Genomic DNA, 72,089 nt, shown 5'->3' with positions numbered 1-72,089 from the left:
CTGCATTCCCAGGTCAAAGCACAGACTGTATGAAAAATGCTACCCAGCCAGCAACGGTCCTTCCAAAATCGGAGAATGCTGATATGACTGGCTTTGCAAGGTACATGATCTAACTAAGACGGGTCTTACAAAGTTTAACGATTAACCTGAGAACTACAGGGGTTGGAAGTGTACCTTTAAAACCATAATCAGTGACCTCGGCATCACCGCCGCTGAAGAACTAGACCTGCTATTCAGGTGGCTTGGGCCACAATCCACGTATTGGGTCAAGAGACTTAAATCTGTCCACATTAGTAATCCCATCGCGAGTCTCACCGCTGCATGGAAGAGGCTAGAAAGAAGCTATGGCAGTCCTGACACCACAGAAAAGACCCTGTTCAAGCGACTAGAGGATTTTCCAAAGGTATCTAGTAAGGACAGTACAAGGTTCAAATAGGTCAGCGACCTCCTGTTAGAGCTTCAGCTGGCCAAAGCAGACCTGTACCTGTCTGGCCTCAGCTACCTGGACACTGCTCATGGGGTAACCCCAATAGTTTCCAAGCTGCCGTCCACTATCCAAAATAAGTGGGCCATGCTTGGATCAAAATACAAAAGGGAAAGCCAAGTCTCCTTCCCTCCATTTTCCTACTTCTGCGAGTTCATCGAAAATATTGCAGAGTGTAAGACTGATCCAAGTTTTTCCTATGGAGAACACAGTGACCATGTTTTATCTCCTAAACACGAGAGTCCAGGACTTAACTACAGGAACCGCCGAGCTCCAATGTCCATCAACAAGATGGATGTTCTTCCCACACCTACAATATCACAAGGTAAGAGTAACAAAGGTGAGAAGATTGAGATTTCTAATCGTATGTGTCCCATTCACAAGAAACCTCATCCCTTAAAAAAGTGCATCGGCTTCAGAAATAAACCACTCCAGGAACGCAAAGAGCATCTGAAGAACTTTGGGATATGTTACAGGTGCTGCGCTTCTACTGAGCACTTTGCTAAGGACTGTAAAATATCTATTAAGTGTTTGGACTGTGACAGTGAGGAGCATGTGCAAGCGCTCCATCCATCCCAATCTAACACTGCACAGCTTACGCCTTCCTCCACCACAAGGCAAGGCGGGGAGGATGCTGTTCAAACAGTGAGTTCTATGACAATATCTTCTTCATGCACAGAAGTCTGCGGAGAAGGCCTCTGAGACAAGTCGTGTGCGAAGATATGCCTGGTGAATGTGTATCCCAAGGGTCGGCCAGAGAAAACTGCAAGGGTGTATGTTATCCTGGATGATCAGAGCAACCGGTCACTTGCAAGGTCAGAACTCTTTTATATGTTTGACTTAAACTTTCACCCCTACACTCTGGGCACCTGCAGCGGTGTTACGGAGGTCTCTGGGAGAAGAGCCAATGGACACATGGTGTCTTCTCTTGAGAACAATGTGGAGATACCCTTACCCACTCTAGTCGAATGCAACCAGATACCATCCAACAGAGAGGAAATCCCAACTCTAGAGGCTGCACTCCATCACCCTCATCTAAGGATTTTGGCAGGCAAGATACCAGCTCTCGACAATAGCGCAAACATCCTGATCCTGCTTGGCAGAGACATTTTGCGACTTCACAAGGTACGTCAGCAAATCAACAGGCCACACGACGCTCTATTTGCTCAACGCCTTAACCTTGGCTGAGTTATCATAGGCAATGTCTGTATAGGAAAGATGAAGAGACCCACGAGGATTTCCTCATTTAAGACTCACGTCCTACCAAATGGTCGCAGCACTTACTTTCAACCATGCCCACATCATTACTGGGTGAAAGAGAAGATAAGCGACAACAAGTGGAAGAAAGAAACCTCTGATGACACAAACATATTCCTGTCCCATAATGATGACCTCGGATCAACAGTGTTCAACTCTACAAGAGATGACAACCAGCTAGCACCTGCAAGGGAGTACAAAGAATTCATAAAGATTATGGAAAAGGAATTCCCCAAGACGATTCAAATAGCTGGGTGGCACCTTTACCTTTTCGATCTCCAAGAACAAGGCTACCTGGTAATCTGCAACAAGCAACAGCAAGGTTTTCATCCCTAAAACGCACCTTAAAGAGAAGAGCAGAGATGAAGAAACATTTTGTCGACTTCATGCAGAATATCTTCAAAAGAGGTCACGCAGAACCCACACTCCCACTAAAAGAAGGTGAAGAATGCTGGTATCTCCCATCCTTTGGTGTCTACCATGCTCACAAACCCGACCAAATTAGAGAGGTGTTTGACTCCAGTGCTCAGTATGAAGGCATCTCCCTAAATAGCCTGCTCCTCACTGGGCCTAATCTAAACAACATCCTTATAGGAGTACTGATTTGCTTCAGACAAGAACCCGTCGCAGTAATGAGGAAGGAGTTCTGTGAAACTTCGAAACGCGTTGAATAAAGCCCACTGTAATAATAATTGTTCATAGTGATTCGCAGCGCGGATTGTCTGACCACTTTTTTTCCTATCCTGCTTCTTCTGTTGTGATGTCACTTCTTTCTTCTTCTCCCTGTGTCTCAGTCTCTATCTTGGCTTTTAGCCTGTCTGAAGAAATCCTTTTTACCTGCTGCTGTTTGTATGCATTCAACAAAAATTCTTAAAGAAATCAAAGTCTCTTCTGGATTCTTCATAACATGTGTGCCTGCATCTGAGTTAAGCTATCTGCGGCCGTCGCCAATTGTAAGTAAGGTGAAGAGATCCAGCATCTCACAGAGCCATATTTTCAGCCACAGGCCCTGGGAACAGAATACCAAGTCTTTTTCACATGTGCTGTTGCTTAGCCCTATTCCTCCCATTCTGTATATGTTTTTTTCATTTTTATTGCCCAGATGTAGTACTTTGCATTTTTTCCTGTTCAAAACCATTCTGTTAGTTTCTGCCCACTGCTCCAGTTTATTTATATCTTTCTGAATCCTCTTTCTTCTCTAGTATTAGCTATCCCTCCCAGCTTTGTGTAATCAGCAAATTTAATCAGTTAACCCTCAATTCCTTCATCTAAATCATTGATAAAGATGTTGAACAATACAGGGCCCAGGACAGAGCCCTGTGGTACCCCACTTGAGACATTCTTCCAACTGGATGTGCAGCCATTTACGACCACTCTTTGGGTCCGATCACTAAGCCAGTTATGAATCCACCTAACAGTTGCCTTGTCCATTCCATACTTAGTCATAAGGATGGTGTGAGATACTTTGTCAAATGCTTTGCTGAAGTCAAGATATACTATATCTACAGCATTTCGCTGGTCCACCCAGTCAGTGATTCTATCATGGAAGGAAATTAAGCTAGTCTGACATGACTTATTAGTTACAAACCCATGCTGACTCTGTTTAATCACTTCATTCTTATATAGGTACTTACATACATGTTGTTTAATAATTTATTCAAAGATCCTTCCTGATATAGAAGTCAGACTCACCGGCCTATAGTTGCCTGGGTCCACCTTCTTTCCCTTTTTGAAGATAGGAACAACATTTACTCTTCTCCAATCTTTTGGGACTTCTCCTGTTCTCCAAGAATTTTCAAATATTATGGAGAGGGGTTCAAAAATTTCTTCTGCTATCTCCTTCAGTACTCTGGGGTGTAATTCAGTTGGACCTGTGTTATGATTGAGTCACCGTAGGAGGCAAAAACCGAAATGCTAGCTAAGTCCTGAAAACCAGAGAAGTTGGCAACTATCAGATTGCAGACCCCTGAACCTATCAACACAACTAGCAGTAGCCGTGGGGGGTTCCTACGATGACCTAGACCCCTCGATCACAGCCGGAGAGATACATAGGCCTAAAGAAGGAAAGGGGAAATCTAACTGCCCCAGAGCAGACCCCAAAGCAATAGGCAGCCCCCCACATATAATGACGGTGAAGCAAGATGAAAACACTTACACAGACAGAAAGACAGGCTGAGCAAAGACGGGGCACAAAAACTACCTAGATAGGAACGGATAGGAAGGCTGCTGTCTGCAATCTGCCAAAACCCTATCAGAGACAAAAGCCAACAAGCTGATATAAAAATGGCCCTGAAGCAACTAAGCTTCAAAAACTAAATCAGCACTCAGGTACTTTCAGAAGACAGAGCTCACGGAACACTGCACACTCCAGCAGGGAGTGGCAGAATCCAAAAAGCAAGAAAAACAAAAACAAATCTTAGATGCAAAAAGGCAAAACAGAAAACTTAGCTTTAGGAGAGCAGGAATCAGACTGGTGTCCAAGAGTCCACAGAGAAATCACCCGCAGGGCAGAAAGGGCGTAGGCTGCCTTAAATCCAGTCAGTGACTCCACTCAGCCAATCGTCTTCATTAGTCCCAGGTGCCTGATAATCAGGCTCACTACCTTCCTTCACTAGAATAGGGAGTTCACCAGGCCTCAGTGACGGAGGGGAAAATGAACTCACAACAGACCTGGAGACTTGAATTCATTTAGGTTAGCTAAGTGTTTCCTCACTATCTTTCTGTTTATAGAGATCCTGGATTCTTCTATTCCCTTAATAGGACAGTGAAGATCAGTTGATGTTACATATTCCTTTCTGAGAGAGAACAGACACAAAATAGGAATTTAGTTCGGCCTTCTCAATATCCTGTCTTACCAGTTCATCATTTTCATCCTGTAAAAATCCTATAGCATCTTTGACTTTTCTTTTACTTTGGATATATCCCCAAAATCCGTTTTATTGCTTTTGACGTCTCTTGCAAGCCTCAATTCATTGTCAGCTTCAGTAATCTGATTCATGCCCTGCAGGTTCTGCAGACAGCATTATATTCTTCTTTAGATATGCCTCCCTCTTTTTATTTCATAAACATTTCTTTCTTCCTTTTTAGCATGTGCTTAAGTTCTGTGTTCATCCATCCTGGTTTCCTTAAATGCTTCGTATTCTTCCCTCTTTATGGAATTGTTAACTATTGTGCTTTGAGAATTTCATTTTTCAAGATTTCCCATCCATGTATTATAGTAGTTATATTTTTGTACATTGGAGTAATATTATAGTAGTTGTATTCTTGTACATAGGTGCATTATTATCGTAGTTATATTCTTTTACATAGGTGCAGTATTATCTACTATATAATTATCTAATTCTGTCTGTCTGTCTGTAATGGAAATCCCGCCTTGCTGATTGGTCGCGGCAGTTAGGCTGCGACCAATCAGTGACAGTTGCTTAGTCGTCGTGGCAACATGGCTGCATGGCTTATTGTACAGGCACATTACAGCCGTTAAAGGCATCACTGCTGCATTGCTCATTACACAGGCACAGTCCTGTACATATTCTGGAGTACAATACATTAGGTAACAGCAGAACAGTGACTGCAGCTCTGGGTGTAACTTGCATACAATACATTAGGTGACAGCAGAAAAGTGAATGCAGGTCTGGGTGTAACTGGAGTACAATACATTAGGTAAGATCTGAACAGTGACTGCAGCTCTAGCTGTAACAGGAGTATAATACATTAGGTAAGAGCAGAACGGTGACTGCAGCTCTGGGTGTAACTGGACTACAATACATTAGGTAAAAGCAGAACATTGGCTGCAGCTCTGGGATTAACTGGAGTACAATATATTAGATAACAGCAGAACAGTGACAGCAGCTCTGGGTGTAACTGGAGTTCAATACATAAGGTAACAGCAGAACAGTGACTGCAGCTCTGGCTGTAACTGGAGTACAATACATTAGGTAACAGCAGAACAGTGACAGCAGCTCCGGGTGTAACAGGATTATAATACACTAGATGGTGGCCTGATTTATCTCATCAAGTATTCTAGAGTCTCAGTTAAAATAAAAAATAATTATATACTCACCTTCCGATGACCCCTGGACTCTGTCCCTCCTCTCACCACGCTCCCGGCATCTTCCGGTTCCAGTAATGCTTAGCGAGAAGGGCCAGAGATGACGTCACTCTCGCGAGAGCGCGATGTCATCAGCGGTGTTTCGCGCTAAGCATTACTGGGACCGGAAGATGCCGGGAGCATGGTGAGAGGAAAGAAAGAGTCCGGGGGCCGTCGGGAGGTGAGTATATCACTATTTTTTATTTTAACAGAGACTCTAGAATACCCGATGCGATAGAATCGGGCCACCATCTACTAGTAGTTATATTCTTGTACATAGGAGTAATATTATAGTAGTTATATTCTTGTACATAGAGGTAGTATTAAAGTAGTTATATTCTTGTACATTTTTAGGCAGTATTTTAGTCGTTATATTCTTGTACTTAGGAGCAGTATTAAAGTAGTTATATTCTTGTACATAGGGGCAGTATTATAGTAGTTATATTCTTGTACATAGGGGCAGTATTATAGTAGTTATATTCTTGTACATAGGAGCAGTATTATAGTAGCTATATTCTTGTACATAGGGGCAGTAGTATAGTAGTTATATTCTTGTACATAGGGGCAGTATTATAGTAGCTATATTCTTGTACATAGGGGCAGTATTATAGTAGTTATATTCTTGTACATAGGAGCAGTATTATAGTAGTTATATTCTTGTACATAGGAGCAGTATTATAGTAGTTATATTCTTGTACATAGAGGAAGTATTATAGTAGTTATATTCTTGTACATAGGGGCAGTATTATAGTAGTATTATAGTAGTTATATTCTTGCAAATAGGAGCAGTATTATAGTAAAAGAAGCCAGAAAATCCAGCGCATAAGCTTCAAGGAAATACCTTTATTTGGATCACGGTGAGTAGGGCAGGATAAAAAACATCAAGATTGTCGCAGCTATCTGAGAAAAATCATTAAAAGCATCTTGACATGCTTAGTGGCTCAAGACGGCTACTGTGACCCCCTTACATCATCATGCCATCTGACCTCCCCTGTGTGGAGCAAGCCTCCAACAGGCCACAGCCCAGAAGTACCCTGCTGTCTGCTGGAGTAAGTGGCAGAGTAGGGAACCGATGGCTCCATGTTGTGTCATAGCTATTACAAGAGGCACCTAGGATTGCCTTGTGAGGAGAGATGCCCATCTTTTCTTATGGCAGAAGCGGCCCTGCAGGGATCCATTAAGTTACATTTCTGGGTAATCCACTCAATGTTTTTAAGAGTATTGTCAATATATTACCTAAAATACTGATAAAATTCACAATAAAGATGCCAAACCTGTAGACAGGTTGTAAATTAGATAGTCTGAAAATCAAAAAAGAAACTCTGAAGTTTTATTGAGAACTTGTCTGTATAAAATAAAAAAAAAAGTTTTAGATTTGAAGATTGGGAAAATCTCCAAACACAATCATAAGCATGCATGTGATTAAGCCTCCAGTCCTCGGAGAGCCAGCTATTAAGACATATCATCATGCCCCGAGGCTCCTAAACTCCTTTAATCATTGTCTTCAGAGGCTGATTATTAGGGAGTAGCAGGGTTTGGCAGGGCTATCACTGCGCAATAGGCGCTTGCTTCATTTGATACAAATTCAGATGATGGATATATCCCCGGCTTTCTGTCGGGTCCTGTCAGGGCCAGGAATTTACTGGGTTCTGTATAAGAGGTGGATGATTATTAGATGCACAGATAAGCAAGTTACACGCCTGCCTTCTGGATGTGTAAACCTTCATTAAGATTATTAATGAATTGGCGGTTGGTCATAGGAAACTGAATAAAATGATACCTTGATATCTGCGATCCGATGTTTTATTCCAGAGAAATCAACATTTCTCTAAAATGTAAATTAGCTGTTAAGGTCTATGGGTTGGCTATAGATCTCCTGGAGAATCTGCCTCTAGAGTACATTTCATAGAATCATAGAATGTTAGAGTTGGAAGCGACCTCAAGGGTCATCATGTCCAACCCCTTGCTCAATGCAGGATTCACTAAACCATCTCAGACAGATGTCTGTCGAGCCTCTGTTTGAAGACTTCCATTGAAGGAGAACTCACCACCTCTCGTGGCAGCCTGTTCCACTCATTGATCATACCCCCTGTCAAAAAGTTTTTTCCAATATCTAATCTGTATCTTCTTGCCTTCAGTTTTTCATTGTTTCCCATGTTTCCATGTGCAAATAAGAATAATAATGATCTCTCTACGCTGTTGTGAGCAGGTTAGCGAACGCAGTGACAGTCAGGAGACAGATCAAGGGTTAACAACTCTTTACTAACCAGGGGTAACTCCATGCAGGGAGACAGGAATAACATGGGGTAAAATAGGGCAAATCAGATAATACAGGGGCTAAATTGGGGAAATTAATGGTAAACATGCGATAATTAATAGACAGTCCAGGAAATACAGGGCTTGGTAGGGGGAAATAACTAGTGAGGGAATTCTCAAATTAGTCACTTATCAATCAGATGTTCTCTTGTCAGAAAAGGTTCCGAAGTTGATGATAACGCTGTAGGATAGGCGAGGGGGGGAGTGCTGATCCAACAGGAATGGGGGGTGACCCACTTCTTGCCGCCGACAGACACAAGACAGAGACAGGAGTTATATTCAACAGGTCCGTTTTTATTGGCCGCCTCTCTGACGACCACCGCACTTCATCACAGGAATTTCACTGTTCTCTTGCTCACAGACCCGGGTACCTTCACTTCTTGGTTTCACCGTCGTGGCATCCTTTGTGGCTCTTCCCACCGTGGCTGCCCTAGGCACTTCAACCACAGCGTTTCACCCTTCAAAGTACACCGTCCACTTGGTACCCCCAGACCGTCTCCGTCTGCGGCTACTGTCCTTTAGGGTCACCACCTGTGACTGTCTCCACTGTCAGTTACTCTCTGAAGGCTTTTACCGTCTTTCTCTCTACGGCAGATCTTCCTCTCTAGTGAGCTCCCCTGGCTGACTCAGCTTTCCAGAACTTTCCCTCAGCCTTTATACTCCCAGTCCTGGTAGCTCCACCCACTATCACCTGACAGTTACCTTTGACCAATGACAGTTACCTCGACCCATGGCAGTTACACAGTCACTCTCTCCTACACTCCCCACTGCCCTCTAATGGTCATCAGTTCAACCTCCCACAACGCCAACAGCCAATGGCACGACGTAGATCCAGTGGGGTCCTGAAGTAGGCAATGATCTATTCCCGGCTGATAACGATGAGTCTTCGAAGTGTCCTGTGGGGCCCTCAGTATGGAGATTCCTGTGGCCGACAAAGTATAAGCTACAGTCTTGACAAAATTCAGTGAGGCTCGACAATTATATATCAAGGGTTTCAGAAGCAGTCCCGGTCACCATTCCAGTCGCTATCCGGCGGCTCACACGTAGTCCTGACCGTTACAGACCCATTGGCAGATAAATGCTCAGGTGTCGTCCTGTACACGACAGGGCTTCTGGTTAGAGTCTCTGTCAGTCGTCTCAAAAACAACCCCGACTGTAGCGGAACGGCTGGCACCAGGTTGTGAGAGAGCCAACCTGCGCATGGCGGGCTTCTGGTCAGAGACCTTGAGGTGAGTTTCTGACACGGCCAGGCGCAATCCCTTTGCTTCCTAACCGTCACTGACGCAGGACCCTTTATTACCCTCAGTCGCGCGCTATGTCTTCCCGCCAACCTCCCCTGTCTCCGCACGCTGGGCTGTACCTCATCACACTTAGCCACACCCCTTTTCTGTACCCACACGCTGTACTGCTCATGATCACGCTTAGCTATGCCCCCTGTCAGCCCGTGCAAAGATCGGTTTGGTTGCTTAGACTTTTCCCTGGACATCTGAGGAGACAGCGATGACGGTTCCGAACCCATCACAGAAAATGTATCCCCCGCCCAGTTTCTCTTCTTACAGTGTGACAACCCTTTAGATATTTGTAGACAGCTATTATGTCTCCTCTTAGCCTTTTTTTCCAAGCTAAACATTCCCAGATCCTTTAACAGTTTCTTGTAAGACATAGCAGTCTGCTCACCATCCTGGTAGCTCTTCTCCGAACTTCCTTCAGTCTTTTTTAAAAGGTGGTGCCCAGAAGTGGACACAGTATTCCAGATGAGGCCTGACCAAGGAGGAGTAGAAGGGGACAATTACTTCACATGATCTAGAATCTATGCTTCCCTTAATACATCCCAGAACTGTGTTTGTCTTTTTTTTCTGCTGCATCACACTGTTGACTCACGTGCAGTCTGTGATCTGTTAGCATACCCAAGTCTTTTTCACACATGCTGTTGCTTAGTTCTATTCCTCCCATTATGTTTATGTCATTTGTGTTATTCTGTCTTGCATTTCTCCCTGTTAAATACTATTCTACAGGGTGGGTAATTTATTTGGATACACTTAAATAAAATGGGAATGGTTGGTGATATCAACTTCCTGTTTGTGGCATATTATTATATGGGTGGGGGAAAACTTTTCAAGATGGGTGGTGACCATAGAGGCCATTTTGAAGTCAGCCATTTTGGATCCAACTTTATTTTTTTTAATGGGAAGAGGGTCATGTGACGCATCAAACTTATTGAGAATTTCACAAGAAAAACAATGGTGTGCTTGGTTTTAACATAACTTTATTCTTTCATGAGTTATTTACAAGTTTATACCCACTTATCAAATGTGTTCAAAGTGCTGCCCATTGTGCTGGATTGTCAATGCAACCCTCTTCTCACACTCTTGACACACTGATAGCAACACCACAGAAGAAATGCTTGTCTAACTGGGTCAGATTCTTTGTAGGAATGCTTGGACCTGACACCCATATACTACATTTCCCTGATCCACCCAGTCAGTGGCATGACTTGTTTGCTACAAGCCTGTGACGAATGTCAGCTTACGCTGAGTCATTCTTCTTAGAAAGAGTGGACCCTCTGGGCTGTGGCACCCACCCACCTAGGGCGAGCTGACCTAGTGAGAACCACCCCCTATACAGGGAGTGTCAGGGGCAAGACCAAGGGGGTGAGCCACCACGGCAGCTGGACCAGACGGCCGGCTCAGGGAAACAAGGCAAGACAAGTCATTACTTCAAAGGAACTTCATTAAGGCCTCTTTCACACATCAGGTTTTCGCCGTCAGGCGCGATCCGGCGCTTTTGACAGAAACCGGATCCGGCGAAATGCAATGCCGGATCCGGTTTCACCCCCATTGACTTGCATTTGCGCCGGATCACGCCGGATGGCCATGCGTTTCATCCGGTTTTCGCCGGATCCGGCAATGTGTCGCAATGTGTCGCGATCCGGCGTCTGGAAAAAACGTCTACTGTAACGTTTTTTTGTCTCCGGCGAAAAAGCCGGACGCGCCGGATCCGGCGCGTCCGGCTTTTTCACACAATGAAAGCCTATGAGCGCCGCAATGCGCCGGATCCGGCGAAAGCAGGATCCGGCGGCCGGATCCGGTTTTTTGGTCTGAGCATGCTCAGTAGCTCTGCCCACAAGACATATATAAAAGCAAGACAGTGGGACCCACAGCCACACCCAACATGCCACCCAAGAAAGCAACCAAGCGAAGCAGGAGAAGGCAGGAGACCACTGCAGCACCATCAGCACCACCACCACCCCAAATGGAGCAGCAAATAGAACATGCTGAGGAGGGGAGGCCAGCAGCAGATGAGAGACGGTAATTATCAAATCCCCCATTCCTCCAAACTAGGGCCATGGAATATCAAGATAATCATTGGCCCTTTGTTTCTCTTTATTCAACAGCCGCCAAAGAGATGCAGCAGCAGCACCATCAGCACCACCCCAAATGGAGCAGCATGCTGAACGGGAGGGGAGTCCAGAAGCAGATGAGAGACGGTAATTATCAAATCCCCCATTCCTCCAAACTAGGGCCATGGAATATCAAGATATTCATTGGCCCTTTGTTTCTCTTTATTCAACAGCCGCCAAAGAGATGCAGCAGCAGCAGCAGCAGAAATGGCATCACTGGCAGCAGCAATACCCACAGCCATGGAGTCTGGCCATCAACAGGACAGCACATCTTCTTCTGGGAGCCCTCCCTCGCATCGTCAGCGTTTGACGGTAAGTTTTTATTTCCAAAATCCATCATCTCTGTAATATATGTCTATTCATTGCCTTTTATTTCAAAACAGGAATCACAAGATGAAGAGGAGCTCCCAGAAGAAGAAGGAAGGGGTGGACAGACGCTTGGAGTGGGCTCACAATTCGTAAGTTTTTTGCATCAAACGCAGAAACACAACATCACACTACACACAACACATAGAAAACAATGTTCTGCAGACCACACACAGCAAACAAATGCCTACATCCAAACTCATAACATTTTTTGTTTTCTTCTCTAGTCTTCCCAATCTGGTGCTCGGCCAAGAGGTCCTCGCAGTGCCTCCCAGGGTCGTCGGCGACAGCAACGCGGCGGTCACCAGCGTGTAAGTATAAATATTTTTGCTTTGTTTTTTTGCACTTTTTATTTCATTTCTTTTGTGGAGGCTAATTATGTTATTTTTGTCTTTTTCTTTAACAGCCTTCACAGCGTGCTCCCGACTCTGACGGTGAGGATGGAGGGATTGATGTGGACCGCCTCATCGATCTCGTCAGAGAAAGGGAGCCGCTCTGGAATATGGCTGACCGCCGCCACGCTGACCTGATCATTACCCGACGACTCTGGGAGGAAATCTGTTCTCTCCTTGTGGGCCGCTGGGAGGACCTCGAAGCTCGGGACCAGATTAAAGAGCGTAAGTATATACAGTACCGGTTGCTTGATGTAAACCAGTGTTTCCCGAACTCCAGTCCTCGTGGTCCCCACGGATCATGTGTTCAGGATTTCTATTTACTATTGAAATCCTGAAAACATGACCCCTGGGGACCATGAGGACTGGAGTTTGTGAAACACTGATGTTGTATACTAACCACTCCTTTCTCGTTTCAGGGAACAGAATTGTGAATCGGTGGCGGTCTGTGAGGGATCGTTTTAAGAAGGAGTTCAATAAAGAGATGCGGGCCCCGAGTGGATCTGGAGGACGCAGGAGCAAGTACAAGTACGCACAAGCCCTGTCGTTCCTCCGGGAAACAATGCTCACCAGAAGGTAAATATTACACACCACATGTGAAAAAAATGTTAGATGTAACTTTTTTTTTCAGCCAGGGCCATACCATGTCAGTATTTTAATTGTTTTTTTTTCTCTTTATTCCACAGCACGGTGAGCAGCACTCGGGAGCCTGCACGATTGGACCCTTCTGAGGCGATCCCTGAGGAGACCGGCACCGAGGGACACTTCGACCGCCCCGGTACATCTGCACCTTCCCTGCCTTCCCACACATTCGACCCATCTGTCCCATCCACCAGCACAGGAGCATCGTGGCCGCCTACATTACATGAAGCTGCTGGTGAGGAGATCGCTTTCCCTTTACCCCACCCTTCTGCCCCTGCTGCCTCTAGTACACCTGCGGGTACTGGGCGACAGCGGCAGAGGGGTCAGGAAAAGAGTTATGCGCAAGAGTTATTGCATCTGAATGCATCTTTCCAGAACTGTCTCAAAGTCTTGTCAGAGCAAATCTCTGCAGGCTTTCAGCAGATCAACTCCAGCATTCTGGAGGTGAAGACACTTCTGCAAACCATGCATTCAGAAGCAAGATCTTCGCCAAACCACACCTTTTTCAGGTCTGTTGTGGAGCGCATGGAAACGCTCTCTCCTGCCCAGCAGATGCATGTAATGCATTCGTGCCACGGTGCTCTACAGCAGGTTACCTCCCAACCTCCACCTCCCACCACTGTAGTTCCTCCACCTGCACCCCCTCCAGCCACTTTCCATCCTCCCTCTCCTATTACATCTGCACCCCCTCCAGCCACTTTTCATCCTCCCCCTCCTACTACATACCAGCAACCTGCCCAGTACCAGCAACCTCCCCAGTACCAGCAACCTCCCCAGTACCAGTCATCTCCCCACTTCCAGCAACCTGCCCCGTACCAAACTCCTTCCCCGTACCAAACTCCTTCCCCATACAACTTTCCATCAACATCATCTGCTCCTACAGTCCCTGCCCAACCCTCCACTCCACCGCCCACCACCTCTTCTGCTTCCCACATGTCCACCCATTCTGTAGTTTTTTCCACACCTTCACCTCTAACTGTTCCTTCCCCACCAAGATCCCAGTCCTCTCTCCACACACCCAGTGTCGAAGTGTCCCGCAGCCCCTCCAGCAGTATTTCCACCCCACAGTACACAGAATTGTAATGTGTGTTTTTTGTAATAAAAATGCCCATTGGGTTTAAAACCTTTCTAAAAAAGTTTTTTTGCACTTTAAAAACATTTTACAAAAAAAAAAAAAATTTAAATAAAAGTTAAATTATCGTTTCACAATGGTTGTCTGTCATTTCTTTCTGCGGCGAACTATGTTTTAAAAAAAGGTTAAATACAGGGTATTTCAAAGGTAAAAAGGTATTCAAAACCAGGTATAACTGTGGGTAAATTTTAGCTTTTTGCCACAGTTGTGTTCCTGGTTGTGTTTGAAGCAAAGTATTTCACTTAAAAAGTTGTGTTTATTGTTGGTGATTTCCTACCAATGTACACAACTTTTGTTAAAAGGTGAAATACTTTGCATAAAACACAACCAGGTACACACCTGTGGCCTAAAGGTAAAAATAGTAAGACCATGACAAGATAGCCAACTTTGGTTGGCAAAGGTATATACTGTTGGTCCAGAAGGTACACAAGTTTAGGGCAAAAATCTCTCACACTCTGTCATCCCAGTGTACTCTGCCTTGAGGTGACATAAAGTATAGTGGAAAATTGTCCCTGAAACCGTCACAGAACTTCTAGTGGTAATATTTCCAATGACAACATCCATCTTCGCCAGTAACTTGCTCTTCTCTCCAACCTGCACTTTCTTCTCTACAACCTGTCAAAGAAGGGCTGTAGGAACATGCTATATCTAGTTTTCCAGTAGCCAATCCCATTCGGAAGGCCACAAGGGTCAATTTTAAAAACCGGATCCGGCGTAATCCGTCGAAAAACGGATAGAAAAACGGATGAACCGGATGAGACGGATCCGGTTTTGTCTGTCAAGAAAAAGACGGATCCGGCAGAAAACCGGATCCGTCACATCCGGTTTTACTAAACATTTGCCGGATCCGGCGTTCCGGCACGACGCCGGATCGCGCCTGACGCCGAAAACCTGATGTGTGAAAGTAGCCTAAGGAAGACTTCAGGTACAACAGGTGCAAAACGTGAACACACAGAACATGGACGCCGAGGTCCAAGACTTGTGGAACTCTCCAGGGTACAACAACAGCAAACGTGAACACACGGAGTTCATGAAACAGGGTGCGTGCAATGGCACGCCGAGGTCCAGGCATGGAACGTGCAGATGGTACACGGACATCGGACTCCGGACAACAGTCCACGATCAACCAGGGCATCAGGGTCTGTAGCTCAGAGGGTGATCGGCAGGATCCGGACATCCAGAAGTTAGCCAGGGTTCCATGCAAGGAAACAAGAGAGTTAGTGACATGGTGCGTGTCAACGGACACGCCAGGATCAGGTTCACAGGACAGAGACCTGCGCATGCCGAGGGGCATGCCAGGGACGGGTCAGGTTCACAGGACGGTGGCCTGCGCATGCCAAGGGGCACGCCAGGGAGAGGCACAGTACGGTGGCATCGGAATCCAAATGCTGGCATCGACCGACAGGGTCAAGGTATCTGGCTACGGACATCAGCTCCGGACATCAGGCCACAGTCATCTAGGTCCGGACCTCTGGCAGCGGTCGGCAGGTTATGGAATCCGGCAGGCGAACTAAGGAACAGAGAAGAGCAAAAGAGAGACAAAGGCTTTGTGCAAGAGTAGCACGAAAAGGCACAGTGCGAGAACCAGCGTGAGTGCAAGGAAGCACAGAGACCACGGCTGGGGAGCACCGGCAGGTGGTACTGACGATGGCAGTTGCAAGCGGGCACGACTAGAGGTGGCACCACGCAGCCAGACCACTATAGCACTGGACGGGGCATGGCTGGGGCACACAGGCAAGCACGGCTAGAGGCGGCACGGCTGAGGCACACCAGGTAGGCACAGGCGACCAGGCATGGAGCCACAAGGCAGGGCTAGGCAAAGACACAGGACAGAGACTCGTACAGCCAGTACTGCAAAGCCTATTGCAAAATGTGCAAGAGCGCACGAAACATCAGCGACAATACAAAGAACAAGGCAGAGACCTGCGCATGCAAAGAGCATGCCAGGGACAGGGACAGTCTAGCAGCGGAGCGTAGGCCGAAGCCCAGAGCCGGGCCAAGGAAGGACCTTGGGACTAGACAGAGCACAGAGCGAGGCCTGCACGAGTAGAGACACGACAGGGAGAGGTTCAGAGCGAGACCTGCACGTGTAGAGACACGCCAGGGACAGGGACAGTCTAGCAGCGGAGCGTAGGCCGAAGCCCAGAGCCGGGCCAAGGAAGGACCTTGGGACTAGACGGTACAGAGCGAGGCCTGCACGTGTAGAGACACGCCAGGGAGATGTTAAGAGCGGAGGCCTGCACATGTAGAGACTCGCCAGGGAGAGGTTCAGAGCGGAGGCCTGCACGTGTAGAGACACGCCAGGGACATGGTACAGAGACGGAGACCTGCATGTTGTGAGTTCATTTTCCCCTTCACTACTGAGGCCCGAGGAACTCCCTCTTCTGGTGAAGAAAGGTAGTGAGCCTGATTGTCAAACACCTGGGGCTGATGATGATGACTGGCTGAGTGGAGTTAATGACTGGATATAATGCTGCCGACGCCCTTCTGGCTTGCGGGTGATTTCTCTGTGGACTTCTAGGAAACCAGTCTGATTCCTGCTCATCTAAAGCTAAGATTTCTGCTTTGCCTTTTTGCATTAGTGTTTTGTTTTCCTTGCTTTTCTGGATTCTGCCATTCCCTCCTAGCGTCTTCAGGGCCTTTTTTACTGTCAGTTGGTTGGCTCTTATTTTCATAGGGTTTTTCACGGATTGCAGACAGCAGCCTTCCTGTCCTTTCCTATCTAAGCTAGCGTGGGCCCCATCTTTGCTCAGTCTATCTTTCTGTCTGTGTTTTGTTTTTTCTTCTTGCTTCACCATCATTATATGTGGGGGGCTGCCTTTTGCTTTGGGGTCTGCTCTGGGGCAGTTTAGATTTCCCTTTCTGTCTTTAGGCTATGTAGTCCTCCGGCTGTGATCGAGGGGCCTAGGGCATCGTAGGAGCCCCCCACGGCTACTGCTAGTTGTGTTGATAGGTTCAGGGGTCTGCAATCCGATAGCTGCCAACTTCTCTGGTTTTCTGGACTTAGCTAGCATTTCTATTTTTGCCTCCTACGGTGACTCAATCATAACACCTGCACGTGTAAGGACATGCCAGGAACAGAGACAGAGGCAGGCTACCTGAAGCCACAAAGCAGAGCGAGACATGACACGAGAACAGAAACACGGAACAGAAGCAGAACAAACAAGGACTACAAGGCAAAGCAGAGCAGGGACAGAACATGGCACGAAGGACAGAACATGGCACGAAGGACAAACACTAGACATGACACGAGACGAGACCAGAGACGGAATACGAGCACGGAGCATGTGCAGAGACGCACGACAGAGCAGAGTGCAAGGGCACAGAATAGAGGGAGCGCTCCACAGACCAACCAGCCATGCAGGGACACCACACAATACTTAGGCCATGAGCATAGGAACGGGCGGCCTGATATAGGGCATAGTACCTCCTCTTCCAGGTCAGGACCAGGGGAGCACTTCCGGGTTCAGATCCACAGGATAACAGAGCGTAGTCACATGATCAGAGATCCAGACATGACGAGACGACTGCAGAATCAATGCTGAAACCTAGACAGGTCACATGATCAGAGTTCTAGACATGACGAGGTGATTGCAGAACCAGTGCTGAAACCTAGACAGGTCACATGATCAGAGTTCTAGACATGACGAGATGATTGCAGAACCAGACAGTGCAGGATCTTTAGGAAACGTCACATGATCAGCATTTCAGACATGACGAGATGATTGCAGAACCAGACAGTGCAGGATCCAGGCAAGGACACATGACCAGGGATTCTAGACATGACGAGAAGATCACAGAAGGCAGAGCAGAAACGCAGGCATCCTGCAGCTCAGACATGAGGTGAGTGTGCACACTGCTCTAGGGAACATGCAGGATAGCAGACAAGATATGCGCATGCACATCGCTCCAGGAGTTCTTGAGAAAAAACAGACAGGGCAGACATGACAGACATGACAAAGCCCATACTGGCTCTGGTTAATTATTGTATTTGTATCCAAGTAATTACATACATGCAGTTTATTAATTTGTTCAAAGATCTTCCTTGGAAAATAAAAGGGAACATAACCAGCGTGAGACATGTAGCTCAAGAGAACAGACTGTCAGACTTTACATGTCTCACAATGGTAATGCCCCCTTTCATTTATAATAAGCTCTAGAGGCAGATTCTCAGGGAGATCTCTGTCAGGCCCATAGATTTTAACAGTTCATTTACATACTAGGAAAAATATGTATTTCTTTGGAATCAGACATCGGATTGCAGGTATCAAAATATTTTATTCCACTTTCTATGACCTATATATCAATATTGATGGATTAGGACGGTTGATCCTACTGACAGATTCTCTTTAAGCCTCATAGACATTTAATTTTAGGTGCTGTCCGTGAGGAACATTGCAATGTGTAGGAGAAGCTTTGCCATTTATTTTATTTTTTTTCACATGTTTAAATTACTGATGAACACAGGGTAAAAATTGACACACTAACTAAACACTGATGACACTAGAACCATTTTTTGTGCCCATGACAAATCAAGGACATCTGCATGAGTTGTTGGATAAGTAAATATCTCCCGAAATTTGTTACAGGCAGAGTAGCTCAAATCAGTTTCCATATTTCATTTGGGCCCAAAAAAGTTTGTTTAAATCAAATCTTAACCCTGAATAGAAGTTTATTATGCTCTCTAGTAAATGGAGGGCTGGGAAGAGATGACAAAAAAATAAAAGATCATATTCACCACTTCTAGGCCAGACCCTCACTTATCTTCCTGTGGTACCGGCAGGTACGCGGGATGCAGTGACGAGACGCAAGACTTTATGCTTTTGGTGATAACTTTTTATAAGTATAGATCAGGACTAGTCTAAGCAACCAAACGGGTAACAGGGATTGTCCTCGCAGGGACTCAACACAAGTAAACACGGATATATATGAACACGACTACCCCGGCAACGGCCGGTCACTATAGGGCCACGGTATGGCTGACTACAGGTCCTTAGTTATATAATCACTTATCCGTCCTGACATCTTCGGCGTCTTGGGTGATGGTTCTTCGGCATAGCAGCCACTGGGCCCAGCTGCTGAAGAACTGGCGAAGTCTTCGAGCGTTCCGATGCTCAGGCGAAGAAGGGGCACAATAGGCCCCGGAAGAGTTCTTGGACAGATGGGCCGCAATCTCCGGACAGGGGTAAGTGGTCGCGAAGTGGGGTGGCAATTGACAAGCCACCAGCGCAGCCAGCGGCAGTAACAGGGAGTCCGCGGTGGGCAACAGCCCGACTCTTGCCACGGACTGGAGCGGGGAACTAGTGGCTGCCATCTGCAGTGAACTGGCAGCCGCCGCGGTCGGGAGCAGGGCGGCTGCGGGCGGCGAGGGGTAGGCCGCAGCCGCGGGCTGGAGTTAGGCGGCAACGGCCGCGGGTGACCGCGGGCAGGCCGCAGCTGCGGGCTGGAGTGTGGCAGCAACAGCCACAAGCGTCCGCGGGCAGGCCACGGGCTGAAGTGTGGCGGCTGTCCGCGGGCAGGCCGCGGGTTGAAGCGGAGCAGCGGTTCTCTGACGGCCAACTCGGCGCCATCCCGCTGATGTTCAGTGTAAGTGTCCCTCTTGCTTCTGTCCTCCTCTCGGGCCTCTGTACGTCGCTCTGGCTCTCACACACTCCCACGGTCTCCTGCTCCTTCTTCCCCATTCTGCTGACTCACTGTGACTGGCTTTCTCCTCCCCTTTTATATTGGCTCCTCCCCCAGCCCATCTGTCAGTCTCAACTGTGGGCATTATGGAGCCCCACTCATCATCGCATGTTCAACTGTATAGTATTCCCTTTCTACGTCTGACGTCAACACAGCTGGCACGATGACGTCACTACATGGTTTCTGCTGTGCTGAGATGTGCAGGTGCTCAGAGAGCTCGCTGCAGAGACCACAGCAGCGAGGAAACGAGGAAGAGAGGTGAGCTTTCAATTTTTTTATGGAGCGTGCATTATACTATATTATTATTCATTTTTATAGAGCCATTTATTCCATGGCGCTTTAAATGTGAAAAAGGGGCATACAAAGACAAGTACAATAGATGTAAGCAATACAATGCACACACAAGTACAAAAGGAGAGAGGACCCTGCCTGCAAGGGCTCACAGTCTGCAGGATAAGGAGGCCTATTGATAGTGGATTATACTGTATGGACAGTGCGGCAAACACGGGCTCTTGTCGGCAGTGAGATCATTGTCGCCGGTCAGAAAGCTGCGGTTCCCATGCTGTCAGATGACTGTGTGAGCCAGCAGCTGTGACCGGCAATAAAAAGGTTACCCCTGGTCACAGGCATCAGCTGATGTGGGAGTACTACTCCCATAAACCTACACCTGCTGCCGCTGATAACAGCGAGAGCAGACACCGCTGATGGGAGTATTCATCAGCCGGTGACTGCGTGCTATAAATAAATATATAAAGCTACCAAGACATTTATTCTACAGTGCCACAGAATAAATCCTATACGGATGGTGCAAGTCGTGCTGGAGTGGACAAACAGCTATCTAATGACAACCAAGCCCCTGCTCTAACACCCGGATGAGCGGATCTCTGATCTCAAATGTTTAAACCTTTGATGATTAGAGAGTGTTTGCATTATAACCAAAGTTTGCTGGTGACATGTCGCTTGGGAGTGGAGAAATCCTATGCGGTAAGCAGAGGTCTGGGCTTTCTGGATCAACAGAAAGTTTTCTTGGTTGTTTGGATCAGTAAGTGTTAAATATTAATATTTGGTTGTTAATTTCTTATAACACTCATTTCTGTACATTGCTTTAGCTGACACTACATAGGTTATTTTTGAAAGTTTAGCTCATGGCAAATGTCAGCTCCATTTATAGAGACCACGTGCTTTGAGAGACGTATATTTAAGGTGGGGGCTTACTCTGGAGGGGGCTATCTCTGTCCCCAACATGAAACACACATTCGAGGAGTCATCTGTGCTGGGCCACGACACTTCGGACAGCTGGTATGTAATCTAACTACCATCCAGTGAAGCTACGCACTACAAGACACGTCTTTTTCAGAGTTCCAGGAAAGAATGGTACAAGCTTAGCTATGAACAAATGGACAATCTCTCTTTCACATATTTTTATGTTTTTCTGTAATAATCTTTTCTTTGATGGAAGAATCCAAATAAACCACTACATTTTTTTTTAAAAGAACATTGTCATCTGGTAACTAGTCCTGAATATTATATACAAGAATATGTATTTTTAGCACTAAGAATATTTTTTGGAAATCTGGGTGTATTTCCTATAGTCTGTAGTGAATAGTCTGACGGCTCGCCCCGTATTGTGAAATCGTGCAGCGACTGATACAGAGCATGCCATGAATGCTGATTAGAATCACATTTTGGGTCATTTTCTTGCGGAGAAGCTCGTGATCAGACGGTCCTTGATATCAAAGAAAAGATGCGTTGGGTCAGATGGGAAATGGCTCTTACCTGTGACACGGAGCTGGCAGCGGAGCTGATGAACGAGCTGCGTACATGACAAATGTGCTCTTTGCTTCCCAGGACAGCTCATAAATGCTACCACTGGCCATAAATGATCTGAGAAGGAGAGATTTTTTTTTTATTTTAAAGCACCCCCGTCCCTCCGGTGATAGAAACACAATGGCAATTGAAATACTTCAGAAACATTGTTATGAGCTGCAAATATAGGAATGATCTCACGAGCCGGCAGGACAAGCCTGTTTTATCGGATTAGGGAAAACCTTTGACTCCTACATGAAAGCAGCATTTCTGTTGACCAGAGATCTCCCCTTGTTAACAATACCTGAGCCAAAACTGATCATGCAAGAGGACGCGCAGAGGAACCGTAACCACACCAGCGGCTCTGGAGCCATGTTTTCTTTCTGACTGTGTAAAGATCATTCAATCAAGTCCATCCTGCTCCCCTTGCTGAGATAATCAGGGTTTGTCCACAGCCTAATGCAACTTTTTGTGTTATATTAAAGCCAGGGCTATAATCAATAAATTACAGCAACCACAATGTGACACACAGATTCCAGGGAGGTGTCGCTCGCTGTAGTTTCAATACAGTCAGTGTTTTATCAGCAGGAGATTATCACTGCCTAGGCGTTGTGTGCACAGCTAATCGGTGTATCCCCGCCCCGACTACTGATTGCATAGCAAAAATCACTGACAGATTTCCTTTAGGCTGTGTGCCCACGATGCGATTTTTAAGCATTTTGGCCGCGATTTTCGGCGTGAAAACGCGGCAAAAATGTTTAAAAATCTTGTACAGAACTCACCCCATGCATTCCTATGGCATTCCACACATGCTGTGCTAATGCTGCGCTTTTTTCCGCGGCGGAATCGCATTGCGGAAAAAATCGCAGCATGCTCATTCTTTTGTGCGGAATCGCAAAGAATTGCTGCTATTCCGCACCCATAGGAATGCATGAGAATCGCTTACTTCCCGCATGTGGCTATGCCCACCATGCGGGAAGTTAAGCGTCTCATGTGCGGTTGGTACCCACGGTGTGGAGGAGAGGAGACTGTCCTCCAGGCCCTGGGTACCATACCCCTGTAAAAAAAAAGAATAAAAAATAAAAAATTGGGGTATATTTACCTTCCGGCGTCCCGCGCTGCATTCCCGGCCTAAGCGCTCCCAGTAATGCCTTGCGGCAAGGTCCTGTGATGACGTAGTCTCGCGTGACTCTAGCGGTCTCGCGAGATCGTTATAGCAACGCGAGACTACGTCATCTCAGGTCTCGCAAGGCATTACTGGGAACGCTGTGGCCCGGGAATGCAGCGCGGGACGTCGGAAGGTAAATATACCCCGATTTTTTATTTTTTTATCATTTTTAACATCCTATCTTTTATTATTGAGGCCGTATAGGCGGCCTCAATAGTAAAAATCTGGACACACTCGTCAAACACTATGTTTGACGAGTGTGACCAACCTGTCAATCACTTTGCAAGCGATGCTTCAAATCGCTTGGAAAGTGCTTGAATATCGCACGCGAAAATCGCGGCAAAATCGCACGGGAAAAAAACGCGCAATTTCTGGGAAGGAATACGGTTTTCAGTGTCCGAATTTAAACGCTACGTGGGCACATAGCCTTAATGTTTGCTTATGGAAAAAAACTTTACCAACAAGCATGTAACCACTGCCAAGAAAAAAACAAATCCATTTTTTTCTCACAAGGTTATTTGTAATTTTTATTCCATAGGGCAGGGGTGGGGAAACTTTTTTTTAATTGCCAATGGCCTTTTAAATATTATAGCTAGGGATGAGCGAGTATACTCGTTAGGATTCGGTACTCGGCGAGCAATGCGGTACTCGAATCCTGGCGAGTAAATTTCACTACTTGCCTCGCAATATTCGGCACAGCCCGCACAGTCCCCGCACAGCCAAGCACAGTCCCCGCACAGTCCCCGCACAGCCCAGCACAGGTCCCGCACAACCCGGCACAGTCCCGCACAGTCCCACACAGCTTAGAACAGCCCCGCACACACACAGCCCATTACTCGCATTTCCCATAGACTTACATTGGACTCACTACTTGTTACGAGTACCCGAGTATTAGGAGCTAATCATCACGAGTACAGCGAGTCCGAGTATTTCACTACTCGCTCATCCCCAATTGCAGCATCATTTGTGGGTCATACAAAATTATCAATTTGAAATTTATCCTACTATATTTGGTCAAACATTTAATTAACTCACCCCTAATGTGATGGCTAGAACTGCTTCTCTTTAGTGAGGTGTGATGTTAGGTGATATTGATGATGTTGCTATTCGCAAATGATTTTCCAGGTTCGCATCGATCTGGAGCACAGTCAACTCTTTGTGATGATAAGTTTGTAAAGAATTTGCAGCAGTAAGTTGTTCCAAACACAAATGTATATTACACTGCCAATCTCCTCAGTTAGGGAAACTCCTCGCTGCTCACATTACCTTTACAGAACTGAAGCAGTGGAAGGTCTCCAGTATACATCACATAGGAGACAGTGAGACTGCTGTATATACAGTTGTGTGAAAAAGTGTTTGCCCCCTTCCTGATTTCCTATTCTTTTGCATGTTTGTCACGCTTAAATATTTCAGATCACCAAGCAAATGTAAATATTAGATAAAGATAACACAAGTAATCCCAAAATGCATTTTTAAATGAAGATCTTTATTATTAAGGGAAAAAGAAATCCACACCTACAGGATCCGGTGTAAAAAAGTGATTGCCCCTTAAACCTAACTGGCTGGACCACCCGTAGCAGCAACAACTGCCATCATGTGTTTGACTGCTGTATGCACATCATGTAGGAGACACCAAGATTGCTGTATGTACATTACCTAGGAGACATCATGACTGCTGTATATAGGTCATGTAGCAGACACTGAGACTGGTATATACATCACATATGAGACACAGAAATTGTTATATATAGATTCCATAGGAGATATGAGGCTTCTATATACATCACCAAGCTTGTTGTACATTATATAGGAGATACCAAGATTGCTGTATATACATCACATAGGAGACATCGAGACTGCTGTATATACATCACATAGGAGACATCGAGACTGCTGTATATACATCACATAGGAGACATCAAGGCTGCTGTATATATATCACATAGGAGACACCAAGACTGCTATATATAGACTGAATATACACTGTATAGACATCACATAGAAGACATTGAAATTGCTGTACAATCAAAATGAGTCTAAGAACACACAGAGTGTTCAACACACATTCAGTTCTTCATTCTTTGGTACCCTTTCCTTTTCTACCATACTGGTCCACATTACCATTTTTGTCCCCAAAAAATGCTTATTTTAATGGATCTAATAAAGACTTTTTGATTTTACCTGCTGAAGTTGGATCTTTCTCCAAATATATGCACCTTGCCTCAGTGCCTGGTAGAGATGTGATCACATGCTTCTTCCCAGTGAGTTCCATGGGAATCAACTAAGGGTGAGCTAAATAAAACTTTACTTTTCTCATTGAGATTACGTGGTTAGTGCACACCCTCTGCCTGAACAGTCACTGCAGAGAGCCATCGAAGCTGAGGAGCAGCGGGCAGCGAGAGGAATGTAATTTTTTTAAATCACAGCAGCAGCATTATATGGGGTGTATATTAATATGGAGCATGTTATGGGCCACCATTAATCTTTGTGCAGCATTATATGGGGCATATATTAATATGGAGCATGTTATGGGCCACCATTAACCTTTGTACAGCATTATATAGGGCATATATTAATATGGAGAATCTTATGGGGCCACTATTTCACTTTTGTTAGTATCTATTTTTATTTTTGAAATTTACCAGTAGCTGCTGCATTTCCCACCCTTGACTTATACTACAGTCAATATGTTTTCCCAGTTTTTTGTGGCAAAATTAGGGGCCTCGGCTTATACTCGGTTCGGTTTATACTCGAGTATATAAAGTACTTTTTTTGAGTCACCACGACATTGCAATAAAATGTAATAACGGGTGATCAAAACATTGTATCTACACCAAAATGGTATCAATAAAAATGTCAGCTTGGAAAGCAAAAAATAAGCGATCACCCAACCCGAGATCACGAAAAATAGAGATGCTACGGGTTTCAGAAAATGGAGCCATTTGTTTTTTAAGTAATTGCATTCCTTTATGCACAATGGTACTTTAGTGCTTTATTAATTTTTTGCAAGATTTCTTACTCTTTTTCATTGGCTTTATTGATTTCTTTACTAGGCATCTTATATCTTGTGGTCAGAGTTTGGGGTTTATCTTAGTCACAACCTTTTGTTATAGTGTAGTGATGGGTATATTTTTAACTGTTTTTATTGCATTTCTCTTTCGTTTATCCTTTTTGTCTAATGTAATTGGAATTATATTTTCTTAGACTCCTCTCGCTATATACCTTGTCTTTATTTTCTGTTGGCATTTTCTATCATAACCAGCAGTAGCTTTTTCATCAATTTGTGCTTAAGTTGCTCTTCTGTCAGACCGCCCAGCCTTTAATCCGCACACAGCAATAAACCTGAAGTCTGGAAATCACAATTTGGACCTTTTTATGGTTGATAATATCTTTATGGATCTCCATTTTTCCTGCTTACAACATATCAACTTCAAAAAGAGCCACACTTTCAGCCTAATATATCAGCTGATAATCTAGAATATGCAACCATTTTAGGACCAGGCCATTTTTTCTCCCCCGTTCCGGACCAGACACATGCTCATGTTTTATCGTAATTTTAACAGCACTCAATTTTTTTCTTATTTGGATAGTCAAACATTTTTTGCCTTTTTTACCATGATACACAAGGATTCATGTTTTTTCTTTTTTGCTAATGTCGGGGGGGGGGGGGGGGGGGGGGGTTCAAAGAGAAATAGGAAATACATTTCTGTTTTTCACACTTTTTAAATTCTTTTTAGAACCACAAAGGACTGCTAAAAAAAACCACTTCTATATTCTATTCCCCATTTGCACAGAAATTATTTTGCTATATTAGACATCTTTTTCTTCGATGGGATCGTAGCTAGAAACAGTGATTCAAAAATAGTGATCCAGAATGTCTTTTTTCTGTTGCCGATTTCCCCTGTAATTGGTATATTAGCCCCAGTTACAGGAGAAATTCAGCCTCCTGGCTGTAGCCAAGTTAATTGAGTTTATCAGCAGCTTCTGTTTCCTGCCAACACCCATCAATCACATCATTACTGGGTCCGGAGAAGGAAGCACTCTCAGTGCTTCCTAATCTGTATAAACAATGTTTGTTCAGTGCTGAGTACACAGCAAACAGAAGGCAAACATGATAATAAATCATGTTTACCTTCTCTGTGAGGAGCCAGGCTGTGTCTGACAAATGGCTTCCTGACTCCACAGCTGCACAATCTTGTACAAGTTGCTTACTATGCATTGACATTTTAGAACATCACTGCAGAGTAAAGTGTGGGCCACCCAGACGTTTATAGTCTATTGTCGTTCCAGAAATAATCTGGCAACTGTAAAATCCTATATATGGCAAAACATCTGGAATTATAAAAAATCTATAAAAACATTTGTCAAGAGTCTGCAACTCATTCATCACGGGAGAGACACCACTTAAAACTTTATTCAATCAGTAGGAAGACGTTATTTAGTATAATTTTTGTGCCCGGCTGCATCTTCCTCCTTTACACATTTCAGCAATTTCAGCTCTTTGATACCTTTTGCATGTTCTTGAGTTAATGTCACTCTGGGATTCAATTCTTAGGAGTTATGATTAAGGGGTAGTCTGGTACATATGTTATTTGGGCATTGTGTAAGTATCTATGTAAATGGATCATGGCTGGAGAAAGCATAATGGTGGTCTGGGCCAGATGGAGAGCATAAAGAAAAAGAACATTTCCCAACAAGAGATGGCATGCGGAGGGTAGGAGGAATGGTGACACATATAGCTGAAGACCCTCCCAAATTATGATAGCATTTCCTCTCGAACAGTTGCCTATAATGTACAAAAAAGGTCAAGACCAGTTCTAGTGAACTGGGACCAGTAATCTGCCTCATTCTGCATACGACAGTGACGTCCAGCTGCTTCTTTCGATTTCTACTGTAAAGTATCCGACTGTTCAGTTTATGAAGAATCTGTCCTCACGTCTGGTTCACATTACACAGAACTAAGGGGAGCTCGGAGCCGCCCCACGTTCAGTCGAGAAGATGAAATTTATTTGCAGTTTCTGCGGTGAACAAAGGACAAGAAAAAAAATAGTTGTGATCGGTGCCAGTCACACGTCGAAGAAGGTATGCAGATCGTAATGAAGGTTTGCTTTGGCACAAACTTGCAAACATCAAGCCTATCATTGGGCTGGGGTGTGAGGACTATCGCATTAATACTTTATAACATGCAGTTATAGGAGGGAAAGTTAAAATATGAATTTTGGCCTGTAAAATATACTGAAAATATTTGTGTTCTGTGTAGCAGAGCAAATTGCAGCCTAATATTTGGATTTAGAAGGGGTGTAAACGCAGACATTAACACCAAAATTAAACCACCCCTACACAATAACTTTAATCCCTTGGAAAAATCAACAGGTTTATCTTCATGGATAATTAGTTTTAGAGAATGAAGACTCCATATACATAAGCCTGTTGCCTTATATTCTTATTATCTGAGCATGTTCACTCATCAAGAACGTGCTGTCCAAGCATGCTCGGGTGACAACAGAGCAGATGTAGGGATTGCCTGTGTGTTAGTCCATTCCGACACATACTCAGTACGAGTTTCCTGCGCACTGACATTGCGCTCCCTCATCAAGTCTAAAGAGAAGTGACGAGACAGAAAGAGAGCGCACTGTCAGGAAGTATTGAAGTAAAAAAAAGACACGACGAGCAGCGATCCAAACCCATGAACGGGACGTCACCGCCCTGAAACAGGATGTCATCTGTGACATTTCTTTGAGGGGCTGGCTATGCGCTCAACGCAACATGGGCGTGCACTAGTGAAGTATATGCCATAAATGCCAACTTGCTCTTGACTTAAGGGAATCTGTCACCGGAAGTTGCAGGCCTAGGTAAATGGCCTGGGTCCGCTCCAATGGGCGGCGTTTCTTCTTTTTTCTCCACCCCATCCATGTCCCCAATCCGCGCTCTTCTCCGGTATTCTCCTCCATCGTTCACACGTGCGCAATCTTGCTTCACGCACGCGCAGTATGCTTTGCCCAACTGCGAGCAAAGCCGAAAATCATTACTGCGCATGCGCTGGTACACTATGTCCCGGAACACAGCCAAATACTTTCGGGACATAGTGTACCGGCGCATGTGCAGTAATGACTTTTGGCTTTGCCTGCAGTTGGGCAAAACATACTGCGCGTGCGTGAAGCAAGATTGCTTTGCGCATACGATGGAGAATACCAGAGAAGAGCGCGGACGGGGGCCACGGATGGGGTGGAGAAAAAAGAAGAATCACTGCCCATCGGGCTGGACCCAGGTCATTTACATAGGTCTGCAACTTCTGGTGACAGATTCCCTTTAATCCTTTACAACGTGCACTCTACGCAAGGCAAGCACATTTTAAGGCAGATTTCAGTACCTAGAAATTGCAATACATGTAAGTCTACCAGAACAGACCTAATACGACCCCTGTGTGAGCTGATTCGTCCTCACTTCTAATACATTGCAAACTTTTAGCACAGCAAATTGATCTGTCTACTGATCCAAAATCAGGGAACGCTTGTATTAGGTCAATGACACTTCAAAGATATCGTGTCCTGCAGGGAGCAAAGCGATTGTGAATCAATCAACTATCTTGGTGCCAATGAAAGTGGCAACAGGAGCCCCGCACAGGAACAGCAATAGAGCCCTCCTCCCTCCGTAAAAAAAAAACAAAGGAATTGGGCAGGTGGCGGCCACTATGAACTTCCTACTAATCCATACTGATTGATTCTTCCCTAGTTTTGTTTATATCCTTGTCACTACTGGTAAGGGAGATGGCACCTGCAACCCATTTAGGTTGCATCGGTACGCCAGATCCTCCAGGATGGCTCATCTACAGTGCCTTGCGAAAGTATTCGGCCCCCTGGAACTTTTCAACCTTTTCCCACATATCATGCTTCAAACATAAAGATACCAAATGTAAATTTTTGGTGAAGAATCAGCAACAAGTTTGACACAATTGTGAAGTTGAACGAAATTTATTGGTTATTTTAAATTTTTGTGGAAATTCAAATACTGAAACGTGGGGCGTGCAATATTATTTGGCCCCTTTAACGTAACACTTTGTTGCACCACCTTTTGCTGCGATTACAGCTGCAAGTCTCTTGGGGTATGTCTCAGTTTTGTATATCGAAATTCTTGCCCATTCTTCCTTGGCAAACAGCTCGAGCTCAGTGAGGTTTAATGGAGATCGTTTGTGAGCAGCAGTTTTCAGCTCTTTCCACAGATTCTCGATTGGATTCAGGTCTGGACTTTGACTTGGCCATTCTAACACTTGGATACGTTTATTTGTGAACCATTCCATTGTAGATTTTGCTTTATGTTTGGGATCATTGTCTTGTTGGAAGACAAATCTCCGTCCCAGTCTCAGGTCTTTGCAGACTCCAGGGTTTTCTTCAAGAATGGTCCTGTACTTGGCTCCATCCATCTTCCCATCAATTTTAACCATCTTCCCTATCCCTGCTGAAGAAAAGCAGGCCCAAACCATAGTGCTGCCACCATGTTTGACAGTGGGGATGGTGTGTTCAGGGTGATGAGCTGTGTTGCCTTTACACCAAACATATCGTTTGGCATTGTTGCCAAAAAGTTCGATTTTGGTTTCATCTGACCAGAGCACCTTCTTCCACATGTCTCCCAGGTGGCTTGTTGCAAACTTTAAGCGACACTTTTTATGGATATCTTTGAGAAATGGCTTTCTTCTTGCCACTCTTCCATAAAGGCCAGATTTGTGAAGTGTACGACTGATTGTTGTCCTATGGATAGACTGTCCCACCTCAGCTGTAGATCTATGCAGTTCATCCAGATTGATAATGGGCCTCTTGGCTGCATCTCTGATCAGTCTTCTCCTTGTTTGAGATGAAAGTTTAGAGGGACGGACCAGTCTTGGTACATTTGCAGTGGTATGATACTCCTTCCATTTTAATATGATCGCTTGCACGGTGCTCCTTGGGATGTTTAAAGTTTTGGAGATCATTTTGTATCCAAATCCAGCTTTAAACTTCTCGACAACAGTATCACGGACCTGCCTGTTGTGTTCCTTGGTCTTCATGATTCTCTCTGTGCTTCAAATAGAACCCTGAGACTATCACAGAGCAGGGGCATTTATATGGAGACTTGATTACACACAGGTGGATTATATTTATCATCATTAGTCATTTAGGACAACATTGGATCATTCAGAGATCCACAATGAACTTCTGGAGTTTGCTGAACTGATAGTAAAGGGGCAGAATAATATTGCACGCCCCACTTTTCAGTTTTTGAACTTCCACAAAAATTTAAAATAACTAATACATTTTGTTCATCTTCACAATTGTGTTCCACTTGTTGTTGATTCTTCACTAAAAATTTACATTTGGTATCTTTATGTTTGAAGCATGATAGGTGGGAAAAAGTTGAAAAGTTCCAGGGGGCCGAGTACTTTCACAAAGCACTGTAGATGAGCCATCCTGGAGGATGTGGTGTACCGATGCAACCTAAATGGGTTGCAGGTGCCATCTCCCTTACCAGTAGTGACAAGGATATGAACAAAACTAGGGAAGAATAAAACAGTACGGATTAGTAGGAAGTTCATAGGGAAGACTTGTTGGACCTCCAAGCACCAGGACACTTATGAGGAGAGCCGGACAAGCTGTGAAAGGTGAACAACCCAGCAGCAAGGTCATCATCTGCCTGAACCCTATAAAGTGGCCACTGTGTAAGTCTTTGACCAAACTGACAGAAACAGTCTTCGTGCCGGTGACATAAGGGACCGATCTCCTGTAATGGGTCCTTTTCACACAGTCCACCATCACATGGCTCACTTGGAATTACCAGAATTGGAATGTCCACTATTGGTGCCCAAGTCTCTTCACAGATGAGAGCAGGTTCATACGTGACAAATGTGAGATAGTCATCATCTACCATGAACAGTCTGTTAGTGATTGGCAGGAAAAAAAAAAAACATCCTTAAAGAATTGCAGAAACCTCCATGAGACACCAACAAAGCCCTGACTTAAATTGGGTACGGTGATGAAATCCTCAGAGCCATAGTCCAACCGGATGCTGATTCTGTGGGATCATCCTGGTGGAAGATAATACATGGCCTTCTGTAGCCAGAGTGCAGACACAGATCCTGTAAAGAGGAAGATATTGATGCAATTGACTTTGGTTTCTATTGACAGAGGCTAACGAATCCCACAATTTACATTTGCACAGTGAATCTTTCATTCATTGAATTCCCTTCAGAAGGAACATTGTATTAAACTTACAGAAGATCGTTCAGATTTGATCAACTTGCAGCAAAAGCTGAGCTGCGTCACGTGCTAGGTCCATAATGGTGGCCGTTCGCCGACAGCTCCTGAAACATTCAGACCTTCTAGTCGTTGAATGATTTCACTACATTTGCATATGTGCCGTGCGTCTTAGTCAGTGAAGGACACAACGTCGTCAGACTTTATTTATTGTACACCAATAATCTGCAGGCAAAGACAACCTCCAAGGTTACAGAATGACAACGTCGCTGCTACCTACATTCAATGGAATGAATCGTTCGCCAAGGTTGGTAAAAAAACAAAAAAAAAAAAAACAATCATATACAAGCTGGTGAAAATGGAGACCTTACACGCCAGATGGATCCATGAGCGGAAATTAAAGAGTTCTCAGTATTAGAAAATAAAATTATCCGTCAGTATTCTCAAAGTTTCAGCGTCTTTAAACCAGATGCGCCTCGTTCCGCACACAGAAAAGACTTTGGGTTTCACGGGTTTATTAAGCTCGTCTCACAACAGAAGGACAACGGCCGGGTACACGGAGGGGCTGATCGGTAGCGATCACAGGCAGCTGGACGAGCACATGCACACGTGGCAAGCGGCAGCATTGGCTTCAGTATTTGGGTACAGATTCTTCCTTCTCTAGAAGAAGTTCTGCAAATCGCTGCTGAAGCTCCCGCTCTCTTTCCTCCTGTCTCTGCACGTCTTCTTTCAGAAACTAAGGGGGGAAAAAAGGAAAAGTAATGATTTCTGTAAGGCATCTGGCTGCAGGAGCTCTCCCCGATGCTATGTACATACACAGCCCAGGAAACTAAGCCCCACTCAATGAAGAGGGTGCGGAAAAAAAGGAATATCGGAGGTCCCCAGTAAGCTATACACAAAACTGAGGAACCGCTCCTTTCAGAATCAGGACCCGAGTTTGCGCCATCTACGGTATCAGCTGTAACATCCAACAGAAACCCTCCTGCCGAATCGGAGCTAGCTCCAATCACGGACATTAACCCCTAACATGCTGTGGTCTTTAGCGGCCATGACATCCAACTGCTTAGATAAAAGCAATAATCCTACTTGCAGACTTCCCAGATCCTATTTCTTTTCCTTCCAGTTTGAAGGAGGATGATGGGAAACGACACTCATGTTACTCATTATCTGCAACTGGGCAGCCAGCAGGGAAGCAGCCAGTGCCAGCAGCATGGAGATTACCAGGCCTGAGAGATCACAGTGGGGGTGAAGGCTGACAGCAGCAGGAAGGATCGGGATCTCAGGGCGATGATCAGATAATGGCTGCCAGGACTCTCCCAGAAGAGCAGCTGCTTTTTGACAGATATAAATTCCTGGGCAGAGTGAAAACGTTTCCAAATCTCAGACAGGAGTCTACGGACTGCACAGATGTGAGCGCTGCTGGCACCATGTACTTTCAGAAGTAGAGGCCACATACATGACCAGACTACACAGCACTGTACAGACCAAGTGACAACCCTCCAACACTCTGTACCGCACTTATCTTATAGAAAAACTCACTCCGAATTATAAACAGTATTAAACTCCAGAGCAGCAAGCACTATACTGGAGAAACAGCGGAATAGTGAGTGCAGCTCTGGAGTATAATGCAGGATGTAACTCAGGATCAGTAATGTATGTACGCAGTGACTGCACCAGCAGAATAGTGAGTGCAGCTCTGGAGTATAATACAGGATGTAACTCAGGATAAGTAATGTAATGTATGTACGCAGTGACTGCACCAGCAGAATAGTGAGTGCAGCTCTGGAGTATAATACAGGATGTAACTCAGGATCAGTAATGTATGTACGCAGTGACTGTACCAGCAGAATAGTGAGTGCAGCTCTGGGGTATAATACAGGATGTAACTCAGGATCAGTAATGTAATGTATGTACACAGTGACGGCACCAGCAGAATAGTGAGTGCAGCTCTGGGGTATAATACAGGATGTAACTCAGGATCAGTAATGTAATGTATGTACACAGTGACTGCACCAGAATAGTGTGTGCAGCTCTGGGGTATAATACAGGATGTAACTCAGGATCAGTAATGTAATGTATGTACACAGTGACTGCACCAGCAGAATAGTGCGTGCAGCTCTGGGGTATAATACAGGATGCAACTCAGGATCAGTAATTTTTGTACAGAGACTGCACCAGCAGAATAGTGAGTGCAGCTCTGGAGTAAAATACAGGATGTAACTCAGGATCAGTAATGTAATGTATGTACACAGTGACAGCATCAGCAGACTAGTGAGTGCAGCTCTGGAATATAATACAGGATGTAACTCAGGATCAGTAATGTACGTACACAGTGACTGCACCGGCAGAATAGTGAGTGCAGCTCTGGAGTATAATAAGTACAGGAGGTAACTCAGGATCAGTAATGTAATGTATATACACAGTGACTGCACCGGCAGAATAGTGAGTGCAGCTCTGGAGTATAATAAATACAGGATGTAACTCAGGATCAGTAATGTAATGTATATACACAGTGACTGCACCAGAATAGTGAGTGCAGCTCTGAAGTATAATACAGGATGTAACTCAGGATCAGTAATGTATGTAAACAGTGACTCCACCAGCAGAATAGTGAGTGCAGCTCTGGGGTATAAGACAGCATGTAACTCACTATTTTGCACTAGTTATCCTGTACAGGTTCTGAGTGCAGCTCCATATTATTAGTGGATAGAGGGGGTGTATACACCTTTACATGCCTTCTATTGTCCCTAGGCGTTTGGCCTGTGAGACGACACTAATGACACTGCTTACCGCTATCCTCCTGGGAATTGCCATATCCTCGTGTTTTTTCAGCTCCTCAAAAGTCTTCTGCTCCAGGCTGGCCTGCTCATACTGATCCCACACTTCATTCAGCTGTTTAATGAGCCCCATGGCTCGGGACTGGTAGCCACCCAGCAGGATCTTCAGCTTCTTCTCCATCTTTGCGGCTCTTTTGGCTTCCGCAGTCATATGACCTCTGTTTACCTAAAGAGAAAACCACAAGAGAACGTTGTATCGGTTCCATCACCTGTAATCAGACCGCCCTGCAACCATCGGACCCCTGTAGCTCTGCATGGTAAGTATGGTTGTGTGTTTTCTATTCGTGGTTAGATCCCCTCTTTTGTTTGTTAATGACGAGAGCTGAACATGCTCAGACACTTCTAAACTCAGTGGTGTGAGATGGGGTCTAAACTCTAGAATAAGTGGTGGTCCTAGGGGCATATTTATGGCACATCTATTAGCATCCTATAGGATGCTCACAGTGCAAGGCACCTTCTCCTTTAAGGCCGTGTGAATATGTGAAATGATTCTGGTCTAGTAATTACGAGAGCTCCTCACATTGCCATCACGAGGGGATAAGTAACTTACAGAGGAGGTTAAATGTCTAAGAAATTGTAATAACTACAAGTTTTGCTATTACTGGAGTTGTGAAGAACATCACTGCCATCTAGTGGTGAAACTGAGCAGAAACCGCGTCTCCACTGAGCGCTAGAGCCTGTGGCCACACACGGACAGACTCACCTCCAGTCGCTTCTCCAGAGACTCGATCCTATCCTTCTTGCTGGCCAGGTTGGCTCGGGTGTAGCGTCCTTGTCCTGGCAGGTAGAGCACCTGACTGTAGCATTCCTCCCAAACCTGGTTGTAGGCGTCCAGGGACAGGTCTCCATGGCCCATGCCTTGCTTCACCACCTCCATCTCCTGCTGCAGGAGCTCCTCCGCCTGAGCAGGGAACATAAAAGATGATTACCTATGTTAAACCACCAATGGCAGAGAGGGCGAGGGTGGGTGAGAGACCTAGTCACATTTATGATAAGGTTCTGGCTGAAAGCTTCTTTAAAGGGGTATTTACAGAATTAGGATAGGGGATAAGTCCCCGATTACTGGTGAGGGTCTAACCGCTTGAAGTGGGATCAGGGCAATGCAGAGCTCCTTCAGGTGAACGGTGGTGCACATACGTGACCTCTGCTCCACTCATTTCACATGTGACAGCTGGAGAGAGCAGCGTACAGCCGCCGGGATTTCCAGCAGTCCCAGAGATGATGGATGGATGGATGGATGGAGCACTGGAGAGTCGAGCTTGCACACTTCTGCTCCACTGAAGATGGGGCATTACGGAGGAGTCCCAGAGGTCAGACCCTCGGCGATCAGTAAGTCGCCCTCTAGCCTATGGTCAAGGAATAACTTGCAGGAGCTCTAGCAGTTACAGAGAAGGCCACACCGCAGACCTCTAATAACACTCCTGTCTGGGTTATACCTTCTAACAGGATCACTTCCCCCAATATACTCACCACCTTTGCCCCCCCCCCATACCCCTTATACACATCACCTCCACCCCCCCACCCATCACACACAGTCTCCACCCCCCATCATACGCACCGCCTCTGTCCCCCCATCATACACATCGCCTCCACCCCCATCATACGCACCGCCTCCGTCCCCCCCATCATACATACGACCGCCTCCGTCCCCCATCATACACATCGCCTCTCCCCCATCATACACATCGCCTCCACCCCCCATCATACGCACCGCCTCCGTCCCCCCATCATACATACGACCGCCTCCGTCCCCCATCATACACATCGCCTTCACCCCCATCATACGCACTGCCTCCGTCCCCCCCATCATATGCACCGCCTCCGTCCCATCATACACATCGCCTCCACCCATCCATCATATGCACAGCCCCCCCTCCCATCATACACCACCTAAGCCCTCCCTCATACACCACCTCCACCCCCTTCCTCCCATCATACACATCGCCTCCACCCCATCATACGCACCGCCTCCGTCCCTCCATCATACACATCGCCTCCACCCCCATCATACGCACCGCCTCCGTCCACCCATCATACACATCGCCTCCACCCCCCATCATACGCACCGCCTCCGTCCCCCCCATCATACATACGACCGCCTCCGTCCCCCATCATACACATCGCCTCCGTCCCCCCATCATACATACGACCGCCTCCGTCCCCCATCATACACATTGCCTCCACCCATCATACGCACCGCCTCCGTCCCCCCATCATACATACGACCGCCTCCGTTCCCCCATCATACACATCGCCTCCGTCCCCCCATCATACACATCGCCTTCACCCCCATCATACGCACTGCCTCCGTCCCCCCCATCATATGCACCGCCTCCGTCCCATCATACACATCGCCTCCACCCCTCCATCATATGCACCGCCTCCGCCCATCATACACCGCCTCAGCCCCCCCTCCCATCATACACCACCTAAGCCCTCCCTCATACACCACCTCCACCCCCTAAATCCCATCATACACATCGCCTCCACCCCATCATACGCACCGCCTCCGTCCCTCCATCATACACATCGCCTCCACCCCCATCATACGCACCGCCTCCGTGCCCCCATCATACATATCGCCTCCACCCCCCCCATCATAAGCACCGCCTTCATCCCCCATCATACATATCGCCTCCACCCCCCCATCATACACACCGCCTTCGTCCCCCATCATACCCATCGCCTCCACCCCCCATCATACGCACTGCCTTCGTCCCTCCATCATACGCAATGCCTCCGTCCCCCCATCATACACATCGCCTCCACCCCCCATCATACGCACTGCCTCCGCCCCCCAACATACGCATTGCCTCCACCCCCCAACATACGCATTGCCTCCACCCCCCAACATACGCACCGCCTCCATCTCCCCCCATCATCACCTAGCTTCTTACATGCCGGAGCTCGTCCTCTGTGAACTTAACGTACGGCGTCTGTTCCAGGTAGCCCACGTGTTCTACGCTGGTGGCGGCCGAGCCGGGAGCCTTCCCCTTCTTGCTCCCAGAATAGTCTCCACATGGATTGTGCAGGGAGTCGTAGTGCAGCATCGTGATTATCTCCTTCTTGATCATTTCCTCGCTTCTTTGCAGGTCGGTGAGCGGCGGCTCCACATTCACCGGCCTCAGGATTGTCTCATTTACCTGCAGATGGATAATGATCTCGGGAATCACGTGCGACACTGACACCCTCGCTGCAGGATCGTGAGGGGGTACAGGTACAATAGGGGGAGAAAGGGGTGGTCTCCGGCTTGTGCAGAGCCGCACTGGGGAGGTAACGGGGGGCCTCCAGCACCGGGAAGAAAGGCTGGGGGCCTCCAACTTGTGCAGAGTCCAAAGGAGGATGACGGTTTGCAGCTTGCAAAGTCCAGGGGGGGGTTCCAAACAGTGGGGGATGGGCGATAACTACAAATTCTGGGAATACCACTTCAAGTTTTAGAAAAGTTGCTTTATTTTTATAGAAAAAGATGTGTGTATCCTTATAAGAGAACACAACAATCAGCAGACTTACTTCAGAGGGTCGTGGCAAATCTTTCTGCACAGCTTTATGCCTTTGCTTCAGTTCCTTTGCCCGTTGTGCGTCTCTTTGTGCCTGAGGATACAAAGAATTTCATGTTAACATCTGCATTTTTTGAGTGCTCCACCGCCACAGAGGTGTACGTGGACAGCGCCCCCCCCGGTGGACAGTTGTGGCTCCCAGACGTTATGCAGACCGCTGCTATCCAGACACGTTACTTCTGACGCGGATGTATACCTGTTTGCGCGCCTCCACATCCGCTTCGTCCTCTATGAAGGAGTCTTCTTGGTCTCGCTCCTCCAGTTCTCGCTCCGCATTTTCAGGTAAGACGATCTCAAAGTCGTTTTTCGGAGTGGGCAGAGACATCAGCCCAAGACGTAGGTGTTCCCGAGACTCCCTTTCCTGCGTATCAGATCACAGATAATCAGATCCCATCACTGCCGCGTCTTAACATTTATTGGGAGTTTTTTTAGAAAACCTCCTGAGCTCAGACATAATACTCGAAAGGTGAAGGAATCGGAAAGTCAGATTTTTCTGAGTTTTTTTTTTTTATGTTTTTTTTTACATCCACTGAACCTCGGTGAAATAAAACTTTGATTTACCTGAAATGTTCAGACAAAAGGATATTTTATAATCCATTTAGACCTCTAGAAATTTAGGCATCTTACTAGACCACCTCAATGCTGGCCACACGCTACATATGTCGGCCAAGTGTCATCTCACAAGACCCCCCATTCAAACATAGGGTGGGGTGGTCTTGGTAGGAAGAGGTGTACAAGCGGATTGCTTGACTCCTGGGGGGGGCGAGTGATCTCACGAAGATAATACCCAAAAATAATTGATTATTATTAAACTGCCTGATCCTTATCACCTGTCTGGTGAGAGCTAGGAGGCCGCGTGCAGCAATGTGATGGTCTAGTAACACTGAAGTCATTGGGTCACCCTATAAAGGAGACTTGAAGCTGCGACCATCCGATCACCTGTGCTATACATAGCAGTACTTCAGCCAGGACGCCGCAGCGCCCAGACGACTCGGGCCAGGCCGCCGAGAAACGAATAAAAATTTTTTTTTAAAAAAACACACAAAACATTGTTTAGCTGCAAAAAAAAAAAAAAAAAATCATTGGAATCATAATTGCTGGCCAGAAAATGGAGTCAGATTAATAAGCAAGTAGGGCTTCGCTCAGCAATGTCAGATTGACACCGTCCCTGTAAATGCCCGGGTTGGTTGTAGAGTTCAGTTTTGTCTCAGCACAGAATCTACATTCCCCTCGCTATTTACCAAATGTTTAATGTACGTGGGGTCATTGTAATCCACTGATCCGTCCTCTGGATTGATGTTCAGCTTGTCACGTAGAGGCGTCCTTCCCGGTGTGGCGCCAATAACCGGTTTGGGGGTCATACCGCCTCGCGGGGTGAGCCCCTCTGAACTTTGTGATGGCGTTCTAGAGAAGCAAAGGGTAAATATGATACATACACACATTTATGTGCCATCAGTACTATTACTATTTACGTTCTATATGTGCTTGTTGTTTGTTTCTTAGGTTTTGTCTGTGTAATGGTCCCAGTGTGAACATGTTCTTACAGATTGTACCTATGCCAATTTATGCTTATGTCCTGGTTCATTTCTTTGGTATTGAAACGTTTGCCAGGGAGCGGCAACTCAAACCCACCCATGTCCAGATCACAGCCGAGACCACATTGACATTTGTTTTTGAATTGGTAACTCGGCGCCCCATTCCCTCAGAAGAGTGGCTTTACCCAGACATAGATTTATGGCCCTCACATGAGCGCTGCGGCCAATCCTTACACTATAGGAGACCAAGCTCCAGCCGAGAGGACAGCAACCACAGACATTGCCTTAAAATCCGCACCTGAATGGTGTGGACAGCACAGTATTAGGAGTCTGCACCACTTGTCTCTGAGGCGTCACACCGGAGAAGTCGCTCTCGTGCAGAGGGGTATTCAGACCACCCTTCAGAGGGGTATCCACGTTAGTAAGTGCCATCAGGTTCTGCGCCTCCTGAAAATACACAAGAGCCAAACACATTTAAAAAGGCATCGAATGTATAACATCCTGCCCCCCTCATCCCCACCCTGTGCATAGCTTCCGCACCCCCCTTGAATATATAGAATCCAGCCCCTGGTCCCACTCCCAGGGGTACACCGCCCGGGTCCCCCCCGATGTATAAGATCCGGCCCCCATCCCATGTATAACATCTGCACCCCCCTTTCCCCGTGTATACCATCCGGTCACATATACACCATAGTGCCCCTTACCTGCAGTATGCGGTCCTGTGCTGCCGGTGTTTTGGGCGTTCTCAGGGTGATGCTGTTATTTGCCACATTATATTCAGATAATAAGGTGCTGGATGCAGAATTGGTGATCCCAGACTCCTCGGCTGTCTGCCGGGCGATCTCACTAGCTTGTCCGATCTTCACAACTTCTTCTAACTCTGCATCGGAAATCTAATAAAACAGACAACGGCCCAATTGTAAAATGAATATCCAGATGTAATGTAATTTTGACATTAGAAAAAAAAAGGCTATAACAGGAAGATCTTCATATCCAAACAGTGCAGAAGTCTGTTTCTTATTCGCGGCTGAAGTTGGTTTCTTATTTTGGAAATTTATTTTTTTCTGTGTTTTTTTTTTTTTATAGGACAAAAAAAAAAAAAAAAAAAAGACTAATAAAATACAAAGCAGCAAGGAGCCCTGATGTAAATATGATTAAAACCTTCAACAAAAGTTATAAAACAGGCAAAAAAAAGTCACCAATGAAGGGCGGTATTGAAAGGGTTAATTGACTCTGGGTCGCTGATCTCACACCATAATTACATACATGGCGATGGCCCGCATGAAATTCAGGTCACTCCAGACCGGCGTAAAGTCATGTAACCCCTTAAAAACACCAGTTACTTATTCCATTCTGTGACAAGTGTCTGTTTGCCAGTTCTGATGCCCAGACCACATTTGGGCACGGCTGGAGTAACCTGAATTTGATAGGAGCCATCACTACGTATGTAATGGTGGTGCGAGATCAGTGGCCCAGAGTCATTTAACCCCATCAATAACGCCCTTCAGAGCCCACTTTGATGCCCATTTTTGTGCCAGTTTTATGACTTTTGTAGCGGATTTTAAGCATATTCACATCAGGGCATCTCGCTGCATTGTATTTTTTTTAATTTTCTCGTTAAACCTATTAAAAAAAAAATAAATAAATAAATTGCCGATTAAGAAACCAACTTCAGCATCGTCATAGCCAATGCAAATGTACTGAGCAGGCAGCACCACCTACTGGAGGTATACAGCAATGGCAAAATGTAGGTTGTAAACTGGGCTGCCTGCAAATAAGCTATATGTACAGACATGTAGCAGCTACGATCAGGGGCGCTCGCATTGCTGAAGTGAAACTGACCATTGACATTTTTGGTGTATTTGTAAGTGTGAGGGGGAAAGTACATGCAGAGCGCACATGCTGCAGTCGAAGTCTATGGCACATTTCGTACCTACGGCTGTAACTATACACTTAATATGTACATGCCCGGCCAGCCATCTTCCTCTACTCTTCTAGGCCAAAACATGGGCCACGAGTGGCTATACTTCCAATATAAATACCAATGGTTGACTTTCCCATACAAAGACACCAAGGCAGCAGCCTTTCATGGGGAAGCACAAAATAAAGGAAGACTGTCGCCTTTAAGTGACCAGAGCTTGCAGAAATCCTAAGGGTATGTGCACACGTTGCGGATTGTGATGCAGATTTTTCAAAGCAGAATTTGCTAAATCCGCAGGTAAAATGACCTGCGTTTTACCTGCGGATTTAGTGCAGATTTTCTGCAGTTTTTGTGCAGATTTCACCTGCGTTTTTACACCTGCGGATTCCTATAATGGAGCAGGTGTAAAACGCTGCGGAATCCGCACAAAGAATTGACATGCTGCAGAAATGAACTTGCAGCGTTTCTGCTGCGGATTTTTCTGCAGCATGTGCACAGCGTTTTTATATTTAACAGACTATAATGGTACTGTACAACGCAGGAGAATCTGCTGCGGATCCGCAGGGCCAAATCCTCTGCGGATCCACAGCAGAATCCGCAACGTGTGCACAGACCCTCAGACTCCCGGGGGATACAGTAACGCCACTCCATGCCATCCCCCCTCCCACTTAGCATTTCGGAAGGATATGCAATGTTTAATATTCCCACCTGAGGTGAAGGCAGAACTAATTTGCTTCTTTTCTTCGTCAGCTCAGAGACGCCGCCAGTCGTCTGGAGGATCGCTGCCGGCAGGTCCGACTCCTTCTTCCTCTTTATATTCTGCTTGTCCTTCTTTCGGTCTTTTGCTTCTTTCTCACTGGGAACAAAATAATGAAATATAAACATATATATACTTTTAACCATAAAAACTTTTTATTGTTTTATAAAGTCATACTTTACAACAATTTCGCCTCCAGTACTCATTGTACATCATTGCAATATCTTTCTCAATCATTTGACAGCTATAAATAATATTAATTTATTAATTTTAAAACATAATTTTTCCTAATTGGGATATTAGGTGGGAGATTGCGCCCCAGAGCTGCTTTACTTTTATGGCACCCCCACCAGACATGTGTCTTATCTGTGTTGGCGTCTCCGCACCTCCAGCACCCATCTGGGGAGCTGCGGTAGATCTTGGACAATCTGTATGGTGTGAAGTACCACCGGTACAGCAGCTTTCTGGCGTTCTCCAGGTGATGGGGACTCTCTAAGTGCACCAAATCATTGAGAAGGACGTCCGCCACTGACCCGGGGGGGTTATCCCGCATTGTAGATCCCTCTCCTATTTGTGGAGATACGAGTCCAGAGAAGGGAACGTCTCATAAAGCATATGGTTGTAGCTTACGGACAGCGCTCTTCATCTGCCGCGCTGGGGTGAAGAGCATCATAGATAGTTTGGAGGGTTGTGAGATTATGTCTTTTTTTTCCCCTGTAGAAAATGTCTAATTTGTAGATATTCAAAATGATCTTTATGTGGAAGGTGGTATTTCTCTCATAGAGGAGGATAACAATATTCCTTCTTCGTACAAGTCCCCAATCAGTAGGATTCCCAGGGACTTCCAGTTTGAATCTGGAGGTCTGGAATACACCGCTCCAAAGTCTCTATGGGGGCTTTAGAGAGCGCCAATTTAATAGTGTGCGCTTACTGATCAGTATGCTCCACACTCCCAGCGCCGGGGTTAGATCCACACTCCAATTTCCTATCATCGCCGGGGTTAGATCCAGCAATGATATGTGAGGGGCAGCCCAGTCCTCCTGTTATTGGGATGTACAATATGGCTGCTCTATAGTATCTCACCACTGAGGGGCAGCCCAGTCCTCCTCCTGTTACTGTGATGTATAATATGGCTGCTCTATAGTATCTCACCACTGAGGGGCAGCCCAGTCCTCCTCCTGTTATTGGGATGTATAACACTGCTGTCTTGACTCTCTGCCGTTTTTCCTGCCATATATACTTTAATATGATAATTTATAACTCTTTGAGCATTTTCATGGGGATAGTGACAGGGAGCTTGCAGAATACATACAACATTTGGGGGATTATGAACATTTTTACCGACGCTATTCTTCCTAGCCAGGACGTCGTGTTGCTTCATGCGCAGCATGGCGCCTTTGATCTTTTGTCTCAGAGCCTCATAATTTAGTGAGAGCGTTCTATATGCTGAGGGCGCCAAGCGGATTCCAAGATACGTTATATTTTCTTTATCCCATGTAAAGGGATACTTAGCTTTAAGATTTACAGGATGTGGTACAGAAGGTGTTAGATCTAAAATTTGGGGTTCGTCCGTGCTAGACCACAAGGAACCAACCGAAGATGCAAGCAAACCTTTATTCACATTCAAGCCAACGCGTTTCACGGCCTCCTGGCCACTTCATCAGGGCAGCAATGTTACAGTCAGTTCACAAGAAACCATTCTATACATTACGCAGATGACATCTGAATGATGCCAGTTCCTGTGGGAACGCTCACATTGAACTGAAAAACCTGAAAGTTATCATCCTGATGGAAAATTATAAAACTGTAGATAAAAACATTTATCTAATCTAAAATGCTAAAACTGATGTTCAACATATATAAAAAATATAAAATTATGTAAATCGATGTGCAATTCAGCTAAAATGATTGGAGCTTAGAACCCATGTTTCAGCGGCTAAACAATGGATTAAGAACATAATTACCAATTCTAGCTGCAGTCATTATTTAAGGTTACTTTAAAGCTTCAGCACCATGATTACATCATCTAGGTAAAAGAACATTGGGGGGTTTTGAACTCATATAAGATAGCCCACACTCCAATCTACAGTGATGACACCGCTAACCCGCAGCTCCACCAGAACATCATCTGATTTGACACCACCAAAAAGGTGATATCTATTAGAACATCCATATGACGAAGAAAAATGTCATTACCAGTTGGACCAGCACAGGGAGTAAAAGGACCAACGGCGAAAAGGATAAAGAGAAGGGAAAAAGGAGAAGAAGGTAAAGATAACAACGGAAGGGATCAGTTTGAAGAAGAGGGCACCCACCTAGAAAAGGAGAACAAAAAAAATGTTAAATGTGAAATTGAAAGAACATGATGATGACAAACTAAGACACACCTGCAAGTAACAGGGACGACACAGGCGGGAGAACCCCAAAACAGACACCAAGGTTCAAGGGCCAAAGGTCACACCAAGACCTATTCCCAGGGTGACCACCCAGGGGGGGACCAAGGAGGTGGAAAAGAATTTAGTTGAATTAAGAAAAAACAAAAAATTAATTATTAAAACAAGTCAGAAATCTCATTTAGCCCTCCAGGATTTATCGTGCCTAATTTAGAAATCCAAAAAATTTCACGTTTATTCAAGGCTTGAACCCTGTTCGGCGTATCAATGGGAATATGGTCTATAGGGGTAACCTTCAATTCGACATGACCCCTATGCATAGTACTAACATGCCTCGATAACCCATGTTTTAAAAAACTTATTTTAATATTGTGTCTGTGCGCATTAATCCTTTTGTGTAGGGGTTGGATAGTTCTACCTATATACTGTTTACCGCATATACACTCTACAAGGTAGATTACAAAACTTGACTGGCAATCTAGCCTGTACTTGATATTAAAGATTGTCCCTTTATCATTATGGGAAAAAAAGGTGGACGCTTTATGATTAATCCAGGCGCAGCACAAACAGTTATTTATTGCATCTATACGAGCCCACTGACATTATCCTAGAGAAGGTATTAAATCCCATTTATAAACGATTTCTTTTTCCTAAGTCTACTGGGGGCCAATATACTTTTTAAGGAAGGTGCTCTCTTGTATGTCACCAATGGGGTCAGGGGTAAACATTTCTTGCATATGGGGTCATTTAGCAAGATCCCCCAATGTTTATGAATGATATCCTTAATCTCTTTATTTTGAGATGAGAAGGTGGTGATAAAATTAACTGAAACCTCTAGAGTATTTTTATCTTTATTTTCTAATAACTCGGCCTGAGGGATATCCTTAGTTTCATTATAGGCTTTTCTAATCAGGTTTTTTGGATATTCCAAAAAAAAAAAAAAAAAAAAAAAAAAAAAAAAATAATTCGCTCACGCAATATGTCACTCTGGTATTTAAAATCTTCATCACGAGTACAGTTTTTTCTAATGCGTCTGTACTGATTGCTAGGTATGTTTTTTAGCCACTGAACATAATGGTTACTGTTAAAATGTACATAACTATTAGCGTCTACTGTTTTAAAATAAGTTTGTGTGTTAATTTTAACACCATCAGGCCAGATGGTTAGATCAAGAAAATTGATTGTGTGTGTACTAATTTCTGGAGTTAACTCAATACCCCAATTGTTATTAAGAATCGGCCTCAGGAAAGACTGTAGGGTGGTTTGCTCATTATCAAAGATAATTATGATGTCATCAATAAACTGTTTGTATAGGATGACATTCCCATAGTAATCATTATTATAAACATGCCAAATCTCAAATACTGCCATAAAAAGGTTGGCGTAAGTAGGAGCTTAAGTTTTAATTAAGTTTTTTAAAACATGGGTTATCGAGGCATGTTAGTACTATGCATAGGGGTCATGTCGAATTGAAGGTTACCCCCTATAGACCATATTCCCATTGATACTCCGAACAGGGTTCAAGCCTTGAATAAACGTGAAATTTTTTTGATTTATAAAATTAGGCACGATAAATCCTGGAGGGCTTAATGAGATTTCTGACTTGTTTTAATAATTTTTTGTTTTTTCTTAATTCAACTAAATTCTTTTCCACCTTCTTGGTCCCCCCCCTGGGAGGTCACCCTGGGAATAGGTCTTGGTGTGACCTTTGGCCCTTGAACCTTGGTGTCTGTTTTGGGGTTCTCCCGCCTGTGTCGTCCCCCTTCCCTGTCACTTGCAGGTGTGTCTTAGTTTGTCATCATCATGTTCTTTCAATTTCACATTAAGGCTGAGTGCACACGGACTTTTTTGCCCTGCGGATTTTTACGTGCAGAATGGAAGAAATCCGGTCAAATGACCTGCATTTTTCCTGCGGATTTCTTCCATTTTTAATGCGGTTTTCCACTGCGGATTACCCCCTGCGGATTTGGAGACAGGGGAGGTGGAAAACCGCACAAAAGTAGTAACATGCTGCGGATTTTGTACAGCAGGAAAACCGCGCGGAAAAATCTGCAGCGTCTGCACAGCAGTTTTTTTTTTCATTGATTTTAATGCTACTGTACATCACAATGCGGATATGCAACGTTTCTGCGTGGAAAAATCCGCTGCAAATCTGCATCGTGTGCACACAGCCTTAACATTTTTTTTGTTCTCCTTTTCTAGGTGGGTGCCCTCTTCTTCGAACTGATCCCTTCCGTTGTTATCTTTACCTTCTTCTTCTCCTTTTTCCGTTCTCTTCATCCTTTTTGCCGTTGGTCCTTTTACTCCCTGTGCTGGTCCAACTGGTAATGACATTTTTCTTCGTCATATGGGTGTTCTAATAGATATCACCTTTTTGGTGGTGTCAAATCAGATGAAGTTCTGGTGGAGCTGCGGGTTAGCGGTGTCATCAGTGTAGTTTGGAGTGTGGACTATCTTATATGAGTTCAAAACCCCCCAATGTTGTTTTACCTAAATTATGTAATCATGGTGCTGAAACTTTAAAGTAACCTTAAATGATTACTGCAGAAGCTAAAAGCAGCTGCAATTGGTAACTATGTTCTTAATCCATTGTTTAGCCGCTGAAACATGGGTTCTAAGCTCCAATTATTTTTGCTGAATTGCACACTGATTTACATAATTTTATATATGTAGAATATCAGTTTTAGCATTTTAGATTAGATAAATGTTTTTATCTACAGTTTTATAATATTTTTCCATCAGGATGATAACTTTCAGGTTTTTCAGTTCAATGTGAGCGTTCCCACAGGAACTGACATCATTCAGATGTAATCTGCGTAAAGTATATAATGGTTTCTTGTGAACTGACTGTAACATTGCTGCCCTGATGAAGTGGCCAGGAGGCCGTGAAACGCGTTGGCTTGAATGTGAATAAAGGTTTGCTTGCATCTTCGGTTGGTTCCTTGTGGTCTAGCGCGGACAAACCCCGGCTTTTCTCTTCTCTATTGTTTTATCTGCATCCCGGGGTCTGCAGCGGCCAAAACCTCCTTAGGTGGTTGTGATCCTTCACAACCACATCAGGTTAGTGGATTAACTTTGTTAAACACGCTGGTGTCCCTCATTTACCGCCTTAGTGCGCTCCCCCTCTTTATTTTTTGCAGATCTAAAATTTGGCATTTGAGGACATTTAATTTACAATAAGATACTTCGGTAAATGAGTCCATCACTTCCATTACTCTACTGAGCGACTCTTCAGGATTAATAAAGGGATAAAATAATGTCAGGAAACAGACATTTTGCACCCGATGAAACGCCTTTTCAGCATCTAAACAAAGGAGCATAGATGGGGTCCGCCTCCCCCCGGCTATATGGATGATATTCATCATCCACCTCGTGCTATCCAGGGTCTGTCTAGATTTACCAAACCCACTTGATCTATATGCAGTAAGGTCGGGATTATTTCAGAGATCCTATTAGCTAGGATATTGGAGTAGATTTTTAGGTTCGTGTTCAATAATGATATCAGCTTAAAATTTAGGGTTCAATCAGGGGTTTTGTTGGCTAATATTTTGCCCGCTTTGTTTCCCTGCCAGTAATATTTGGCTTTGCTTTTCCATAGATTGTGCTTGTATTTGTGTTAGAGCAGTTGATATAGTTCATACCTTAGTTTCTGTAATTTTTGGAGAATTACATTTGTAGGGCTACGTTTGTGTGTCTCTTCTAGTTTACCCCGGATGTCGGCCTTGTGAGCGCACCATACTGTTGGCGACGACACATTAATTGTGAAATATTCTGCTAATACTTCCTGTCATTGGGGCCTAATTTTATGGGATGCGATTAAATAATTATTTACTCTCCATGGGGAATATGTCAGGTAGTTGTACCCCTCTGTAATTTGGCAGGAGATTTAGGGGGTGATCCGATCAGGTGATGTTCCCTATCGTGGCCATTTGGATATTCTGTAATAACAATTTGTGTGTGACCATTAGCTCAATTCTGGAGTCGCCTCTATGTGAGTGTGAGTAGAAGGTGTACTCCCGCTCGGAGGCATGCAGAACCCGCCAGACATTGCAGAGATCTTCCGCTAGGAGGGGGGGTCTGAGAGAGTGATCGGGTATTTTCTTTTTAGGAAGTATCGATTTATCAATGTTGGGACAAGGGGTGATATTCAAGTCCCCACAGACTAAAAGGGCGCCTTTTTAACCTTTGCTACTACCATAATCTGCTTGGAATTAGGGGCGCAATTAGAAACAATTGTGTAGGTCTTGTTATTTATGCTGCAGACTAGGATGAGGTATCTGCCCTCATCATCCACTATGCTGGTGAATAGCTGGAAGGTGACTGTATTTTTTATTGCAATTACTTTTTTTGTCAACTGCATGAGAGTGAAATACATTTGGGAAGTTTCTATTCTGCAATCTGTGGGCGTCGGTGCTATTTAGGTGGGTTTCCTGAACACATAATATGTTGGCTATAAGAAACTGGGTCTCCTTCCATAAAATAAATAATGAAATATAGTGGTGTTGAAAGGGAATAACTTAGGACAACCCGTTTACCGAGACTTCTGAGTCATTAGTGTTCGAGTTGCTTCAGACACCGAACACTCTAGTAAGTTGCCATTCTGCTTGGCAGAAGAGACTATCTTCTCTTTTTCCTGGACAGAAGTTGGACCCCTACTTAGATGATCCTCACATCTTAAAGCCTCTGTGAGGTGGAGAAATGTATTCTGTGTGTGAACACAAATATGGCTACGAGTGATAAAGTCAAGCGGACTGCCTTCTACCACTTACGATCGGAGCTCCCCATCGAGGTCCTGCTGCCGTAGTTTTCTGAAGTCGGCGTTCAGGGCGTCATAGTTCTCCTCCGAAGTGTCATAAAAGCCTGGGGCCGGCTTCTTCTCGAAGGGGATCTCAGCATTGTAATCCACTCCGCGTTTCTTTTTTCTCTTCTTCTGTATCTCGATCCCGGCTGCTCGCAGCTCTCGCCTCTTCTGAAGAGCGGCCAAACGTCTGAGAGGGGGCAACACAAGGATCAGTAACAGGCAGTGGAGAGATGAGTTCATTTACAGTCTAAATGGGGGGCACAAAGCAGAAACGCTGACAAGGACGCAGTTATATCCGTCGTATATCGCAAGTGTATGTGTCTGAGGTCACAGACTGATAATACGAATGTGTCCGAAACATCCTCTGACCTGGAGCAATACATGGCTGTATGTAAACAGAATCAAATGGCCATGAAGTAGGAGTACCACTACTCTCCGCATTATTATTTAGGTACGGATTATTTTTTTTTCTTATAAAATAAAAGTGCTATTCTATAAAAGTTAATCTATGGACACATAGAACAGAACAAGCGACTGCTGCAGAACGCAGCGTGAATCCACCGCTCTTGCACCTGAGACCGACTGGCAGCAGCGCCTACAACATAATGTAAAGACAAAATCCAGACCGGTACCTGCTAGTTAATATTCTACAGACCTGGCTTCCTCCAGCTGCTTTTCTCGTGCTTTCCTCTTGGCCTTCTTTCCTTGGGTGTTGGCCAGACGCGCTCTGGCCTCGGACAACATCTCAAGCTCATCTGTAAGCGGCATGGCAGTCATTCAGGTGATGGGCAAGTTGCATATTATGTAGACACTTACAGGCTACGGACATCTTTGGCATGAAAGTTTTATATAGATCGGTGGTCACATTTTATTAACATTTAAAAAAACCATTGGTACGGACTGTAAGATCTCTTTCGTGTAGCCTTCATGATGGGACATGGGAACCATGGGTTAATATGCTTTATACAGGTGGTTCCTGTGTCCCCCATGAAGCTACACTAAGATTCAGGATGCAATCACTCATCCATTTTCATGGACTTCTTTAGCTACAGACTATTTTTTATGAGGATGTAATAAATGTTGCTTCAGATGTTCGTGATAATTGCTACGATGTTGATCACACATCTCCTGACCCAAGTGTTAAAGCTTCAGAGAATTTCTTTTTTTTTTTTGTCCGTAAACGATACATTTATTAGACAGAGGCTGTAGTGTGTCGAGTGCACCCTCCCTGCACCAGTAATCCAATGCTACAGCTGACATACCTTCATCCATATCCACAGGGTCAGGCCTGGCAGGTTTGGTCTCGGGATTCGGGTCGATTTCTCCAGGTTTAAGCTTCCGAGGGTCATCAGCCGCCTCCTCTTCATTGTCCCTCTGAGCGGCCTTGTCTCTGAAGATGGAAGAGCGATACAGTTATTAGAACTATAATCGTATCAAGCGCAAAGACAAAAAGAAGATCTCTCCGATAATCAGTGCCGCAGGTAAAACGCATTGTAAGGGCCTGTGCACATGTTGCGCAGATTTGGCAAAAAACCTGAAGGGTTTCCTGATGCCAGACAAGTGAATGAGAATCCTGACATCTCATGCACTCATTACTTTTTCTTTGTAGATTTGCTGGTGATTTCACCCAAACTAATGAGCGGGGAAAAATCTGCAGCAAAAGCGCACATATTGTACGCTGCGATCATCCTGCCAAGAAATGCTGACATTTCTTACCTTGTGTACATACACTTTATTTTTCAGTCCGTTGACATGTGTGACGGCACATGTTTCTGCATGGTTCCATTTTATTGCACATATAATATTTTGATTGTTTTGTGGCTTTTTTGAGGGGTTTGAGGGGGGGGGGGGTTACAGATATATTTATTTTCCCTTTTATTCCATTTACCATATGGGATAATCAATTTTATTATCTAGCAGACGAGAATTTTACTGATTAGGCACTATACATATAGTGAAGATTAAAATAGATAAGTACGTTTCAGAAAACTTTCTGTATGTATTTAAAAAAAAAAAAATAAGTACAGAAAACTGTTGCTCCCCACGCTCCCGCCTGCTCCCAGTTACCGTGCTCCCCACGCTCCCAGTTACCGTGCTCCCCACGCTCCCGCCTGCTCCCAGTTACCGTGCTCCCCACGCTCCCGCCTGCTCCCAGTTACCGTGCTCCCCACGCTCCCGCCTGCTCCCAGTTACCGTGCTCCCCACGCTCCCGCCTGCTCCCAGTTACCGTGCTCCCCACGCTCCCGCCTGCTCCCAGTTACCGTGCTCCCCACGCTCCCGCCTGCTCCCAGTTACCGTGCTCCCCACGCTCCCGCCTGCTCCCAGTTACCGTGCTCCCCACGCTCCCGCCTACTCAGTTACCGTGCTCCCGCCTACTCTGTTACCGTGCTCCCCACGCTCCCGCCTGCTCTCAGTTACCGTGCTTCCCACGCTCCCGCCAGCTCTCAGTTACCGTGCTCCCCACGCTCCCGCCTGCTCTCAGTTACCGTGCTCCCCACGCTCCCGCCTGCTCCCAGTTACCGTGCTCCTCACGCTCCCGCCAGCTCTCAGTTACCGTGCTCCCCACGCTCCCGCCTGCTCTCAGTTACCGTGCTCCCGCCTACTCTCAGTTACTGTGCTCCCCACGCTCCCGCCAGCTCTCAGTTACCGTGCTCCCCACGCTCCCGCCTACTCTGTTACCGTGCTCCCCACGCTCCCGCCTGCTCTCAGTTACCGTGCTCCTCACGCTCCCGCCAGCTCTGTTACCGTGCTCCCCACGCTCCCGCCTGCTCTCAGTTACCGTGCTCCCGCCTACTCTCAGTTACTGTGCTCCCCACGCTCCCACCTGCTCTCAGTTACCGTGCTCCCGCCTACTCTCAGTTACTGTGCTCCCCACGCTCCCGCCAGCTCTCAGTTACCGTGCTCCTCACGCTCCCGCCATCTCTCAGTTACCGTGCTCCCCACGCTCCCGCCAGCTCTCAGTTACCGTGCTCCCCACACTCCCGCCTGCTCTCCGCGGGCCGTGAGCTCTCTGTGCTCCAGCCTTCCTGGCAGCGATACTTACAGTAAGTACTCATAGTGCTCCAGGCACTGGGCGGCCGTCCTGCCGATGATGGGGGCGATGGTCCTCCACTGGGTGGGCATTAGTTTGGCCAAGTGCAGCAGCTTCTCCTCCTCCTCACGTGACCATTCTGTCTTCTTTATGCTGGGGTCCAGCCACTCATACCTGTCATTCGGGGAAGAGGACAGCTTTTAGCAGGCAGCTTCATGCTTCTCTCTACGCTAGCAATGCCTTTCTTAGACGGACCACCTTACCAGCGGGCTTTGCACTGCTTGGCCGACTTCCTGTGCAGTAAGGACGCAATACGAGACCACTGGTTTTTGCCATATTTCATAACAGCCGCCTTGAGGATTTCATCCTGTCAGAGAAATATTTAGAAGCATAAATATATACCGCATGGTATAAAACATGGAGGGCAGCCTCACCGCCCGGTAGAAGGGGCTATAACCTGGGAACACAGCAGCCACCCGTACAGGCAGCGTCCATCCCATTAGACCGGCGAGAAACATCAGTCATTCAGTAACCGGCCCATTTCCTGTGACGCCTTTTTATTCATTGATTGCCAGGGGGAACAACAGAGGAAAGGCAGGAGGAAGATCTCGAAGAAAAAGCAGCATGGACTGGACCCAGCACCGGGCTCTAGGGTTGTTCTAACCTCTCTGGTGACAGATGTGTTGCCCAGGAATGGGAAATAGATGGGTTGCTTTCAGGAGCAGCGCCATTCCTGACCATGGGTCGTATCTGGTACTGCAACTCGGCCCCACTGAAGTAAACAGAGCTGACCTGAAATACTATGCACAACCCATGGTCAGTGGTGGCGCCAATTCTGAAATCAGCTATTATTTTCTCAGATGACCTATGTGTGGTCAGGTTGTAAAGAACTCTGCTTTCCCAGACCCCCGAATGGCCAATCTGTAGTGGGAGGATTGTAGAAGGTCCACAAGACAAGTTTGCTGCTCAGCACCCCAGGAAAGTTGTGTGAGACGACAGCGACCATGTTGGTGGATACATTCTGAAGGCTGAAAAAAGTCTGTATAACCTGCCTGTAGGGGGCGACAATATTAATTTACTTCTCTAAATGTTTTGAAACTACAACTCCCAGCAAGCTCTGACGTCGGCGGACTGTTTCATGGCAGATTTCAGACCACTGGCTACAGCACAAACAACAGAAGCCGACGTGTAGGACTAAAAGTCCCAGCAAGTTTTAGAAACGTACTGAAATAAAGACTACCATGCAGGTGACAAACTGCGTATGAATTGGAGAACTACAAGTCCCAGCCTACAAGAATAATTTAAAAGATGGACACTGCTGACATTTGTAATTCTGCAAGCATTCCTGCACTTGTAGTTCTACAGAGCGACGGTGATCTAGGTGCAGATCTCACACTTGCGGTTATGAAGAACCATCAGTCCCAGCATGCCCTCGCACCAAAGGAAGAACCATCAGTCCCAGCATGCCCTTGCACCAGAGGGAGAACCACCAGTCCCAGCGTGCCCTCGCACCAGAGGGAGAACCACCAGTCCCCAGCACGCCCTCACACCAGAGGGAGAACCACCAGTCCCAGCGTGCCCTTGCACCAGATGTGGTAATGCAGGGGAAGAATTACTATTATCAGCATGCCTTCACACCAGAGGGCACCAAGATTGGCAGAATGCTCTAATACCAGAGGGAGAACCACCAGTCCCAGCACGCCCTCGCACCAGAGGGAGAACCACCAGTCCCAGCACGCCCTCGCACCAGAGGAAGGACCACCAGTCCCAGCACGCCCTCGCACCAGAGGAAGGACCACCAGTCCCAGCACGCCCTCGCACCAGAGGAAGGACCACCAGTCCCAGCACGCCCTCGCACCAGAGGAAGGACCACCAGTCCCAGCACGCCCTCGCACCAGAGGAAGGACCACCAGTCCCAGCACGCCCTCGCACCAGAGGAAGGACCACCAGTCCCAGCACGCCCTCGCACCAGAGGAAGGACCACCAGTCCCAGCACGCCCTCGCACCAGAGGAAGGACCACCAGTCCCAGCACGCCCTCGCACCAGAGGAAGGACCACCAGTCCCAGCACGCCCTCGCACCAGAGGAAGGACCAACAGTCCCAGCACGCCCTCGCACCAGAGGAAGAACCACCAGTCCCAGCACGCCCTCGCACCAGAGGAAGGACCACCAGTCCCAGCACGCCCTCGCAACAGAGGAAGGACCACAAGTCCCAGCACGCCCTCGCACCAGAGGAAGGACCACCAGTCCCAGCACGCCCTCGCACCAGAGGAAGGACCACCAGTCCCAGCACGCCCTCGCACCAGAGGAAGGACCACCAGTCCCAGCACGCCCTCGCACCAGAGGAAGGACCACCAGTCCCAGCACGCCCTCGCACCAGAGGAAGGACCACCAGTCCCAGCACGCCCTCGCACCAGAGGAAGGACCACCAGTCCCAGCACGCCCTCGCACCAGAGGAAGGACCACCAGTCCCAGCACGCCCTCGCACCAGAGGAAGGACCACCAGTCCCAGCACGCCCTCGCACCAGAGGAAGGACCACCAGTCCCAGCACGCCCTCGCACCAGAGGAAGGACCACCAGTCCCAGCACGCCCTCGCACCAGAGGAAGGACCACCAGTCCCAGCACGCCCTCGCACCAGAGGAAGGACCACCAGTCCCAGCACACCCTCGCACCAGAGGAAGGACCACCAGTCCCAGCACACCCTCGCACCAGAGGAAGGACCACCAGTCCCAGCACACCCTCGCACCAGAGGAAGGACCAACAGTCCCAGCATGCCCTCGCACCAGAGGAAGAACCACCAGTCCCAGTGTGCCCTCGCACCAGAGGAAGAACCACCAGTCCCAGTGTGCCCTCGCACCAGAGGGAGAACCACCAGTCCCAGCATGCCCTCACACCAGAGGAAGAACTACTATTATCAACATGCTTTCACACCAGAGGGCATTACGATTGGCAGAATGCTCCAATATCAGAGGAAGAACTACTAGTCTCAACACCAAAAGAACTATCAGTCCCAGCATGCTCTGATCAGAAAGAACTACTAGTCTCAGCATACCCTCACATCAGAGGAGGTGCTGCAGGGGGCGCACTACTAGTCCCAGCATGCTCCGCACCCTGCAGCAGCAGCTGTTGGTGCGGCTGTGAGCGGCCTATTCCCGGCTGCACGGAGCAGTCAGGCGGCAGAGCCCTGCAGTGTGGAGGCCTCCCCCGGCCGTGTCCCCGCAGCGCCTGCCCTCCTCCTCACCTCCGTGTTCCGCCACACGCCTCCCTTTATCATAATGCGCGGCATGGCTGCGGTGCGCGGGCTCTGTCACTGAAGCCTCCGGTAATCTGTGGGCACCGGGAACACGCCGACCCGCGGCCGCTTGGCAGAGAGACGCGCTGTGTCCCAGGGAGAGAGCGAGCGGCGCCCAGAATGAGAGGAGAGTGTTCTGCACAGCGCCCTCTGCTGCCGGAGGCCGCAACTGTCCGAGCAGGTAGCAGCGGCCCCCGTCCATCATGGCGTCTCTCCGCCCTTCTGGAGTCATTTGCTCCTTTTTGGTGGCTTTTGTATTTGCACCTTATTCTTTCTACCTTTTGCGCCATTTTTTTTTCTTTCAATCTTCAACTCTCTTTTTTATTTCTTCTTGACACTTAATCATGTGTTTTAGATTAATGAAATGCGACTTTTACCAAATTGTGGCGGTCACAGGCCACAATGGAAATAAAAGATCGTGAAGAGCCATAAGGCGGGTGCTGTGTCCCACAATGAAGGCTACAAGAAACAGGGTTCAGGGCAAGTACCAGTAAACCTCTTTCCCTGCTCCCTTCATTGAGGGACACAGGAAACCATGGGAGATCCCAAAGTATTATCTAGGGTGGGAAGCAGAAGAACGGCAGAGCAACCAAGGTAAAGGCATGGTAAGATCCCTCAGGCTCTAGCCCGGGCGACTGCCTCTTCAAGAACTTTTCTACCCAGACTCATGTCAGCCGACTCAAAGGTATGAACGTGTAGGCAGTGGACCAAGTCACAGTCTTACAAAGCTGCAGGACAGAAGCCTGATGATGAATGGTCCAGGAGGCCACCACCGCCTGGGTGGAGTGAGCTTTAATTCGCGGCAGAGACACTCTGTCCTTAGCTGTATGCACTCCCAGAATGGCAGAACAGATTCAGCAATTGATGGAAGCCATAGAGATCCTTTCAGAAGGTCAAACAGAGTCTGAACAACTAAATGAGGTCATCACCGAAATGTCCAACTTGTGTATAGATCACAGATAGAGAGAGAAGGAAGGGAGAACCTTAGTTATCTTAGGGCATACCTGTCATACTCTGGCCCGTATGGTGATTATGTTTGTCCTGAGATGCCAACACCACTACCAGGAATGCAACCTATCCGTAGAACACAAAAGCAATGCTGCATAACAGCATCCTGTAAAAGGCGGCAGACAAGGCTATTTGCTGTTGATCCTGGACAATAAGTGGATCAGTCGCTGAAGCACATACAGCAGGGGGGGTGGAAACCACATAAATATACGACCAAGAGATCCAAAAATAGCAAAAATATATATTTTATTAGGGCTTACTGACAGAAACGGGAAAAGTGGGGAACATGTGCAGAAAAACAAGCAAAAAGGTGCCGCAGTGCTAGAGGACGCGTGAACCATACAGCGGCCATAAAGGTATGTATTTGTATGCTTATAATTACTACCTGAGATATAAAACACTTTCTGAAGGTACGAAGTGGATGAACACCCTAATATACTATCCAGTACAATATGAAGAAGATGAAGTGGGACCTAATAGGATATTAGGTGATAGATATACAGTATATCTCTCCCTCAGAGGCAGCAAATGATCTCATGTACTGTGACAGATTTGTGCCAAGAAAGTATGTGAATATATATAGGTCCCGATTACAATTAAAACAGCACGGCCAAACTGCAGATATGGCCAATTAGTATATAATAACAACAATTCTGGGACAGAAATGATAATAGAGCGTCATATATTGAAAGACCATGCCCACCCCAAAAGAGGCAATATGTATAAGCCCACTCATGTTCGAGATTAACAACCCCGGATAGATATTACCTCAGATGGCCGTGGGGTCAGCGCGTCACCTCGGCGCGCGTTTCGGAGATGTACTCCTTCGTCAGGGGGCGTGAAGTGTACTAAAACAGTGGGTTTAAATTACCGCCAGACCGGAAGTGCCCATGACGCGGACCGGAAGTGATACGTGTGCTGTCATGATGACCCGGGACTAGAGTTGAGCGAAACGGGTCGGTTAGATTAAAAAATCGCCGACTTTTGCCAAAGTCGGGTTTTGCCGAGCGAAACCCAACCATAGCGTGAAGTCGGCCATGAGGTCGTCGACCCGAGCGTCAAAGTCGCGTTTCCCATAATGCTTTCAGCGCCTTTTCTCTGCCAATGAGCAAGGACGCACACTGTGGGCAACACGATGACATGGGCAGCGGCCACCACCATCTTAGAGAAGGGCATTCAAGTGATTAGCTTGCTTTGTGTGGCGTCACAGTGGCTATATAAAGCCCTGACCACCGACCGCCATTTTACTTCTGCCGATCTCAGCATAGGGAGAGGTTGATGCTTGTCAGTAGGGAGAGTGTTAGGCAGGAAAGAACCAAAAATCTGTGCTTCTGCTGATAGCGATTGTCACTGTACAGTTAGTGTGCAGTGACAGGGGAGGATTTTTTTGTGTGCAGCAGCGCTGTGGTTATTAGGCTGCCTTATAAGGCTACCTGTGCACACTGCTGTGCAGACTGCTTTTTTCAAAGCAATCCAATTTTTTTTTTTTCTGCACAGTTACCGAGCGTTCATTTTTTCACACACCGTATAGAGGTGTGCGCTCCTCACACACTACCATGTACCAGCTGGTATCACGGACAAATACATGCTATCTGTGTGTGAGACTCCGTAAAAAAAAAAAAAAGACGGAGATTTACATTTTTCCATACATACACCGTATAGAGCTGTCCGCTTCTCAAACAGTATCGTATAGCTGCTATTTGGTTTACGGTCAAATACATACACAGACAAAGTGTGTGAGTCCGTTAAAACATATACGGACATTTCCAGATTTACATACACCGTATAGAGCTGTCCGCTTCTGAACAGTACCGTTTATCTGCTGGTTGGATTACGGTCAAATACATACTGGGAGAGAGTATGTGACTAAGGAAATATATACGGAGATTTACATTTTTCCCTACACCTTATACAGCTGTACGCTCCTCATACAGTACCATATATTTGCTGTGAATTTTGTTACATTTTCCCAAACATGAGGAAGTCTGGTGGAAGAGTCTGCGAACGTGGGCGGGGGGAAGCAGCTGTTACTGATGGTGGTGGTGGTGCATCTGCTGGTTATGCCAAAAGCACAATAGCAGCTAAGGCAGGAGGTGTTGAGCCTGCTTCTTCTGGCTCCAGAAGGCCTGGAAGGTTCCCTTTTCTGGGAGTAGGTAAACCGCTTTTAAAGCCGGAGCATCAGGAACAGGTTTTGGCTTACATTGCCGAAACAGCCTCCAGCTCTATCGCTTCCTCTTCTGAAGTTTCAAAAACTGCAAGCACTGAGCCGTCAGTGCAGGCTTCTGGTCAGAAACAACACCTTTCCTTGTTCCCTTCACCCCCACCAAAAGTGAAAAATGCGGCAGCCCACACTTCAGATTACACCATGGAGCTCTTTTCACATACCATGCCTGGGTTACCAAGTCAAATCCTGAATTCCCCAGTCCAAGATGAATCTGACATGGAGTGCAATGATGCACAGCCACTGCTAAATGATTCTGCTGGTACATTGACCCAGAGCACTACATTGCGCTCCCAGTCTACTGAGCCATAATCTGACCCTGATGAAACTCAGGTGCCCCTTCCCACATACTATACCACCTTACACGCTGACACAGAGGAAGGTGCAAATGAAATTGAAGAGGAGGTGATGGATGTCCTAGTTGTTGACCCGGATTGGCATCCATTGGGGGAAGAGGGTGCCGCTGGCAATAACTCAGTAGAGGAGGAGAATCCGCAGCAGGTATCGACATCGCAGCTGGTGTTATCTGGCAGGCCCATATCAGTCCAAAAACGTGTTAAAAAAACAAAAAGAGTTGCAGGGCAGCTTGGCCAGACGGTCAAACTAGCACAGCGTGTAAGCCCTGAAAAGTTGTACCATAATATGAAGAGTGCAGTGTGGCACTTTTTTGACCAAAATCCTACTGATGAGGCAAAGGTTTTCTGTAAGAAGTGTGGAAGGACCTTTAGCTGAGGGAAAAATCTCAGAAATTTGAATACTAGTTGCATGCTTTGACATTTAAACACCATGCACTTGCAAGCTTGGATGGAGTACAATACCTCAGGTATCACATGTGCACCTGCTCCGACTGAAGGTAGGCAACGCAACATCGCTTCCCTCACTGTAAGTCCACCGGTTAGCACACCACCAGAAAGAAATGTTGAGGTGTCGTCGCAAGGCCAAAGCAGTCAGGGATTCACAATGTTTTTGCAATATAAGACTGAATCTAGGCCATCACCACCACCACCATCACCATCACCAACCCCCTCTCAGTCCGTCATGTCAACCGCTAGTTCCCCCATATGCACCTCTCAAGTCCAGCTCACCCTACCAGTCTGAGTAGGACAAGAAAGTACTCATCCTCTCATCCGCGTACACTGGCTTTGAATGCCTACATTGCCAAACTGATCTCATTAGAGATGATTCCCTTCTGTTTGGTTGAAAGCGAAGTGTTCCAAGAGCTCATGGCCTAGGCTGTCCCACACTATGACCTACCCAGTCACCACTTTTCTCGAAAAGTCATCCCTGCCCTCCACTTGCATGTGAAAGACTGCATTGTCCATGCACTCAAACAATCAGTGAGTGGAAAGGTGCACCTCACAACAGAGGCATGGGCCAGTAGGCATGGCCAGGGCCGTTACGTGTCCATCACTGCGCACTGTGTTAATGTGGATGCAGGCTCCACAGGGGACAGCGGCAGTGGAACAGTGCTGCCTAGCCCACGGTATAGGAAACAGTTGGCTGTAGTCGTTCGACCCTCCTCCTCCTCCAGAAGCAAAAGCTCGTCGACAGAGCGCAGTCGCACGACCACTCCATCCGCAGATGCCAGTGTTGCACACAAGGTGTCCCACTATCGAACAGCTAGTGGTAAGCGGCAGCAGGCAGTTTTAAAGATGCTGACTTTGGGCGACAACAGACACACCGCGGAGGTACTGGTCGACTACTTGCAGCGAGAAACTGAGTCATGGCTGGGCAGTCTACATCTTGAGCCAGGCAAGGTAGTCAGTGATAACGGCCGGAATTTTGTGGCGGCCATTGCCCTTGAAAAACTCAGACACATACCTTACCTGGCTCACACCTTGAACCTGGTGGTGCAGTGCATCTTAAATAATTATCCAGAGTTAACATCCCTGCTCCATAAGGTGCGAAGACTGTGCTCGCACATCCATCGCTCGCCCGTAGACTCTAGTTGTATGCAGAAGCTGCAGCGATCGCTCCACCTCCCCAAGCACCGCCTACTCATAGACGTTGCAACAAGGTGGAACTCCACCATGCGCATGGTTGAGAGGCTGTGCGAACAGAGGCAGGCTGTAATGCATTTGTGGGAGGATACACGGGCAGGCAATTTGAGGGCAGACATGGAGTTGTCGGGTGTGCAGTAGTCAAAGCTGAAAGACCTCTGTAAAGTCCTTCAGTGTTTTGAGGAATGCACATGGCTGGTAAGGGCAGACAACGCCATCATAAGCATGAGCATACCACTTATGCGTCTGCTCATGCAAACTTTGATGCACATTAAAAATCAGGCATCTGCAGCAGAGGAAGAGGAGGAGGGAAGCTTTGATGACAGTCAGCCATTGTCAGCGAGGGCAACTGACCTGGACGAGGTGGAGAAAGAAGAGGAAAAGGATGACGGGGATGATTATTTTGGGGAGGAGGATGCTTCTCAGGGGGCAAGAGAAAATGTTGGCCTGCCAAGGTCAGGTACAGGGTTTGTGCAGGAATGGAGGGATGTGGATTTGGCAGAAAGTGCTCCTCCACCCACCACTGGCAGTGCATCATTGACACCTGGATCATTGGCCCACATGTGTGATTATGCCTTGCGGATCCTAAAAAGGGACCCCCGCATTTCCAAAATTATGAAGGATGACGACTACTGGTTGGCCAGCATCCTCAATGCATGCTCTAAAGGCAAATTACAGAACATCATGCCACAGGAGAACCTAGAGCTAATATTGGGTAACAAACAAGCAACTCTGGTAAATCGTTTGTTAAAGGCATTCCCAGCACACAGCGGCAGTGATGGTTCTTCCACGAGCCGTAGTGGGCCAAATGGAAGAGGTGTTCATTGTGCATACAACCGAAGTGGCGTTGGAGACAGGGGTTTCATGACCATGTTGTGGACTGATTTCTCAAGTACCGCTCAAACGACTGGTAATACTGAATCAATTGCAAGTGACAGGAGACAGCAGTTGTCAACTATGGTTAAAAACGACGTCTCCCATATCGATGTTCTCCCTCACAGGTCATTCTCCTTTGACTACTGGGCCTTTAAACTGGACACCTGGCCTGAATTGGCACAATATGCCTTACAGGAGCTCGCTTGCCCTGCTGGTAGTGTGCTAGCTGAGTCTTCAGTGCTGCTGGATCAATCCTGAAAGAAAAAAGGACCCGTCTGTCGACGCAAAATGTTGATGATCTAACCTTCATTAAAATGAACCATGCATGGGTTTCAAAGAATTTTGTCTCACCATCCCCTGATGACACATAGGTTGCCAGAAAAATGGCTCGCTTTTGTCCTCTTCCTCGTACTTCTCCAATTCCTCCATTTGCAGCTGCTGAATGTCCAGCCTACACATAAACATATGCCATTTTTTCAACCTCCCTAACTGGGCTGCTCCCCCAGGGCCGGGGTCACCACCTGGTGCACCCGGGCAAGTGCAGCTGCCCTGAACAGGTGGGTTGGCCCACTCTTGGGTGACGGCACTGCCACAGGGCCCCTCATAGTACAATAAAGTGTCTCTGACGGTGGGGGGGCCCACTCGCCGTCAGACACACTGGCGTACTATGAGGGGCCCTGTGCCAGTGGCGTTGCCCACGAGTGAGCCCCCCTGCTTGGTCAGGGCCACAGCACTTGCAATACTTACCTCTCCCTGCTCCACCGCCGTGACGTCTTCCGCGTTTCCTGACAGTGACATTCAGGTCAGAGAGCGCGATGACATCACATATGTACGCCCTCTGCCTAAACAGTCCAGGTGCAGAGAGATGGAAGTTGGCAACGCAGAGGAGTCCAGAGTAGAGCAGTGCCCAGCGAGGAGAGGTATTTAATTTTTTTAAAGGTTGGGAGCTATTTTTGGGGAGCACTATACACTGGAGAATGATATATGGGGCCCATCATACACTGGAGCATCATCCATGGGGCCCATCATATACTGTAGCATTCTAAATGGGGCAGATCAGACACTGGAGCAGCATCTATGGGGCCCATTATACACTGGAGCATTATACATGGGGCCTATTATAAATGGAGAATTATTTGGGCCCATAAGACACTGGAGCATCATCCATGGGGCCCATCATATACTGGAGCATTCCAAATGGTGGACATCAGACACTGGAGCAGCATTTATGGGGCCCATTATACACTGGAGCATTAGAAATGGGGTCCATTATATATGGAGCATTATTTGGGCCCATAAGACACTGGATCATCATCAATGGGGCCCATCATATACTGGAGCATTCCAAATGGGGGACATCAGACACTGGAGCAGCATTTACGGGGCTCATTATACACTGGAGCATTATACATGGGGCCCATTATATATGGAGCATTATTTGGGCCCATAAGACACTGGCGCATCATCCATGGGGTCAATCATATACTGGAGTATTCTAAATGGTGCAGATCAGACACTGGAGCAGCATCTATTGGGCCCATTATACACTGGAGCATTCTAAATGGGGCAGACTATATATGTAGCACTATTTGGGCCCATAAGACACTGGAGCATCATCCATGGGGCCCATCATATACTGGAGCATTCCAAATGGTGGACATCAGACACTGGAGCAGCATTTACGGGGTCCATTATACACTGGAGCATTATACATGGGGCCCATTATATATGGAGCATTATTTGGGCCCATAAGACACTGGCGCATCATCCATGGGGCCAATCATATACTGGAGTATTCTAAATGGTGCAGATCAGACACTGGAGCAGCATCTATTGGGCCCATTATACACTGGAGCATTAGAAATGGGGCCCATTATATATGGAGCATTATTTGGGCCCATGAGACACTGGAGCTTCATCCATGGGGCCCATCATATGCTGGAGCATTATAAATGGGGCAGATCAGACACTGGAGCAGCATCTATGGGGCCCATTATACACTGGAGCATTATACATGGGGCCCATTAAATACAGAGCATTATTTGGGCCCATAACACACTGGAGCATCATCCATGGGGCCCATCATATACTGTAGCATTCTAAATGGGGCAGATCAGACACTGGAGCAGCATCTATAGGGCCCATTATACACTGGAGCATTAGAAATGGGGCCCATTATAAATGGAGCATTATTTGGGCCCATGAGACACTGGAGCTTCATCCATGGGGCCCATCATATGCTGGAGCATTCTAAATGGGGCAGATCAGACACTGGAGCAGCATCTATGGGGCTCATTATACACTGGAGCATTATACATGGGGCCCATTATATACAGAGCATTATTTGGGCCCATAACACACTGGAGCATCATCCATGGGGCCCATCATATACTGTAGCATTCTAAATGGGGCAGATCAGACACTGGAGCAGCATCTATAGGGCCCATTATACACTGGAGCATTATACATGGGGTTATTATAAATGGAGAATTATTTGGGCCCATAAGACACTGGAGCATCATCCATGGGGCCCATCATATACTGGAGCATTCCAAATGGTGGACATCAGACACTGGAGCAGCATTTACGGGGCTCATTATACACTGGAGCATTATACATGGGGCCCATTATATATGGAGCATTATTTGGGCCCATAAGACACTGGCGCATCATCCATGGGGTCAATCATATACTGGAGTATTCTAAATGGTGCAGATCAGACACTGGAGCAGCATCTATTGGGCCCATTATACACTGGAGCATTCTAAATGGGGCAGACTATATATGGAGCACTATTTGGGCCCATAAGACACTGGAGCATCATCCATGGGGCCCATCATATACTGGAGCATTCCAAATGGTGGACATCAGACACTGGAGCAGCATTTACGGGGTCCATTATACACTAGAGCATTATACATGGGGCCCATTATATATGGAGCATTATTTGGGCCCATAAGACACTGGCGCATCATCCATGGGGCCAGTCATATACTGGAGTATTCTAAATGGTGCAGATCAGACACTGGAGCAGCATCTATAGGGCCCATTATACACTGGAGCATTAGAAATGGGGCCCATTATATATGGAGCATTATTTGGGTCCATGAGACACTGGAACTTCATCCATGGGGCCCATCATATGCTGGAGCATTATAAATGGGGCAGATCAGACACTGGAGCAGCATCTATGGGGCCCATTATACACTGGAGCATTATACATGGGGCCCATTATATACAGAGCATTATTTGGGCCCATAACACACTGGAGCATCATCCATGGGGTCCATCATATACTGTAGCATTCTAAATGGGGCAGATCAGACACTGGAGTAGCATCTATGGGGCCCATTATACACTGGAGCATTATACATGGGGCTATTATAAATGGAGAATTATTTGGGCCCATAAGACACTGGAGCATCATCCATGGGGCCCATCATATACTGGAGCATTCCAAATGGTGGACATCAGACACTGGAGCAGCATTTATGGGGCCCATTATACACTGGAGCATTAGAAATGGGGCCCATTATATATGGAGCATTATTTGGGCCCATAAGACACTGGATCATCATCAATGGGGCCCATTATATACTGGAGCATTCTACATGGGGCAGATCAGACACTGGAGCAGCATCTATGGGGCCCATTATACACTGGAGCATTATACATGGGGCCCATTATATATGGAGCATTATTTGGGCCCATAAGACACTAGAGAATCATCCATGGGGACCATAATATACTGTAGAATTATGTGGAGCTCATCATATACTGTATGGAACATTATATGGGACCAATTATTCTGTATGGAGAATTATATGGGCTCATTATTCTGTATGGCGCACTAGGTGGTGGCCATAATACCGTATGGAGTAATATACTGTCCGGTTTTTGAGCTATGGTAGAATTTAAAATAGATATCACTCATGTCATGTAAGAAGTGAAGTATTTTTCATTGTACTATACCAATATTTCTGTGCCACATCGGAGCATCATGAATTGTGGTATGTGTTAAAGGAGCGCACTGACACTCTTTGACCTGGGGCACACGAAAACTTGGAGCCAGCACTACCCCTCCCCACAACTTTAGCCAAATAAACCCCAGTTTTCAATGCGTAACTATTATTATAAAGTAAATTAAGGTTGACAAGCTTAAGTAATAAGAATTGATGTTGTTGGCATTAAAATGGGCACTGTAGGTGTGTTTACTGTCCTCCACTCCCTGTCGACTTTGCTTCCCCATTGACTTGCATTGGGTTTCGTGTTTCAGTCGGACCCCCGACTTTTCCCTATAGTCGGCCGATTTCGTTCGACTCGACTTTTGAGAAAGTCGGGTTTCATGAAACCCGACTCGACCCTAAAAAAGGCAAAGTCGCTCATCTCTACCCGGGAAGCAAGATGGATGCAGCATCATGCAGTGGGAGGTGCCAAGCGGGTCACCAGGCAATCCCCCACACACATGGAGACGCCGAGAACCATCATGCATGCCGGGGCACAGCGCACACGCGTACAGGACAGCCGCCACATCAGATCCATCCATCATGTAGAAACATGTCGTTGATTACTTTTGACGTGCGTTTTGGAGATGTACTCCTTCGTCAGGGGGCGTGGAGTGTACTAAAACAGTGGGCTTAAATTACGTTTACGGCTAGCAAAGATCTACATATCTTCGCTAGATCACTTTTATTCAAGCGTTTCTTCTTTAATGAAAATTTGAACAAATTATTTCCCACAGAAAAAGAACAATCAGCATTGTGGATTTTAGAGGATCTGTCTGAGGAACACCTGACATCTGAGGGAGGTAAGATACCTCCATGTATAAGGGTACGCTCCAAGAAGTTCCCCCCTTTTCAAATTGTAGTGTCATTGACCTTTTTGTTAAAGTGGTGAGCAATGAGTTTCTTAAAGTACCTCAGTACATTAAGGCTGAGTTCACACGTGGCGTTTTTTTCGCGTTTCCGCGGCGGTTTTAACCGCGCGATTTTGCCACGAAAACGCGAAAAATAAGCATCCCATGCATTCCTATGGCATTCCACAATGCTGTGCTAATGCTGCGGTTTTTACCGCGGTGGAATCGCTTCGCGGTAAAAGCCGCAGCATGCTCATTAATTTGCGGAATCATGGCGATTCCGCACCATTAGGAATGCATTGTTCCGCTTACTTCCCGCATGTGGCTGTGCACACCATGTGGAAAGTAAGCAGAACATTTGCGGATGGTACCCACGGTCGGGAGGAGAGGAGACTGTCCTCCAGGCTTTGGGTACCATATCCCTGTAAAAAAAAGAATTTAAAATAAAAAATATTGTTATTCTCACCTTCCGACGTCCCACGCAGCCTTCCCGCTTCTCTCCATGCTCCCGGTCCCAGTAATCCTTTGCGAAAATGCCCGCGATGGCGTCTGTTCACGCGGGATCGCGAAGTCTCGCGGTCATTCGCGCGACGTCATCGCGAATTACCGTGAGACATCGCGGGCATTTTCGCAAAGGATTACTGGGAACGCCTGCGCGGGACGTCGGAAGGTAAGAATAACACCATTTTTTATTTTTTTTTTACATTTTATCTTTTACTACTGAAGCCGCATAGGCGGCCTCAGTAGTAAAAAGTTGGTCACACTTGTCAAACACTATGTGACGAGTGTGACCAACCTGTCAATCAGTTCTCCAAGCGATGCTACAGATCGCTTGGAGAACGCTAGCATTTTGCGATTTTCCCGCGGAATGGAATTCCGGAATTCTCGCGGTAATTTCCGCGAGAGTTCCGGTACGTGTGCACTTAGCCTTAGTCAGACAATCTGACTGGGGAGGAGAGGAGACGTTTGACTCACTTAAGGAACCTCCCTGATATTGTGATTAAGCCGGCGGACAAGGGGGGGGAACATTGTTCTTTGGCCTAAACAACTTTATGAAAAAGAAGCCATGCGTCAACTCTCTGATACTACACGTTATAAGAGATTGACATATAACCCCTTCCATACGTAACTCAGGGAGATTCTGACAAGAGCAATGGAAGCTGACATAATTTCCAAAGAGCTCTTGTCTGCATTGATTGTAGTTGAACCGACTATTCCTACACTCTATCTCCTCCCCAAGACACACAAGAACATGCAGACCCCACCAGGCAGACCTATAGTCTCGGGGCGGAGGAGCTACTTGGAGTGTGTAAACAAGTGGCTTGACTTCATGCTCCAGCCTCTTGTGGAGGAATTACCCTCTTACCTCAAAGATATGAATCAGTTACTTCGAAAGACAGACGGACTCACTCTGGATGGGGACACTGTTCTAGTCACCATGGACGTTGACTCATTATATACAACCATCCGACCTGGTGACGGCCTACGTGCCACGGAATTTTTTCTATCAATGTCCAATTTGTCCCCAGGTTTGAGGGCTTTCATCTTGGACGTCCTAGAGTTCACTCTGACCCACAATTTTTTCATTTTTAGGGAGTCCTTCTTCCTGCAGCTCCAGGGAACAGCCATAGGGCGGCCTTTGCGCCCTCCTATGCTAACCTGTTCCTGGGGCTGTGGGAGAGGGACCTCCTGATGTCAGATCATTTGTCTTCTATGGAGCGCGTCCTTCTTTGGACGTGCTCCATAGATGACATTCTGTTGATCTGGCAGGGGGACATCACATCATTAGAGGAGTTTATTGTGAACTTGAATGACAATGGACGGAATATAAATCTTACCGCCACTTTTGACAAAGACGGTAGAATTTTTGGACGTTTCACTGAGTAGGGGTAACGAAGGTATTATCCAAACTACCATATTTTGAAAACCCACGGCCACTAACATGCTCCTGCACGCATCCTCCTCACACCCGACACATATGGTACGTTCTGTCAATTCCTGCGTCTCCAACGCATCTGCTCGAGCAATGAAGAATTTGAGGCTCAGGCCAGAGATTTGAAGAACCGGTTTTCTGAGAGGGGATACAGTAATCGGTGAATTAAAAGGGCTTACCTTCGGGCTAAGCACAGTACAGGACTTCCCTCCTATACAAATCAGGTGATGAACCTTGCAAACCTGATATAGTGAGATTTTTTACTAACTTCAACTCTAGGTCGGAACAGATGTGTGGAATTTGGAATAAGTCCTAGGCTATATTAAAGACGGACCCAATTATTGCCAAATTAATTCCTGATAAACCCCAAATCACTTTTAGGAGAGCAAAGAACTTACGGGATCATCTGGTACATAGTCACTACGTCGGAGATCCCCCGAAGACCTTTTTGGACAATTTTGCCCGTAACAAGAGTAGTCGTAGCTCTGCTTGTGGCCGCTGTGTGGCCTGTGTAAATATGGCTAGAGATGAAAAATTTATAGATTCATCTGGACATAAACAATACAAGATTAGGAAGTCTATCACATGTACGTCCCGTAATGTCATCTACTATGCCACATGTCCCTGTTCCTTAATTTATATAGGGTTGACTACCCGACAACTAAAAGTCAGGATCAGGGAACATGTACTAGGTATACAATATGCGGCAAAAGAAGATGACTTACATTCACTTAAAACGCTACTTAGGCATTTCAGGACTTACCATAACTGTGACAGTAGTGGTCTAAAAGTAAAAGGTATAGATATGATTGATTTGGGGATCCAGGGTGGAAGAATATCTGAACGTCTGGCCCAATTAGAGACACGCTGAATATGGACCTTAAATACGGTGCATCCCAATGGACTAAATGAGAACTTGTCGTATGTTCCATTCCTGTGATATACTGGTCCGCTTTGGAACAGTGCTTTGATATGCACTGGCGCAGCTGTTTTTATTCCTTTTTGATTTTAACTTATTTTAATATATATTTTTTAGATTTGCATTTTGAATTGCCTGGACTGGATTTGGCCCGGAACATCTTGATCCACCTACCATGTGTTTTCCGTGGAGGAAAAAATCTGTGTCTCCATCTGCTATGTTCATATACATATGCATGTTCGCTATAAATTGTTATAATGTGTGCACATCATATGTATTGGCCTGTTGTTACTTCTACACTTTGGTTTATTAATACTGTCCGATCTACCTCTACTTATATGTATTATTTGATAGGCTAGTTATTTATTATATTTCCATAGAGGTGCAGCAAGGCTTATTACTTTTATTCAACTTAATTTTCTTGTGGGCATGGTGTTTATAACTTTTCAAAAATAATCAACGACATGTTTCTACATGATGGATGGATCTGACGTGGCGGCAGTCCTGTACGCGTTTGCGCCGTGCCCCGGCATGCATGATGGGTCTCGGAGTCTCCATGTGTGTGGGGGATTGCCTGGTGACCCGCTCGGCACCTCCCACTGCATGACGCTGCATCCATCTTGTGTCCCTGGTCGTCATGACAGCACATGCGTCACTTCCAGTCTGGCGGTAATTTAAACCCACTGTTTTAGTACACTTCACGCCCCCTGACAAAGGACTATATCTCAAAAACGCGCGTCGTGGTGACGCTCTGACCACACGGCCATCTGAATTTTCATCGCCTGAGGTAATATCTATTCGGGGTTGTTAACCTCGAACATGAGTGGGCTTGTACATAGTGCCTCTTTTGGGGTGGGCATGCTCTCTCTCAATATAAGACGCTCTATTACCATTTCTGTCCCAGAATTGTTATTATTTACTAATTGGCCATATCTGCAGTTTGGCTGTGCTGTTTTAATTGTAATCGGCACCTATATATATATTCACTTACTTTCTTGGCACAAATCTGGCACAGTACATATGATCATTTGCTGCCCCTGAGGGAGAGATATATATTGTAAGGTAGCACTGTCATTCAAGGTTGGGGACACTCGCTTGGCAGCCAAATAATCACGTCCGGCACAGGTTTTCCATAAAACAATAACAATCCATGTGGTTTATTCAGGCATCATAATCCCACAGCAGCAACATAAAGTTCATATAATCAGCATAGCATTTATGACAGAGCTTTCCTCTGTTAAGCCTGTGGTCACAGAGGTTACGCAATGTCCAGTACTCAGGCTCTTCAGCCTCACAGATGTCTCACCCCATCAGGGTTACCTCATGGCTGCTTCAGCTCACTGCAGACATTCATTCCCTCTCCCTGGGAACTGTCAGACGCTTGCAGCCATTACTCACAGCATTCACATGCTGTCAGGCAGGAAGCCCCATCTCCCAGAGGGACCATCCACATCGGACCAACCGGGTCCAAGCATTTACTCCTGTGACCTACCCTGGCCACCTTATATGGTCCGTAGCCATGCCCACTGGGTCACATGGCTATGACCTCATCACAGGTCCTTCACACTCACATAGTCTTTTACTACCAGCGTTTTCAGACACACCCCTGGGTGGATTTGTAGGTAGCTGGTCCCACTCATCTCTCCAGCTACCTGAAGACTTCCCTAAGACATTGACATGGAACCTCAGCAGTATCACTGCTGATCAACACATACACAAGTCTTCATCTCAAGGCCACCCACCTTGAGATACATTACGATCATTCAGTATCCTACTCCTTTCAGGACACTGGAAATGCTTATACGCCAGTCCTGGACCACCCACACAGCGCCCCCTAGTGGACACATTGGTCACTACACCACATACCTCCCCCCTCTGTTCAAACTTGTGGGGTTGAACACACATTACCCCCGGATCTCGAGATGGGGCACTCATTACACCTTGCCCCACAGGTCGAGAGAACAGTCTCTGTCTGTCATCCGGCCTCATCTCTACGTTAGGCCTCCCCCACCCCCAGCAGTCAGAATATCGGCCCTGACCTTTGGCCCTCCAGTCACAGTCTGTCTGCGTCATCAGACACTGTTCAGTCACCACATTCCTTTCTCTCACTGACCGGCTCTCCCGGTTGGTGTGGTCATAAGTCTTAATCGAGCCTACTGTCTGGCCTGAGTCTGACCCATTCAGCGTCTCATAGGAA

At 46.4% G+C, this 72,089-nt stretch overlaps 1 protein-coding gene across 2 annotated transcripts; it reads right to left on the bottom strand.

The window, feature by feature from the left end:
* Nucleotides 1-32,149: 32,149 nt before the first annotated feature.
* On the bottom strand, nt 32,150-56,197 carry CDC5L (cell division cycle 5 like). 2 transcript variants are annotated; one of them, XM_073586522.1, is made up of 16 exons: nt 56,030-56,197; nt 53,052-53,155; nt 52,801-52,962; nt 51,020-51,147; nt 50,413-50,512; nt 49,726-49,944; nt 42,515-42,662; nt 40,590-40,778; nt 40,184-40,332; nt 39,592-39,754; nt 38,547-38,711; nt 38,304-38,384; nt 37,691-37,936; nt 35,497-35,694; nt 34,747-34,959; nt 32,150-32,692 (listed from the first exon to the last, which is right to left on the bottom strand). In XM_073586522.1, the coding sequence occupies exons 1-16, from the start codon at nt 56,072-56,074 to the stop codon at nt 32,588-32,590; spliced, it is 2,415 nt and encodes an 804-aa protein (XP_073442623.1). In that variant the 5' UTR covers nt 56,075-56,197; the 3' UTR covers nt 32,150-32,587. The 2 variants fall into 2 exon arrangements, with proteins under 2 accessions (XP_073442623.1, XP_073442625.1); XM_073586524.1 differs by lacking the exon at nt 56,030-56,197 and adding an exon at nt 55,841-55,981.
* Nucleotides 56,198-72,089: the final 15,892 nt, after the last annotated feature.

Source organism: Dendrobates tinctorius, unplaced genomic scaffold (genome assembly GCF_039654945.1).
Source record: "Dendrobates tinctorius isolate UK_male_01 unplaced genomic scaffold, ASM3965494v1 ptg000093l, whole genome shotgun sequence".
In the NCBI taxonomy this organism is placed as follows: Eukaryota; Metazoa; Chordata; class Amphibia; order Anura; family Dendrobatidae; genus Dendrobates; species Dendrobates tinctorius.
This window is presented reverse-complemented; position numbering and strand designations above follow the sequence as displayed.

Bases quoted from the DNA above. Each gene is read 5' to 3' on its own strand.
- CDC5L (XM_073586522.1), bottom strand. From the start codon at position 56,074: ATGCCGCGCATTATGATAAAGGGAGGCGTGTGGCGGAACACGGAG. The intron at 50,513-51,019 runs GTATGTCAGCTG...TGCCGCTTACAG, and splicing joins CCCTGTGGATATGGATGAAG to ATGAGCTTGAGATGTTGTCC. The intron at 39,755-40,183 runs GTGCGGATTTTA...TTGCTTCTCTAG, and splicing joins GTGCTGTCCACACCATTCAG to AACGCCATCACAAAGTTCAG.